Source organism: Wolffia australiana, chromosome 5 (genome assembly GCF_029677425.1).
Source record: "Wolffia australiana isolate 7733 chromosome 5, ASM2967742v1".
NCBI lineage: Eukaryota > Viridiplantae > Streptophyta > Magnoliopsida > Alismatales > Araceae > Wolffia > Wolffia australiana.
The window spans coordinates 10,950,361-11,019,359 of NC_135839.1; the positions used below are offsets into that span (position 1 = coordinate 10,950,361).

Here is a 68,999-nt window from a genome sequence, read left to right on the forward strand (position 1 = left end):
AATAGGGCTCATTTTAAGCACCCATGCAAGCCAGATTTGAGAGCCCCTCTCCCTTTCTCAACTCTCTTCTCCACTCATCCAAGGAAGAGTGTCTTCATGGTGAGGAGATCTTCTACATTTTCAATAAGAGTTGAAGAAGAAGATGTGGAGATCCAAGCACCGAGTGATCGCGCGGATACTTCTAGAGGCCGGACGTATGAAAGGCTTCAGAATGATCTCGGAGCAGCATTCAAGGGTGGAACGAGTTTCCCAAAAGGTACTTACAATTTTTTGTTTTAAAGATCGATTGAGAATCGATCGACTACGCTTCTGCATCCATGGAGACGTGTTTTCCATCGACGAGCCAAGGCACAGAACCCAACATCATCGAGGTGTGTTCCATGGTCATAAATATTTGACAGATAAATTAACTCAAAAAAAGAATGATTTTTTGCATGAGCTTTTTCATTAGTTTCATGTTTTTACTTGCATTATTTACCATTTAAGTGTAAAAAATTCTAATTAAATTATTTGTGAGACTAACCCTTTTGACTTAGAGTCAAGTTGATTGTTTTTACATCTTCTTAGAATATTATTTGAAATACATGACTTTGTTGAATTAAATGGTGTATTTTGAATCCAAATGGGGGATATGAGAATTTCATGCCACTTCAAGACCAGAGCAAGAAATCTAAACCATGAGCCAGATCATAAAAGGCACAATAGGAAAGAATTTCTTTTTGAGAGCCCATTTAAGGTTGCTTAACAGCTAGGTCAAAAGTCTCATTTTGATTCTATTTCATTAAGGATATGGATCAAGGTGGCAAAAAGTTATCTGAGCTCTCAAAACCTTGGAATTAAATCCAGAGGCTGGGAGAGTTGGGGCACCTCTATTTAAACTTCTTTTCTCTCTCTTTGTATACCATCTTGGATTTTTGCTCCCAGCATGTTTTTGGTAGTCTAGTATATCAGATTTATATATTCATTATTTTCTAAATTATTTTGTGTTAGAGGGTTCAAATTTGATAAAAGTTGAGAGGCAGAAAGACAAATAGAGAAAGAGAGAGAGAGAGAGAGAGTTAGAGGGAGAGAGAGAGCGGGAGAGGGAGATACAGATAGAGAGAGAGATAGGTAGAGAGAGAGCGAGAGAAAGAGAGAGCAAGAGATAGAGAGAGAGAGATAGAAAGAGAGAGAGAGAGTTAGTTGGTTGGGGTATAGAAACAATGGAAGATAGGGAGGGAGATACATTTAAAATATATGTGGCTGCCAAGCCAATCAAACGACCAATATCTCTTTCCGTGTTCATTAATACAATGTATTCATAGTACACCCATGATGCTTATAATGAAGTCCATGAGTACATGATGAGACTTAGTGAATTATGATGATATCCTAATACGGAGATCACTAGTCTGTAAACATGTGTTCTAAATCTTCTTATTCCAAGGATACTCTAGAATGACATCAAAGTATCCCGGATAGAATAAGACTATATACCTTACTCATATGATGAGTATGGCCTCCCCATAGTCATGAATGTGGGGACACATGATATATAGTGGGTGCTCTTTAGTGGAAAGAGTTCATTTGATTGATCTGCGCGAATCCCTGAATAGTTTTATACCAAACTGTCAGTCAGGTCGATTCATGTCGTGGTAGTGTAAGTGCTCCATAGACCTCACTTAGATTTCTTGATGCAGGTTGAAGCATGGAAATATTTTATCCATTGAAAAATGGGAAAAAGTTGAGATGAGTACAAGATGAATTTTAAGTTAGGAAATATTGCAAATATTGTGATAATCAGTGTATGGATACTCAAGCTCAATATTATCTTGATATGCTTCTTAATCTAAGCCCTGACTATATCAAATAATAATGAATTGTGAAGGTTTCGAAGAAAGAGATTATAAAATAATATACAGGAATGGTTGAAACTCAATTCCCCAGACCAGGAAGATAGAATAAAAAAAATTAAGAGTTAAAAAGGATTTATTTATGGAATAATATTATGTTTCTAACATCATAGAGAACACCATTTGAACAAAATTAGATATCCCTTAACTATTGTGAACAATATTTGTTCTGTTTATTTTAGAAATAAATTTAATATTACAGCATTATTAGTCAAGGGAATATTATCCATTAGATGTTTCATACCATATCCTAGTTTATGTTTATCTCAAGAAGAGCAAGAACTATATGAATGAGGTTCATCTTTTTTGAATCCTTGGAACATCGGAAAATGAAGATTTTCTACAATGCATAATTAATGCATTTGATTTTGGATCATACACAATTTTTAGTCATATATTTTGGGAAAAGTACCCCACGTCTAGAAATTTGGATATGAATAATGCACCAAGAAATTGGAGGCAGATACATGCGATGTATGCGACCACATACTAGAAAGAGTATTAAAATCTTTTGATATGATTGAGAAGAAGAATACCTGGGTATGGAATTCATCAAGTTCATCACGGTTACCCTAACTCTGCTGGCGCGTCCATGTTCCCCTTTAATGAATGATACATCAAAGAGGCAAAATTCCACCTTATTTGACATAGTGTAATCCATGACGAGAAAATAAAGTTTCCAACAAATACTTTGGGTATACACGCTCACGATAGTTGTAGTCATACTACACTTGTGGAGGAAGTAAATGAAATTTTAAGTAGGGTCAAGTGTCGGAAGTCTACTCCATAAGATGAGATATTAATTTGATAAACTAGAGTCGAGGACCCCAAGGTATGGATTTTACAGATATCCAAAAGGAGAAGGTTTGGATACTACTTTTGTCATCTTGAGAAGCAAAAATGTTTTGTTTCCAAAAGAACTACCTATTTCAAGCCAAGTATCTTCTGTGAAAACATGCTGGGAGAAAAGGTAGTCTTCAAAGAAAATCCAGATTCTTTACCGTCATGGCCTCATCTGATGAGGACTCGCACTTCATAATCTTTTTTAGGAACACAAATGAACTTGATAGTATAATGACTAGACGACATCATAAAAAATGTTGGACATAATGATTCATGTAAATGAGGAGACAGTCTATCTCAGATATGATAATCTCTGACTTATGAAGAGGCTATTCTACCCTACAAATTAGCAAGCACAAATGGATTCCAAAATTTAGTCCATGCACCTAACCAAATTTTGAATTCTGTTGACCTCTTGAGGAGACATTCCCTCATTCATGTTCAACAATATATTGGTTGGTATTGGACCTGTTCTCTTGCACTTCTGAGCGATATTTTATGTTTGAAAGGCCATCTAAGCGGTGACGTCTTGTTGATCCTGATTTATTCCAACCCAATTTAAGAAATGATCCACAATAGACACTATTAAGTTAGAATTCGTTGGTGGTGTCAGCCGTACAAGGTCAGTCTTAGTATTTTATTTCTTCAATTGTCCGAGCAATGATAAAGAAGTTTCTGGCGATGGAGCCGTGACTCCTCCATCCCTTCCATCACTTTTCCTCGACTGCTGATGCTCTCTCTCCCATACGCACACAAGTTGACCTGCATTTCATTATAAATATCTCAATCAGAATTATTATCTGAATTGTACGTATACAAGCAGTAAATGTTTATAAAGCCTTTTGAATGTTCCACTTAATTAATCCTCAGGGACTGGGACGAATATCTGAATGATATCTCTTCACCAGTCACCAGCAATCTCTCTAGAAATGACGGGCGAATCAATTATGTTCCAGCTCAGCTTCCCATCCAAAGAAAGTTGAACAAAGAAAGAACAAAAATCCTGGACAAGACCATCTCTCCTCCAATCTAATGGCAGAATACTGCTCATCAGCAGATGATGCCCGAGAAAGTTATTACTGTTAAGCGTAGATGAATTCACACACTATTCTCTACCACAGAATAAATCAAAGACCGCATCGAGGTCAACAACAGCCTCGGCAATCGGATTCAAGATTGCTCCTTCCAAACCCACCAATCGAAAGTGGCCGAAAGCGCACCTGGTTCTCAACACCCTGCAGCGGACGATCTATTCCCACTTTGGAAGTCTCTTCCACTTTTGAAGTTTTTTACTGGGCGCGTTTCTCCCGGGAGAGCGCTGCCAGAAGCTTATCCTTGGTGTGCTGCTGAGAGGAGCCAGACTTGACGACGAAGGTGTGAAGGACCATGTCGCCGGTGGCGTTGACCGTAGACTCCACGACCTCGACTTGCTCCTCGTTGAACACGGCGATGACCTTTGAAACAGGATGGGCTTCGAGAGAGCAGCCTACGCGCACGACCAGCTCTTCCCCCACGGCCTTCACCTCCACCAGAGGGCTCTCTCTGACCTTCTCTCTGTCTGCTTCCATGTCTTTGAGCTTGGCCTGGAGCTCGTTGATGTAGGCTATGGCGTCGCCGAGGAGAGAGGCCTTGTCCATCTTCGATATGTTGGGGACGACCGCTCTCAGCGCGTAGAACCGCTGGTTGAGCTTCTCCCTGCGCTGCCTCTCCGCTTCGACGTGGTTGAGGGGCTCCTCTCTGCCGTTAGCGGGCTTCCTCCCTCGCTTCCTCGGCCTCCGCTCCTCGGGAGGAAACGGCTTCTCCTCTCTTTCCCCGGCTTGCCCGGCCGCGGAGAAGTCGATCTGTCTCGAGATCGGGATCGGCGAAGGCAAAGACTGCTGCTTTAGCAGAGGGAAGAGGCTCGGCTGAGGAAGAGGATGAAGAAGGAGACCGCTCTTTCTGCAGTCCCCCAGGTCCCTGCCGAAGATCCTGGTCCGATCATGGCGGTCGGAGGAGAGAAGGGCTCTGATGGCGGCCACGGCTTCCGCGGTCTGCGCCGCGGCCGCGACCGAGCCGAGCTCGAGCACGCCGTCGTCGGTCGGCACCAGCGCCACGGTCCGGATCCCCGTGGACTTGGCCAGGAACCCGCGCACACAGAAATCGGCCATGGCGGTCGCGTCGCTGACCCAGATTGGTTCCCCGGACGCGAGCGCCTTCCCCGGGCCGCCGACGCCGCGCGGGAAGGAGAAGTACATAGACGCGAGGAAGAAGAACTCGACGTCCGTCAGCTTGTCCAGGCGCAGAGCGTAGTTCTCGTCGTCGGCGCCGCAGAAACTTAGCCGCTGGAGCACCTCCTTCCGCATCCACTGAAGCCGGCGGCCTCTCGGCGAGGAATCCTCGCCTTCCTCCTTCTCCCTCGGCTCCCTGCAATGGCCGTCCCCCCAGCCTAGAACGATCTCCCCGGCGGAAGATCTGGACATCTGCCAGAAGATCGCGTAGCTCCAGGAGAAGCCCGAGGGATTGGGGCCGTCCACCATAGCCGCGAGCTTGTCTTGGAGGTCTCTCTCGCCGCCGACCGCCGTCAGCCCCTCCGCCGCGGCCTGCGCCTTGGCTATGTACTCGAACGCCCTCTCCCCCAGCACCGCCACCGCCATGGCCCTGTCCTCCTCCTTCCAGAACCCCATCGCCGCGATCCTCACCGTCCGATCGGGCGCATCTACCCTTCTCGCCGGAGGAAAATTTGCAGATAAGTCAATTGGGGAAGAAGAAGAAGAAGAAGAAGAAGAACTAGGGTTTGTTGGCCCCCGCCTGCCACGTGTCGCGTTCTCGAACGAAGATCAGGTTCCCCCGTTGACTCCTCCGTCCTGGGCTCAAAGTCAACGACCCGACTGTTACTGGGCCGAGCCGGTTTTTACTGGGCCGGGGCCCGGTTCAAACGGACGGTTGGCCTCCGCCGAGGGGCAGTCGGTGGGCCTGGTCGTCAGCGCGGCCGTAACGGACGGTCCACGTGGCTGATTCTTGTGTAAATATCCAATGGAGGTGTGACACGTGGACGCTTTTTCAGCGGTATCGGATGAACATCGATAGTCTCGCGAAGGAGGGGGGGGGGGGTGTTGGCCTCATCTCGAGCGGCTTCCTTCGATCCTCGTCGCGCGATCTGTGGGCGAGATCGATCGCCATGAACGCTCTTCAGTCGTCCAGTTGCGCTGTGACTGGGAGAAATTCCTTGGAATCGGATCCGCGCGGGCGAGCTATACATTGTCGGCGATCTCGGCACGGGGTTGGCCTCCGGTTTTCTTCTTCTCGGAAGAGTGTCGCTCTGACCGGATGCTTCGCGAAGAAGAGTAGCAATGAAGCGAATATCGTCGTAGAAAAGAAGAAGGCTTCTGAGGCGCTGGAAACAGACGCGCTGAACGGTAAACTTGTCTATTTCTCCCATCTCTTCCTGCTTTTTACGGTTACTGCAATGCAGCCGAATTTCTACCACGCAGGCAAAGTTAATTCTCATTGGATTGATATGTTTTAAAGAAAATTGAATCTTTAAAATTTGAATGCTCTTGTGTTCACTTATCGCAGTCCAGTGCGCTGAAAATTTTCCTCCAAAAATGAAAATGACGATGAAGTCAACTATTTTTATGCAGGAAAAGCGACAGTCCCAATTGTCAGTGACGACGAAGTTGCCGTCGAGAAAGACGAATTTGAGGAGGTTGTTGGGGATGTCCAGCCGGAAGCTAGAACAAAACACAGCATTGTTTTTGTTACAGCCGAAGCGGCGCCTTACTCCAAAACAGGAGGCCTGGGAGATGTGTGTGGATCTTTGCCTGTTGCACTTGCCGCCCGCGGTCATCGGGTTATGGTAGTCTCGCCAAGGTATTTAAATGGAGTGTCTGACGCTAACGTTAAACGCGCATCTGACGTTGGGTGCAAAATCAAGATCCCTTGCTTCGGGGGAGAACATGAAGTCGCATTCTATCAAGAATATAGAGCTGGCGTCGACTGGGTAAGTACACGCATATTCTATTATTCTTTCGAATCTTCTTAATCTCCTGCTTCCAATAGTACGGTGCATTACTGATGAAAATAAAACTATTCGTCTGAATGTAATCGCAAATGATTTATATTGATTGTATTTTTTTTGTTCTCTTGCTTAGGTATTTGTTGATCATCTTTCGTATCAACGAGCGGGAAACCCGTACGGTGACATACACGGTACCTATGGGGACAATCAGGTAAATTTATGAGCGTAAATGAACATATTCTTCCTAAAGTCAACATCACTGGCAAACTGACCTTTCTGTTTCCTTACATATTCTCATAATTTTTGCTGTGCATCTACTCTTGATTTGGGACCGTTGCCTCCATCCTCTGGATTTTCTCCCAATTAATCGTTTGTTCTATCTAAAAGTCGTTTTGTGAGTTTGTAAATTCAACATATATGATAGCCTTTTTCAAAAAAAACATATATGATATATGATAGCCTTAACGTTTGATTCAAAAAAAAAATGATAGCCTTAACGTTACCCATATACCATTTATGTGCGCAAACAGTCATTTGATGAGTGCATAAATTCAACTCATATCACAGCCCTGAAATGACGCTTACTACTGATATGATGATGAGGTTGGCTTATAGAAAAGATCAGATTCACTCAATCTTTTTTATTTCATCTAAATTTCAGATCAAAAAAGGTAAATCGCTGAAGTTTTACGTATATTTTATGTACTTTTAGCTAAACTTTTTTCAGTACATTGTCAATTTAGTTAACTTCTTTGGTCCAATGCATGTCTCTTTGTATGTTACACTGTGGAGACGATCCTAAAATAAAATTTCTTCCTACAGTTTAGGTTTGTGCTACTTTGCTATGCAGCATGTGAGGCTCCTCTTGTACTTCCCTTGGGAGGATTTACTTACGGAGAAAAATGTTTGTTCCTAGTGAATGACTGGCATGCAGCGCTTGTACCAGTGTGAGTTGTTATTCTTTCTCATTTCTTCATTTCTTTTGATACAGAAATCCATAGATCAAGCGATATTGTTGCAACAATATGGAGATATCCTGATGACAGTGCTTCTAAAGTAGTGAGTGAAAAACTATTTAAGATGCAGAAAAGATCATTACTGTTTCGGGAAATAATATGTTGAAGTACATATTACCTTGGGTTGGGTCAGACATGGTTATTTTATGGGATCTTGTTATGGCCCAAGAAAAACCAGAGATTTCATTGGGTCAAACATAAAAAATTTACTTGCTCTTAGGCTGTTTGCGACATAATTCAAAGCTCAGTATATATTCATGTTCTTGAAACACGTTGAGGAAATAGCGAGAAAAATGTAATTTTGGTGAAATTTCACAACTTTTCTTGACTTTTTCTTTCTAATGAAATTAAATTGTCACATTGGATTCAATCAATTTTCTCACAGTAAAAGCTAAAACGAGAAATCCACGTACGATTTTTCTGTTAAAAGTTTTCATAAACAAAGATAATGTTGAATGATATAAAAATAGCCATCAAGCAAGCAAGATAAGAATCCAATTATTTCACGTTCATGCACTCCTCTGCTTCTGCTTATATCATATATTGTCTTTTCATCCCCAGCGTGAAAAATCCCTTTTTACCATTGTTGGACGCTATTCATGAAGCCAAGCATTTTAAAAAAATTTATAATGCATGTTGGTTCATAATCTGCTCTAATTTTTTGTAACGCTGTATAGCTTAAAGATCCTAAAAGCCTGCTCTAAACATTTCTGGTAAATTCATACTGATACGTTCCCATGTCGGGGCCGTATTGGTATCCTGAATGTATCTTCTAATTCAACCAAGAACAATTCCCAGTATACAACAATTGAGCAATGTAACACGAGAACGGGTTAGGGGACAAGAGATAGGAGAGGTTCCCAGGGTAGAGAAGAGAGAACGGAAATGACGAGGGGATGGCAAAGGATTGCCAACGAACAGTTGCAGGCTCGGCAGGGGAATGAGGACATCGACTTGCGAGCACAAGGGGATGGAAGAGTCACGACCGAATCAGGAGAGGTGATATCACAGGAGGGAGGTGGAGAGGTTACTGTGTAATTTCCTGCCTCTGGCTCCTTGAAGTGGGGCTGAAGTAGAGTCCATGGTTGGCTGGCCAGTGCTACAGGATTGGGACCTTGTTTTGCCTTCCGCCATACATAAACCTTCTGTCGTATCCTATCAGGTCTAAATGAATGTTTCTGACAGCATTTGGGAAGTATCGTTGAGGAAGTAGTGACTGAATATTTATGCTCGGGACTAGTTCAGATTCATTTTTAGATGATGGCATCAACATTGGATGACTTATCACCACACTTTTGCTGGACCTAAAGTGATGTTGGACTAGGCCGGCAAGTGATGGACTTTGAATGTTTCACAATCTACCTTTCAGGTGAAGACCAGTGATTTGAGAGTGGAGCCTGTTACATTACTCCACCTTCGTGGAGTCGTTTTTGAAATCCTGGTGCAGATATCAGCTGATCTTTAAAGAAACCTCAAAGTCGAACCCCAATAATGCAGATCTCATTGGCCGTCATGGGTCATGCACAGAAAAGATCAGGTATAGGGTGTGTTCACAAGGGGGGGATGGGGTAGGGAGAAAAAGGGGGAATGGAGATGATGACTTTGGGAGCTGAGGGATGTCCTCAGGCAACCCCTTCAGAAATCGCCACCATATAGTTGACGTGAGCTCTTCTCTCTCAACAGGAACTTGGCAGCCCACAGTTCCGTCATTCAGCTGTGACAGCAGAATTACACCACCAGCCCATCATTACCACCTCCCGTGAGATCTACCTTGTGGAAGGACAGGAGTAGACATCCAATTTCACTTGCTGATTCCCTGGTGGCATCAGAAGAAGGCAGAGAACTTGATTCGATGAATATCTAAAACCGTTTGGTGCCCTCTGCGCCTACAGAACGTCTTTGGGCTCAGTGGGGATGTTGAGCTGCTTTTCAAGTGCCAGGGAAATTGGGTTGACCACAGTGTTGTCTACGTGTGTTTCTTCAATTGGTAGACCTTGAAGACCAGACAGAATGATAGTTCTGGGAAGCTTTAGTTGGTTGGCAGCCAAGCCAAATTAGGGAACAGCTGTGTAGAACCTGGGGACAGATTTTGATTTTGCCTCGAGTGCATTGAGTTAATCCTGTAAACATGTGCCCTACTTCGTAACAGACATCCCGACGCTTCCAATCCACAAGACTTTCATGTGGGTGCGAGTTTTGTTCAGGTTGTTCTTGAGCTCGCTCAGAATATACCAGAACACTATAAACTGCTGTGCCAAAAAAACTTGACACTTTGACCTCTATATGCCTGTTAGTCTGCAGGTGGTAGAGGAGGCTCTGTTTCCTGGAAGGCACTTGTGAAGTCTTTACACTGGCCACTGATTATGTAATGCAGAAACACATGGAACAAATGTTGTGTTTGATGAAGGCGCCAACCATGACCTCAACAGTGAAGGGGTGTTGGAAAGGGATGAAGTAGGCGTATTTTATCAACCAATCCACAGCTGCAAGGATGGTGTCCTTTTGGGTAGGGTAGGCCTTCCTTACTGTCTATTGTAATAGCGTCGCCAATTTGACCAGGCACAGGGCGCGGCTACAACAGGCTTTCTGGGGGTAACATTCAGTACTTGACCCACTTGCAGACATTTGCATGCCTGACCATGTGCTTGGAGTTGCCATGCCATCCTGGTCCAGTAGAAATCTTGGGCTAAGTGCTGAAGAGTGCGCAGAACACATGAGTGATCTCCTGTGGGCTGTCATGATCTTCTCGAGTATGCACTTGGATAAGAGCTGATGTGGCTGGAAAGACAAGCTAAATGCCACATACTATAACATCCTAGAGATGGCAATGGGCCAGGAAATATGACCATGGGCTTGGTCTGTCATTATCTCTTTGAGCTCTGGGACAATGGCTACAGCTGTGAGCTATGCATATCCACAGGCTGCAGGAGTCAGATACAAGAAAGAGAGTTGGTGCCTTTGTTCTTGTCCCCCTTTTTGAAGAAGTTAGTGAAGTCATAACCCAGGAACTTGGCGAGCCAATGTTGGTCTCCTGGGTGGATCTTTGTCTGTTCCACCCTATTGCATCAGGCTACGCTGATCATTAAGACTGTAGCCAACTACTCAGGAGATAACAGCGCCACTTTACATGGGGCAGACAATATCCGTCGTGTTCCCTTCACCCTATAAGGCATCATCACTCCTCGTTCTTCTTCCTCCTTTCTCCTCCCAGACTGCCTCTTCCATGTGGACTCCGTGACAATATTTGTGTGCGAGACTATTATTCTTGTGGAACAAGATAGATTGTTATATCCGTCCAGGGAAATACAGCATTACTTCTCCATCTCCTTCAACAGCTGGTACCTCTTGCTTCCTGAAAACTAACCAGTAGAAGAAAGTGAAGAGGGAAAAAAGAGTGAGTCAATAGAGAAAAATGTTATTTTGGGGGAAATCTGTTGCTAACCCATCCCGCTACTAATCGGGATGAGGAGAGAGAAGGGGAACAAGGAGGTAAGCATGGAGAGAGAGAATGAGATAGATTGGAAGATGAGGGAAACCTGAAAAGAGGGTTCCCTTGGAAGAGACTCCAAGGCAGACAGATGGGAGGCAAGAGCCCAGCACAGGAGAAATGGAGAGAAGCCCTATACAACAGCAGGGAGGAGCCTAGAGAAAGATAAATGACAACTTTGACTTCTCAAAGCATGAGTTCCCCTTAGGTGTAGGGCTAGGATACCTGACTTGGGCCTAATACTTGGGCAGCATGTGCTAGCCTAGTACTTGGATCCTTTAAAAGGGCTCCTCCTATCTCTATATATCTGGATATCAGATCCATGGCAAGCAAGATTGTATCTGACCCATTCATCAAGGGCCGTGCTTTATAAGGAAAATTTACTTCTGTATGAAGCTAGTGTTTAGCCATAAGATAGGAAAATAATATATATTTTTGACGAATAAATTACTAAAACTATAGATCTTAAGGTATATTTGTTACTCATAATCCATCGTTTCCTTTCTGAAAGCAGTCTTCTATCTGCAAAGTATCGACCATATGGCATTTATAAAGATTCTCGGACGGTCCTCGCTATTCATAACCTTGCTCATCAGGTATGTTTCCATTCTAGCTTCTCTATTTTGTTGTTCCCTGAATAATTTTAATAGCGCAATTCAAATGTAGGATGTTTATATGATACCTAAAAATATCATGAGAAATTCAAAAGGATAATTCCTCTACTGGTTTTCGATGAAGATACTGAGAGAGAGAGAGAGACAGACAGACAGACTGAGCCACAGTGTTAGAGAGACATAGGCTGACAGAGGGACCTAGAGAGTAGGAGAGATAGTATATGGGTAAGTTTTAGAGAATCAAAACTCTGGTGCCTTTTCTAAAATCGTCTGCCTTACTTTTCATAAGCCAATATTCCCGGGTAGAAGGTCACGTGGTACCAGTTTCCAGATGCTTATGTTCTAACTTTGTTCTTTTGATTATCTCATTATGACGCAAGACTTTTGGGGTATCATATTCTCCCATTCCTGACTTCACGCTATCAGCATAGTTATATTTAACGACTTGGCATGATATATCATGTTTTGATCTCATAGTGCATGAAAATCAGAACATGTAGAAAATACTAGAGATGTATAAGGACCTGTATCGAAGTGAAAGTAAGGGTTTGGAAAGAGTTCTGATTGTGCATTCCGTTGAAATACTCTTATTCCTTATAAAAAGTAGTGGTAACGACAAAGCATTTTTTAATAGTGCCATTTGTGTCCAAATCATCTCTATAACATCATTTTCATCATCACTTGCAATATTCTAGGGAGTTGAGCCAAGTACAACATTCGCAAATCTAGGATTACCTTCTGAATGGTACGACGCTCTGGAATGGGTGTATCCAACCTGGCTAAGGGCTCATGCTCTTGACCCAGGTAAAGCGATCAATATTCTCAAGGCAGCAGTCGTGACAGCCGATCGAATTGTTACTGTCAGCCAGGTTGAAATCATAACCTTGGGTTAATACATTGGAGATCCTATTTAATTACCCTGGTTAATGTGAAAATTGTCCTCTAATTTCTTATCAAGTAGGGTTATGCTTGGGAAATAACGACTCCAGAGGGTGGCAAAGGCCTGCACGAACTCCTTAGCACCCGAAAGAGTGTTATCAGTGGTATCTTTCTGCAAATTTACCTGATCAAGATACGTCTGAGTAGATTCCAACTTTGTTATCTTACTGACTGAATTGGGGAACAGGGATCACCAATGGAATCGATGTCGATGAATGGGACCCTGCTTCAGACGAACACATCCCGTTCCACTACTCCATCGATGACATATCCGGAAAGGTGAGCTTGAAAAACACCAATATTGAGGATATTAATTACCATCTAACCCTCGTAATTTTCATCTTTTGTGGTTTTAGGCAAAGTGTAAGATGGCACTGCAAAAGGAGTTGGGTCTTCCTATTCGTCCCAAGTGTCCACTGGTGTGTGATCCGAACAGTAATTTTTTTTTTTCTTCTTATCCTTCTAATCACGTCCAGTTTTCTTGCAGATTGGTTTCATTGGACGTCTGGACGCCCAAAAAGGCATTGACCTGATCGTATCGGCAATGCCGGAGCTGCTGCAAGAGGACGTCCAATTTGTGAGTGAACAACTAAAACAAGATGACATGTTTCTACTCATTACGCATGAGTCCTTCGAATTTCATTCCCTTTTTAGAAAACCCACATTATGAATCTTTACAATTTGATTAATTGAATGCGAGTGAAATTTTCTTAATTCCGAATCGCCACCAATCTCAGGTGATGTTAGGCTCTGGGGATCCAGACACGGAACAGTGGATGAGATCCACGGAATCAGCGCACAGAGACAAGTTCCGAGGATGGGTTGGCTTCAATGTCGCCGTTTCTCACCGGATCACCTCCGGGTAACTGCAATTTTTATTCTTATTTATTCCCTCAACATTGAAATCGCCCCTTAAATTTACCCAAATCCATCGACCAGGTGTGATATTCTCTTAATGCCCTCGAGATTCGAACCCTGCGGCCTCAATCAGCTCTACGCCATGCGATACGGAACAGTTCCAGTCGTTCATTCCACCGGGGGGCTCAGAGTAAATACACTCCCTATACCCTCTTTTACTAACCTCCGATACTCTAATATTTTCATCTTATTATATACCAGGACACCGTCGAGAATTTCAACCCCTACGCAAGCGAAGGCCAGGGTGAAGGCACCGGGTATGAACTACATCTTTCTTCTTCTATTTTCCAAATTGCAGCTAAATTTCCCTTCTTATGAAACCAGATGGACCTTCTCTCCCTTGTCCACTGACGTCATGGTTTCGGTAAGGCGATGATCTATCCATGTTCTTAAATCTAACCGTATCTCTCCTCTCTAATCACCGTATATCTCTCTCTTACGAAGACGCTGAAACTGGCGACACGGACGTTTAGAGACCACAAAAACTCCTGGGAAGGAATCATGAAGCGAGGAATGGCCAAAGATCTCACCTGGGACAGCGCCGCGGCTCAATACGAACAAGTCTTCCGGTGGGCTTTCCTTGACCCACCCTACGCCAAATAACCTTCCATTCATTCGTTGAGTTATGACAAGACATCCCACCTGCATTTTGTCTATTCCCCAAATTCCTCTGAACATGTTCGTAGTTGGCATGATCCACGCACGATAATTTTTTCCCACTTGATCTCTCGAAAACATGGAGAAGGGCATTATATTAAATTACTGTGTTGTATTGCCGGAGGAGAAAGTTTCTTAGAACAGAATTATCAAACCGCCGGCTAATTCTGCAAGTATTATTCTCTTCTCCGGTGTGTTTTAACGCCGTCTGCGTGTATCTTGAGTTTACAAAACTCGCCTTCTCAGGCGCTCTTCTCCTCGAAGATGTCCAACACGGCCAGCGCCTGATAATTAGAAGAGATACCTCAGCTCCTGAGCTCGCAGAGATTAAACGATAATCTGGGTTTTTAATCTTAATGAAAGAAGAATTACCTCTGGAACGCTCAGCTCAAGCCGAAACTTGGGTCCGTCGTAGTGGTGCAGCAGCGGGCGAAACGCGTCTTCCTCCAGCGGCTCGCAGACCTTCCTCGTCAGAACCCTCACCTGAGAACAAACCCAAGTCCAGAAAAAACGTTAAATCCTGCCAAAGAAGAGTAGTATTGCCTGGGATTTCTAGTATCTGTACCTGGGCAGGAAAGCGCGACTCTCCTTGGGATTTCTTGTCTTCCCACGCTGTCGGGTCGATGTTAGTTCCTCCGAAGCTGGCAGCCTGAACATAAGACAAATCATAGATAATCGTCAGGTTATCTTGGTTTCGTTCATTTTCTCGGATCAATAGAAAGTCCGTCTGGAATCTGAAAATGGTACCTCGAACACGCCGTGGAGCTGGTGGGTGGTGTAATTGTAGAGGAACAGCGGCAGTCCAGGCGTTATCGCTCTGACCGAGTCCCTGTACCTCGACGGCAGCCCTGAAGCGAGATTCCGATCTTTGGTTAGATCTCCCGAATGTGCGTAGAAACATAGAGATAGATAGCAAGATAAATATAGATAAGACAGACAGACAGATAGGGGTAGATTGATGGAGGGATACACAGAGATAGAGAGAGAGAGAGTGCGTCGAAAGATAGATAGACATACAGATAGAAATAGACTGATAGAGAAATACACAGAGAGATAGAGTGCGTAAAAACATAGAGTTAGATAGAAAGATATAGTCATATAACATACAGATAAAGATAGAATGATAGAGAAATACAAAGAGAGATAGAGAGTGCGTCGAAACATAGAGATAGAAAGATATAGATAGATAGACATACAGATAGAGATAGACTGATAGAGAAATACACAGAGAGATAGAGAGTGCGTAGAAACATAGAGATAGATAGAAAGATATAGACATATAACATACAGATAGAGATAGATTGATAGAGGGATACACAGAGAGAGATAAAGAATTTTCTTACCGAAAAGTTGCCGCCGGAGGTTCTCCTCCATGGTATCGTTGTTGCAGACGAATATGTATCCGCCGATCGCCTCGTTCCGTGGCAATGCCTCGGAGGCAGGTAATGTCTTGAACCTCTTATCCACCGCAGTCTTATCGTTGTTGTTCTTGTCACTCTTGTTTCCCTCGCCCTTCTTACCGCCGACGGCTACCTTACCTTTACCAGCATCATTATTATCGTTATTTCTCCTCGACCGCTGGCCGATTCCGTTGGCCACCGCGCCCAGATCCTTGTTGATCAATCCGCCGACGTCTCTGCTGAAGAAGTTATTCCCAAACGCGAGCTTGCTTCCATGGAGATCGAGCAGCCCCGGTTTTGCTACCTGCTGTTGCTGTTGAAACTTGGGCTTCGCGAGCATCTGCCCGGCTCCCATGGCCGGCGGTCCATTGTCGCGATCAACGTTCCTTCGCACCTCGGTTCGATCCCTGGCAAAAACGGGATCTGCCCATATGCTATCTCCGATCGAGAGGTTCGCAAAGCTCGCCGACGTCTCCACGCGGAGCTGATCGCTGAACTGCCAGAACTCGTTCTCCATCGTGTTCTACAAAGCCTCGGAGAATGCTGCAGCCAGGAAAGTTGGTGCAACTTTAAATCTTTCGGTAGGGAACGAAGCTTCCGCGAAGGGGGCCGCGTGTGTGAAAGCTGCCGGTGAGTGGGTAAGACGACGGGGGGGGGGGATGGACTTGGCCGCGAAGAAGACGCGTTTCTGGAAAGATAGCGACGCGCGGTTGCTAATCTTCTTTTTTTACGTTAATCTCTAAAACCCATGTCCCTATTATCCCTTCTAAAGAAGCGATTACCCCTAATCCTTGGTGGGCGGCCACCGGCCAAGCGAGGCCTACTGACTTCTAGAACCTCTCTTCCTTCTATGGTAAGCATCCTCCGGACGACTCTCCCTGTTATTACGCGTGGCAGCATTCATTTCCTGCCTCAGCGTCACTGATGACGTCGGCCGCAACACCCCCCCAACTTGAGAAAATTCTTCATGTCTACAGACTCCACATCATCTCTTCAGTTTGATAGTAATCAGTCATATAAGCAATTAGGCATAACTAACGCCCGGAAGTAACATAAACCTCTCCAAATCCTAACGTTTCTGAAGTAATAGACAAAATTATTGCGATGAACAATCTCAGTTCCATCTCATTAAGAAATCAGTCGGAGTCTGAGCATGGCTGCCCATGTGAGCTTTCATTAATAGTATTTTCTGGCATCCATTGCAGCTGTATTGATCTATCAAAGAGCACGTGTGATATCACGGATTAATGGCATAAAATACGGGGGAAGAGCGAGGGGTAAATCAGAGCCGTTGACTTAGCTATTCTTCTCGATCTTCCAGGCCCGAAGCTTAGCTTTTGAGATCTTCTATCATTTTTTATAAGTTGGCCGGTGTGACGTCGCCGTCGGAGGCAGCGAACACCAGCTGCAGCGCCATCCCCACCCGCAGCGGAGCTCCGTTAGAAGCGGAGGCCTCTCTCTGGGGTCCGACTCTAACAATGGTAACTTGTACTGTGTAGAGCTCACCGAAGACGGCGTTATATAGCTTTGGGGAAAGCAGCACCAGGAAGAAGATTACATGGAGGAGGACTGGGGAGTAGGAGGGAGGAGGCATCGCCTGTACAGAGGGGTGAGAAAGAGGCGCTGGGGGAAATGGGTTTCGGAGATAAGAGAACCCAAGAAGAAGTCGAGGATATGGCTGGGCTCCTTCTCCACCGCGGAAATGGCCGCGCGAGCTTACGACGTCGGCGCTCTGCATCTTAAAGGAAGATCGGCGGTACTGAACTTCCCCGACTTAGTCGATACTCTTCCCCGGCCATCTTCGTCTTCGTCGCGGGATATTCAGGCGGCGGCGGCCGCCGCCGCCGCCATGGTTCCGGCGGAGGCCGGCGGCGCGCCGAAGGCGTCGTCGTTGGTGTCTTCGTTTGAGGAGGACGATATATGGAGAGAGATTGGGGAGCTTCCGGGGATTAATGGCTGGCGGTGCGCGCCCGCGGTGGACTTCAGAGGAGATGGGTGGGAGGAGCTCTCGGGGCCGTCGTTCTGATCCTCCTCCATCGTGCCTAACAAGAGTAGGGTCACTCTATGGAGAGCATTGTCGGTCTGTCTTTGCTGCGGCTTGCGCCGCGTATTTTTCTCTGTTAACTTGAAAGACGGAATTCGCCGTTCGTTCTTTGCTCTGATGAAGTGCTGAGTCTCTCTCTCATTATCGTTCTCTCGCGCACTACCAGTCTACCTCTTCCCCTCTATCTCTTTCGCGACCTATCCACCTCTTCCGCTCTCTCTTGCAATACCTATCTCTCTCTTTCTCGTTCTCTCTCCCACTCTCACTCTACCAATCTCTCTCTCCCTCTCTCACACTACCAATCTCTCTCTCCCTCTCTCACACTACCAATCTCTCTCTCTCGTTCTCTCTCCCTCTCTCACACTCCCTATCTCTCTCTCTCTCTCTCAGCTCTCTACCTCTCTCACACTACCTATCTCTGTGTCTCTCTCTCACTACCTATCTTTCTCTGTTTCTCTCTCTCCCTCACACTACCTATCTCTCTCTCTCACACTTCCTATCTTTCTCTGTCTCTCTCTCTCCCTCACTTCACACTACCTATTTCTCTCTCTCCCTCATCTATCTACCTCTCTTGCGCTACCTATCTTTCTGTCTCTCTCTCCCTCACTCACACTACCTATCTCTCTCTCTCTCTCATCTCTCTACCTCTCTTACACTACCTATCTTTCTGTCTCTCTCTCTCTCCCTCACTCACACTTCCTATCTCTCTCTCATCCCTCTCTACCTCTCTCACACTACCTATCTTTCTCTGCTTCTCTCTCTCCCTCATTCACACTACCTATCTCTCTCTCATCGCTCTACCTCTCTCATACTACCTGTCTTTCTCTGCTTCTCTCTCTCCCTCACTCACACTACCTATATCTCTCTCATCTCTCTACCTCTCTCACACTACCTATCTTTCTATGTCTCTCTCTCAGCTCTCTACCTCCCTCACACAACCTATCTCTCTTTCTCGTTCTCTCTCCCTCTCTCACACTACCTCTTTCTCCCTCTTTCTCTCTCGCTCCCTCCTTCGCATTACCTATCTCTCTCTCTCTCCCTTCTCACTACCTATGATATAGTTCCGGATCTTCCTGGACGTGGATGATGGACGGGACGGGACAAATTTCTTCCCGTCTGATGTCCAGAGTAAGTTCAGGAACGAAGGATGGGACGGTTTTTCGTCCAACAATAAAAAAACCATCCCGTCCAATTGTACCGGGATGGTTTTTCATCCCCTCTAGTCCTCCCGGGACGAACTTTTGTCCCAGCCCTTGTCCCGGACTAAAAAAACCTATTTATATTTTTAAAATATTAATATAATTTTTTTCAATTTTTTAGGGAATTAAGGAGGAGAGAGAATACAAAGGGACATATATACAATTATTTCTGAGCGGGTCCGTCAGCGCACACGTAAAATTACAGGGACTGATGCAAATTGTCATAGCAAGGCTGTGGCAACAGCTCAACCGTCGGAGGTGAATCTGCCGGTTTTCCGTCCAGATTCGTCTGTCCATAGTCCGAGACCTCTGGACGGACAGTTTTCCGTCCATATTCCGGGACGGGACAATTTTTTTGTCCCGTGACGAAAAATCGTCCCCTCCGCATCCCTGCACTATACCTATCTATATTTCTCTCTCTCACACACAAGCTACCTATCAGTCTCTCTCGCTCACTCGCTTTCTATGCATTTCTCTCTATCTCTCTCCCACTTCCTATCGATCTCTGTCTCCATTTATCTCTGCCAATCACTATCTTTCTCTATCTCTATCTCTCTTTCCATTTCAATCTATCTCTACCTCTCTCTCCAGCATCTATCTCTACCTCTCTCTCCATCATATATCTCAATCTATTATTAACTCTATCTGAATCTAGTAATAACTTTCTCTCTCTATAGACATCTATTTATCTTCTCATCATTCTCTATCTATGTCTATATATCTTTCCATTTATCTATCTCTACCTCTATCTCTATCTCTATTACTCTCCCTCTCCCTATCCCCGTCCCTTTTGCTTCCCTTTCCCTTTACTTTCTCTTTCTTTTTCCCTCTCCCTATCCCCGTCCCTTTTGCTTCCCATTCCCTTTCCCTTTCCCATCTCTTTCCCTTTCCCTTTCCCTTTCCCTTTCCCTTTCCCTTTCCTTATCTCTATCTCGATATCCATATCTATCTTTGTCTATTCTATCTCTCTCTTTAGCTCTAGCTCTAGCTCTCTCTACGTCTCTCACCCAAGTGCCCCAGTCTGGGTTGCCGTACATCCAGTATAGGTTTCTTTAATACCTGGCGCACAGATACGCTAGTCGTTGAATAGACGGACTTATTTAATATACTGTACGATAGTAGCTGACTGAAGTTATAACATTACTTATCGCATGGATCCACGTTTTACGTGGAACGACCGTCGCCTTCAGGCTTGGCGCGCGTGAATGCTCATATTCCGTGGTGGTCCGCAGCGTACAGTCGATCTGATCAGCGATCCCATCTGATCCAGCTTTAGATCAGCGACCAGGTACCGATCCTAACAGTAAAAATCCTTGTTTATTCATGTATTAAGTGATTTCAAAGAACAACCTATTTTTTTATGATAGGGAGTACTGAAACCACAACCCAAAGGGATTTTAACCACCACGTCAGAGGCCAATGTCTGAATAAGTTAATACGAATAATTATCAATTTACGATTAGATCTCATATTTTCAACAAATTATCTGAATTATGAGACAACATGTTCATCACACAAGATACATATCTCATTCAGGAGTGCTTGACAATTTTATCCAAAACCTCGCATCAGTCAAACATCATCTCTTAGACTTCATGATTCATCAACTATCGGATATGGACGGCCGATGATGAATCGAATCTATAGCCTCATCCACGTATTTACTCATTTACGTGTCTCTACAGGGTATGTCTTGCATTCATCTTTCATACTTATTTTCATCATAAATTTGGATACCTGCGTCACTTATTCTCGATTAAAAGGTCAAATCCCTCGGGCATTTTGTGCTCAATTATAGATAGCTCAATCCATTCCCGTAGAAATAAATAGCACAAACCATGGATATACACAATAAATTTCAAATACCAAAACTTTAGCCGAAATTTGATTACCAATGACATTCTGAAGGCGATTTATCCGTGGCTTTCTCTGGAGTTAATAACCCATTCCAAACAATTTATTAGTAATTCACGAGAAGTGATATTAATTTGGGCAACATTATAAACTAATATGAAAAAATGATGGAAACTTTGAGCAACATGGGGGTGAGGTTTAGAAGCAGGCAGGATTCCAATGGTGCAGATTTAACTAAATAGAGATTATAAAGAGAGAGACGAGACGAGAGGTATCATACTGGTCCGTAACCCAATTCAGTCAGGACGGGGTGAAAGGATAAACAAGTCAAGAGGGTGTACTTAAGAGTAAACTACATGTCGCACATCTAGAGATACTTCGTCAAATGTGGGTTCTATTTTCTAATTAGGGGATGACCTGTCGTACACACCCCAAGACTGGACATATTGGCAGAACTATTTTGATGTGGTGAAGTAAGGGATATGAATATTTGACGTGGTGCAAATTCGTGCGGTAATTCGCACCGCATATTGCACATATTCACACATAATCGGTAATAATTATTTAACTTAAAATTTTTAAGATAGATGGATAGATTACAGATAGCATTGATAGTGGTACAATCCGCAATCGGTGGTCTAATTCTATGGCAAAAATCACAAGCCAATCGATGAGTATTATGTCGGGAGAAAGACAAAGACAGTGTCGGGTGCTATGGAGCCAGCCACATCAGACTGCGCCAGGGAAATGTAAGTGCTATGAGGAATTAGATGTAGCATGTCATATCATGCTACGATGCATTAGATAAGAATGGCGTCCGCTCAACTTGATATCATGGATGAGAACAAAGAGGAGAAAAATGCTAGAAAATAAAAGGGCGAGCGAAAATCATCAGAGTAGGAACAGAGAAAGAGTAGTTAATAAACACGATCAATCAAAGATGAGATGGAAATAAAACAGAACGGAACAGGGAACAGGGAACAGGGAACAGGGAAACGATGAAGACTTAAAAAGCCAAGAGAGGGGGAAAAGAAATCAAGAATTAGTAGAGCAAAAACTTGTTAGGAGTAATCGTTGACGAGAATAACCGGAAAAGAACGAGTGGGCTGAAAGAATGAGGAACATTCATAAAAATCAGCGGTAAAATTTATCAAAACAAAATCAAAATCTCTTGTCAAAGAGAAGAAGAAAAGAACAAAAACATACAGAAGTGAAATGACCAATCGAACAAAACGAATTGCAAAATCAAGAGTAGTGAAAGAGAACACATAGCGAATGAAAACCTAAAATCAAGAATTCAACGGAGAATGTGCTGCTATCAATGTGGATGGTGAGGAAGAAAATTGGTAATGAATAGATAGATGGATAGATTACAGAGATAGATAGACTGAAAAAAAAGAGAGGGAAACATACATAACTGAGCAGAGAGGAGATATCTGAACTCTGAAGAACCACATAGAGAGAGAGATAGATGGATAGAGATTTAAGAGAGAGGAGATATCTGAATTCTGAAGAATTCACTAATCTGAAATGCCGAATGTAGCAAAAGGCGTTCTCAAGGAAGAATCAAGATAGATACATAGATGGATATATACACATAGAATGAGAGAGCAAGAACCAATATAGAAGATAGATCGATAAGAGCCTTGGGATTGGGACTTGGGGGAGTCTTCTTAAAAGGAGAGCGAGAGAGAGGATGAGGGGAGGGAAAGAAAAAGAAAACAACAGAGAGCGAGAGAGAGAGAGGAAGAGGGGAGAGAAAATGACAGAGAGCGAGAGAGAGAGAGAGAGAGAGAGTGATGGGCCACGCCATCGAAGATCGTCGACGACGTCGTCCGCGCCGCCCGACATAGTCGTCGAAGAGCAGGTGAAATTGCTCGAATTATCGCGTTTTGTTTTCTTCGTTCTTTCTCGTGTTTTGTGTTCTTACTCATCTCGTCTTTACGTCACGGTTGTGACACGCTTCCGCACGTCCCTCGTCGTCGTCACGGGGAGGGGCCCTTAGCCATTTTGGGTCCCCTCCATTGTGCTCTTCTCTGCTTGTTTTCTCTTCTTTTTATGTCTTAATTTCCCCTTTCTATGTGTAATGGGGGGCCATTATATAAGGGCCCCTAATCGACTCTACCTCCTTGTTGACCCACTTAGGGGGCCCATTTGACCTCCTCCCCTTTATATGTGAAGGAAGAGGGGGGCGCTGTAAGTGCTTAGACTCGTTTTTTTTTCCTGAAATTGGAATTTTGCTTAAGGAAAGACAGGTCTCCCCCTCCCACAACAGGAAGAAGGGAGGGTGAAGAAGAGAAGAAGAGGACGGAAGGAAGAAGAAGGTAAAGGGAGAGTCGGGAGATTTGGCGACGCCAGTGAGGGTGCCTCAGGCCGTCATTCCCCCTCACCCCCTCCATATTCTCTCTCCTCATGGACCAGTCCTGCATTGGCTCACCGCGGCTCGCCTGATGGACGATCAATCTGACCTGTGGGGAGCACCGTAGGCCCGCGTCCGCGCCACCGACCTGCCTCCGTCGCTGTCGGACGCGGCCAATGGTCGGGTAGACTCCAGTGGACGGAGAATTCCGATTTTATACTAAATTGGGCGCTGATCGTGTCAATTTCACGGTAACCGTTCTGGCCTTTTTTCGTTCGGCCATCGGCATAACGCCCGGTGACCGATCCTTGGTCCCGAACGTTGAAGTTTCCTTGCGGACGGGAGAATTAGCTCGGACTGAAAGCTATTCATTCTCGGAGTTGCCAACGACCCTCCCCCCTTGCGAATCAACCGGCGACGATTCAGGCATTGCCAATTTCCATCGAGACGGCCAGTCGGGTTGGCCGATTGCACTCGGTTTTGGGCTTTCGCCTGTCCAACAGGTGCCTGAAGGGGCCGGATCCTGTCACCACGTCGACGCCCGTTCGCCGCACCGGTCGAAGAGGAGTTGACAGGCCGCTGCAACCTCTCAGATCCAACCTCGTTGCACCCGTCCGCCGCACCAGGCAAGACGCCGCTGATCAACTCATGCCACTCAGCTACCGTCGGACTACCCGGCGCCAGTCATCCCACGTGCCGTCGTCCACACCGTATTCTCGCACCCTCTGGTCCGCTCGGCCATACGTATTGTTGCCAACGGTCGTCACGGATTGCGTCCACCGTCGAGACGTTCCATCGCTCGCACCTGCCTTGGGCTTGCCGGCCCTGATCCCTATAGGGACGTGCTAGCCAGGCTCACCGCCTACTTGAGCTGAAGCTACACCTCGTCCCGTGCCTCCTCGGTCCCTCCTTCACCCTCCGCCGACGCTCTCTGGCTCCTCTCCATTGCACTTGCTTCAGATGCCACTATCAACAAACAACCTGCACGACAAACCACCCGACAATGAGGTACGTCCTCTCTTCGCCGCTTGTTATTTTACCTTCGGCAGTATACTTTCGTCTTGAGTCCACCGCGCTCGGGCTAGATAGGTGAGAGAGGAAAGAATTGAGAGAAAATTACAACGAAATATTTGAGTGTCTTACTGGTACAGACGAGTACGTTCGTTACGTGCGAGTCCTACGGATTGATTCCGTTCGGCCGTAGAAGCCTACGTCGCTCTGACAAGGTTTGAGAGGCCACCATCGCCGTCACCCGGCGACTCTGTCCAAGCTCGGAGCTCGGCGCCTCCCTGGAGTCGGAGCCTGCACGTACGACACGCAGGGCATTCATTTATTGCATCGTAGTCGCATAACCCGTTAGGGTTACATGCGATACCATCATCTTTTATCGGTACCGAACCATCATATTCGGTGTCGACCGGATGACGTCCGACATCAGAGAGGAAGAAGGGAGAGAAAACGACAGAGAGCGAGAGAGAGAGGGAGGAAGAGGGGAGAAAAAATGACAAAGAGAGAGAGAGAGGAAGAGGGGGAGAAAACAAATGAGAGCGAGATGGTCTACACAAATTTTCACATTCGCACCACACAGAGGTCTGTGTGGTGTGCTGTGTTGTGTGCGAATTTTATGTGCGAAGTGTGGTGTGATTTTTGCACCGCACCGCACAATCATACGAAAGAGATTCGGTCTCACAAAAGGACCATCTCTATGACCAGATTACATGATCTGTTATGCATGCGAACAGACCCAATAGGAAAACACACTCATTGAGTAGCTCATATTTTTCATGCGAGATCTTCGTTTAGTGCCCCCTATATGAAATATGCAACCTCTTGATCAATCACACCCTGCTTTTCAACTGCTTATTCTAGCATCCTCTATGTGCTACTACACTATGTCAGGCAATCAAGTGTAGGTAATCTTACCTTAAATTTATGTGTCATACAGAGATATGGATGACATATTTGTCTCTTTTCTGTTCAATGAATGATCCCTAACATTGTTCCTACTTTAGTCACCACATCGCCTAGAGAATTGGTACATCTACGTGACTAGTTTTTCATCTTCCACTCCCTCCTCAACATCTTGTTCACTGTCATAAAGGTCAGCAGTCATGCTGATATCATTCTCTTCCTCAAATATGCGTGCCATAATGGGGATAACAAAACTCTTCAGTGTCGCTTGAACAATGATGCTCATTATGCGCGTGATGCATGAAATGTGTCGTTTGGCTCTAAACCTCATGTTTCTATCACATATTTTTCTACCTAATATGACAATCATTCTTTTATTACTTTATGTTTTGTTAATCCTCACTACACATAATTACAATGGAAATCACATTAAACATTTTATCTTATAATCAACGTCTCCATTACAAAGCAGTACACTTAACATTATTCAAGATTGAGTCCAGGCCAAATTACTCCATCAGGTAAACAATTATTTATCCCATACACTCTCCATCATGCTTCCTAGAGCTCCCAAAAGTGAGGAAAAGTTCATTGTAGGTCCATTGAGCATTGATCAAGTGAGCAATTATGCCAAAAGTCTACAACCATTCTCCACCATCCACACATTTGTTGTGACTGCCACGCAGTCAACATCAGATAACATGCATGTAATCTCCACCATCATCCTCACAAATAATTTTATCCTCCACGGCTAAATGACCACAAGAGTAGAATAGATCACCTCAGTCTAAGTCGCAAGTTGATGTGTCTTCTTCCGCAACAGTATCCACCCAATGTCATGGCAAGTCCATGTGACAAACAAGCCGACTAATAACAAGATATCCTTTGTCTCTTCTAGCATTCAAACCCTCAAGGGTCACCTTCTGCCAAAGAGTCCTTGTCTACTAGCTCCTCTGTACAGAATTCCACACTAGTACTGGCCTTCAACCCATCATGTTCTTTAGGATGAACAAAAAAAAATATGGTATGAGAAAGAGGCTTGTACTGCCTTCTGGTGGTAGCGTCACTTGGACGACCTTTGTGGCGTCCTTGGCACAACAAGTTTCACACTCATATGTGGAATCATAAGCATGTATTGAGTATTTTAATATTGTAAGAGATCTTCGAGAGAGAGACTGAAGATAGAAGATGAAGAAAGAAAGAAGAAGATGGAAGAAGCGAGAAGAAAGATGAACGCTGAGCGAATAGTTGGAATAGTGGATCTTTGTATTTTCCCCCAAATTTAAGTGTTTACATGAGTTGTGTATATATAGGGGATTTGTAATTGTAAATATAGTAATGAGCCGTTGTTTTATATATCCGTTGTAACGACATCAACGGATATATAAATTCAAAAGTGCTCAATCGTGACCGTTATAACGCACATGGGTCCACCGATCTCATCCGTTGGATCGGTGGACTGTTGCGACAATTATTCTGTTGAGTAATCCTATTCTATCTTTAATCCTAATTTCTATCTTTGATCCTATTCTATATTGAAACTTATATTGGATCCTAATTTCTATCTCTAACGAGTATACGATAGTTAATCATTACTAGCTAATCTTGGTTAAGTCCCTATCGAGCCATCCTGTGACTGTGCCGAGTAGAACTCCTCTTTAACAAATATCAAGGACTGTTTGGTTTGTCCACGCAGCTCAGATGCGCCATAGGTAATATTTTTTAAGCTAAATTTGTCTTCTATTTAGGGTAAAGCGCTATCCGCAATCGACTTGGTGGCTAGTTTGGTGAACATTAAGCTCTATACAAAATGAATTCTATGGAGTAAATAAATAGAAAATCCATGAATAAATCCAATGTAATCTCTACACAATAAAGCACTCTGCTACAAAATAATATAGCACATGAAAAGACATTAAAGTGAATATACCCAAAATTGAATAAAAATCACATTTGTATTATCCACGAACAAGACATGCGAGAAACCATGCACCATGTTATTATTCTATTAATTAAAAATGCAAGAGATTGATGATGCGTAAATTTGAGAGGACTAATTTTGTCATGGTTAATGATTTTTATAGATTTCAGGTATTTAAATATGGAGTATTGAAAAATATTGAAATGTTGAATTTTTAGGTCTTTGATGTAACACGACGAACATGATCGAGCGTCTTATGTTACAACACAAGAGAACGGACACAAACACGATGTGATGAGATGTTATGATGCGTATGTTGAAAATAATTAACGAGAAATATGTCAGAAGAGCCGAACGATCCGAGGTGCAGCCCCATTAAGGACACGGAGAGAGTCGTTTCACAACCAAGCTCCCAATGATCTGTGTGATCAACTCGAAGGCCGTCACACAGATCTGTGTGATCTGTGTGAAACCAAGGATGTCCACACCAACGACGTATACGAATTGATCCAGCACCTTCAAAGAGTTTAACAATTACGTTTTGGTGAGTATTTTTAATACAAATAGATTTCACTCAGGGCAGTAGAAAAATCAGAGACCGGCACTGATGAAGATAAACACGCCACAAAGACGGGAGGGAGAGGGACGTAACCTGTGGGACGAGTTCTGACTATAGTGATGAATTATGGGATGAGTTCTGACTACAGTGCAGCCGTCTCTTGGGCGAGAGGCGAAAAGTGATAGTCTGCGAGGTGCTCAGAAACTCTGGTTGGAGGGATGGTTCTGGCGTTATATGAAGACCTATCAACCAGAAAACAATCCTTGTTGAAGATAATGCAGCCTGAAAATGGTGTCCAATATGTTGAATCCGCGGGCAGATGATAACATAGCGAGATGACACACCGGAGTGGAAATAAAAAGAGTAGACAGGGGCCCGCACAAGACTAACCGTATCGTTGACCTTTGGTGGCAATGGTAGTGGCTCGGGAGGTCAGAATGAGCCACAGAATTGATTGAAGGATCAAGCATGCACGTTTGAAAATGTGTGGGGAAACAGGTGATGATGACTGATTAGATCTGAGACTGCAAGTAAAATCAAGGAAAAACAACGTCCCTCTAGCCTACTGGGACTGATGATGGCCTTGTCGTTGTAGTCACAACGACCACATAGGTTAGGACGGCAGCGGTTCTGCAACGGCGTGAGAGCGATCATTTTGGTGCGGTTATGGTCGAAGTAGAACTTGGGCAGATGGAGGATAAGGAATCAAGCAAAAGTATCCCTGTATAACACTACCGTTGATTAAATGGTGGAGGCGTAGTGAACACCACAACGGGCGTGGCTTAATGGTGTAAGCAATGGTGCTTAAGAGATGAGCGCACAGGTCGACCATGTCGGCGAATGAATTGCCTTTTCTGGGACGATTATAATGTTTGGCAGATTCAATCAATGGCAGATCTGAACTGCCGAATCCTCGATCAATCTTTTGTAGCAATCAAGGAGAAGTATCCCTGATATATCACTAGCATTGATTAAACGGTGGAGGCGCAGTGAACGCCACAACAGACGTGGCTTGATGGTGGAAGCAACGGCGCTCATGAGGTGAGCGCAGTGAAGCTCGACCGTGTCGGCAAAAGAATCGCGTGTTCTGGGAGGATTATAATGTTTGGCAGATTCAATCGATCGCAGATCTGGACTGCCGAATCCTCGATCAATCTTTCAAACCAGCGGGAAATGATTCAGGTGAGAGAAGGTTAACCAAGGTCTTCTAATCCCAACCGGGATATCTGGTAGTCGCTGATGATCTCAAGGATGTGCTGATAACGACGAATCACAAAAATATGATGAACGTCCACTATGCATAATATCTGGATCTGATGAACAACCGTCACGAACAGTGACCCAATCATGCGAAGATTACGAGTCAGCGATGGAGAATACAGAGATCGAGCAGGCCGCGGACCCTTGGCCGACGACAGAATAGAATACATGAGCAAGATTCTCAGGTCGAACTCAAATGGAACGGTGCCAGTTCTAAGAGAGAATCAAGGAGAAAACAACAATAGGAAGAAACACAACACAATACTTTTCTTTTTTTTCTTGATCCAAATTCAACAACTGCACTTTGGCAACTACAATCTGCTCCACGTTCCACACCCCCCCCCCCCCATCCCACTTTTCTTCTTGTAGCAAGAAGGAGGTAGTTATGGGGGGCTAGTGGGCCCCTTTTGAAGGGGAAGCTTAGTGGGCTTCCCCTTCAAAGGAGAGGGGGAGGGGGAAGAAGTCAAACATGGGCTTCCCCCCCCCCCCCCTAAAAGGTCCAAGTAGAACAACAAACAAACAAACACAAATGGGGGAGCCCTACACAGGAGGGGACCTCCCTATAGTCAAAGGATGATCATAAAAAGAATAAAATGACGCTATGATGGGGCCTGTACACAAGGACTGAGCCTTCAAAAGAAAATAACACAAATGGATGACATATGTACCAAGACGACGCAGATGCAGCTTCTCAAACCTGGTAGCGGAAATGTGGGTTCTTCATGTCCGCTTGGGCTCTGCGAAGTGGCTGGTGACGAGTCTGGACGTGCTCTATTGGATGGTCCTTCATCAGTCTTTGTCTAATTAAAACTATCATGTCTCTCTTCACTGTTTCATTTTTCTAGGAAGCATGACACTGATTTTGATATTATTCTGAAGAGAGAGAGAAAATCAAAATCAAAATATTATCATGGAAACCATTAAAGAGTATGATAAATCTGATTAAACAAGATGAGATCAGGTGATCCTATTTATTGGGATTTTGATTAATAGATGACCCCGATCAATCAAATTGGCACTTTGATGATGGCGTTTGATCCGTAGTCACCCCAAAGTAATTGCTCCACTCCGCGTAATGGGTAGTGTAATGTATGGAAATTAGAAAAAGAGGATTAATCATCATACCTGATCCATGAAGGCTCTGATTGACTATCGGGTCAGCTGATCATTCTCCCAGATCATAGCGGCTCTCCTTAGATCAGAAGCAAAACCCCCAATAGATCAGATTGGTTAAATTTGTACGTCAGACAAGATTTTCTATCATGAGATCATTCTGTTCTAATAATATTTCCCTTCCCTAACAATACTTCAGGGGGAAAAAGTGATGTTAGATTGGTCTTGAAATTTGTAGAGAAACATACCACAATGAAAAAATGGGTCTTTGGCTTTGATGGCTCTTTGCCTGCTGCTAGCCTCTTTGGCTGCTGCGACTTTTGGCCCTTGGCTTCAATCCCTGCTGCAGCTGTTCACCTTTGGCTTTGGTGGATGCAGCGGCTGCAGCTACTGGTCCTTGGCTTTAGAGGCTTCTGTCTTTGGCTGCAACCACTATTTAGAATATTTTTTCTTCATTCCTTTTATTCCAAGCTTACACTTAATACATGTCTCATTCAGAACTTCAAAGATAATGTTAAAGTCCTCATAAACATGACCTAAAAAGCCTTGCGTTAACATGGTAATTGTGATCAACAGCCAAAAGGTAATAATTCTTTTAAACAATACAAGTTTATGGACAAGATTGTTGTTAGCACCATACATCGATCATGGAAGGCCTAAAAAGTTCAAGGAAACTGTAAAATAGGCTTAAATACATGCATGATTTTTTACTCATCAGATCACAACATTCATGACATGGCAGCCACACAAAATGTGGTATTGCACGTCAAAGTGTGGTTTGGTATTGCTACTGCTCACACTATTGTCTCATTTTTTAAATATGTTTTCAGGCATGATCTGCAAAAGCTAACAATAAACATGTCAAAAAGCATGCAAAGAATTACAAAGGTCAAATTTTAGACACTATCATTTATTTGATGCAAGACCATACTTATGAAGTACTACTGTGATGTTGGCATCCATTCTAGCCCCACTAGCATCATCAGAGTGGGGGTCAAAGATGGTGAAGACCTTATCCTGCAACTTCCATTCTGTGTTCCCTAAGTGGATAGTGATCCCCACACATGTAAATGGTGTTTTCAATGATCCAAGCATTCATAATCAGGGATATGTTATGCACACCATTAAGGGAAGGAAATTATTTGGCTAACTCAATACCGCTTCTATGTCTCATTGAATTGAATTTAATAAATAGTTATTCATTATTATTTGTCATACGAAGTTTATAATGAAGTCCTTGAATATACCTAATGACTAAATGAATTATGATGAAATCATAATAAAACTAAAAATACATATTTTAAACATTCCAATGGATATCAAATTATATTGATAATGTATCATTTTCAAGATCTACTTATGTGATAAACTGACTGATCTTTTGGTCATTAGTGTAAATACACAAAAGATAGATGGTTAATGATCTTTAATCAAAGATTTCACTGAAATTATTCATATAAATCCATGAATAATACTATACATTCCTATCAATCAGGTTTATTCATGTCACAATTATGTAAGCAATACTAGGGCCTAATACATCCAATATACTTTTTGGATGGCTGGTTAAGAGGAGATCGACTCAAGGAAGAAGATTTATGTGATTCCCCAAAAAAGTTTATACACATATCAAAGAAAATTTCATAGACTGATGGATTAGAGTTTGGCGATGATTTGGGGGCCTGATGCGGGTAAATAAGTTGTATATGCATGCCAGCTGATGACAATGACAGTTATATGAGAAAGTTGAATTAACACACAATATTTATCTACATGTTAATATAGTTAATTTATAAAAGTTATTGGGTCATTATTCTTTATAAGCTAAACCGATACATTGGCCTAGAGGGTCACACACAAGGTTTTTTTATGTTGGTGAATACGATCTAATTTTAGTGGGTTTTATGAAAAGGTCTCTGAGAGTATTGATAAACTCATATGTGGTCTAATAAGTGTTATGTCAAATAACAATGAAAATTATGAGCCAAAATTTATAACTCAATGAATTTAATGTCTTTTATATGGAAATTTGGGGATTAGACAATATATTTATTAACTATGAATATGATGAAATGAGAAAGATCATGATCAACATAAATGAATACAATAAGTGGGTATGGTGAATGAGAATGGAAAACAAATTAGAAATGTATGGATGACTTGTGTGGATGTTATGGATGGTATGTACTTAAATCGATAGACATGTATGCATCTACGCTGAGTGGGTAAATGTGAATAAATGGATGATGTTGAGAAGACTAAGATGAAGCGAGCTCAAGACGACTCATAGCAGATATATTTTTTGCCTAGATCAAGGAAATATTCTATTGCCAAGATCAAGGAAACTTCAATTTAGGATGAACACATGGAAATATTAATGGACTTCAAAATCACTTTGGTTCACTCTACCTACTAAAATAGGAGCAATTACATGATATTTTTACCTGAATAGATGGTAATCGTCCATTTCTCCAAATCACAATATATCTAGATAGATTTTTATTTTATTTTTACAAATAGAATATGGCCATATGAAGTGATACACTACCTAGTTAGAGTGACATCCTAGATAGGATCTATATATCTACACATATGTGAGTATCTATCTATCTATTGATAGGTATATCCAGGATCTAATATATCTTTTAATGAAATATATAGTAAACTAAATCTAATACTAAATAAAGTGGTAAAAAAATGTTAATGAATGCATTGATTCATGGTTAAAACCCACCATGATGCATTTTCTCATAATTTTAACTAAACAAGGGATCAAATGGTATATTTATATATATTTTTGTTTTTAGCTTGAAGGATTACAAGCATAATAATTGCTTAAATATTGGCTGTTTATAGATCAAGGATATGGATGCAAAGAGGAGAGAGAGAGAGATAGAGGCCTGCCCTCAAATTTTCTTCTTGAAAATCCTTTTGGATTGGCAGATATCTTAATTTTAAGTTGAACAATTATCTATAATTGGATTCTCTCTGTCCTTATCGATCAATGTGTGTGATTCTCATCATGGGGAAAAATTCTTATATTTACCAAAGATTACACATTCATATCTTTACTTTATCCTTGAATTTAATCATTAGCTCATGCATGTTTGTCAACCAAATGGTACACCCTCCTAATCTCCAAAAAGTTTGCATTGTGATCTTTGTGATTCCTTTTCCATAAATTATTTAATGCCCCATGTAGGTGCTTTATATAGTTTCAATATCACATTTATTATGACTTAGTACATAATTATTTTGAGGGGCCCACACTTTCCTCCTTTCTCAAACTCTAAAATCGCAAGGATTGTGATTAAAGTTGTGTGATTTTTTTACTGTCCACAATGTCCTCCGTAACAAAAAGTACATAAGCATAAGAAACAGTTGGTAATTATGGCATCGTGATTTTTCATTGCATAATGACATTTTTATAATTGGAGTGTCACTAACTAGCTATACCCCCCAAGTAAATGCATAGAATTTTGGCATCTGGCGACACAAGAATAAACCCAAAAAATTATGATATTTAAAAAAAATCTATGAACTATATTTTTACTCATAAAAATATTTTAACATGGGTTGTTTTCTGATAAAGTATTTTCTTTTATGATATGATGTTGGTAAATTTCATGAAATACCATTAATATATAAAAATCACATATCATCATTAAAGTATATTTAGCGATTTTAATTTTCATACCACACATAATATTTTGGCGTTAATAAAAATGTAAAATAATTGTACTTATGTAACAACTAGAGTGGTATCAAGAATAAGATAGATGATGGAACCCATTTTCATGTGTCATGTTCCCATCTCGCTCAAAAGAATGTCTTCTAGTGAGATTAGATGGTGAAAATATAATTTAGGATTTAGAGAGGTATCATTTGTGAAGATAACAAGGAAATATCATGCAGATATTTTTTGAGGCTAGATATGTGAATACCTCAAAGAGACTCGCCTAAGAAACCTGATGATAGACGAATCTACTGAGAATGGGTGATAAGATTATGTCATGATTTGGTTTTAATATATTTATTTTGTTTCATTTTTACAGTGTGAATAAAACTTTAATTAAGGGACAATTAAGAAAGGCTAAAAAATCCATAAGAATATCGGTTAGGGTTTTCACAACTCCAGGCTGGATATCCCTAAGACATGATTGACTAGGCTAACCTATAAAAAATGTCTTCCTTATCTTCTAACTCTCTACACATGGGATCATTGTACCGATAACTTGGATTATAATTAGAATTTTGTAGAGAAAAAGATATTCCCCTAGGTCATATCTTATCCATAAAATCCTTATTAATAATGATTCCCATTTTTTTGTGATAGATTAAATGGCATGCATCACAATGAAAAATCTGCCTCTTAATAAACCTCGTTAACAAAAATACAATTCATTATAATTCATGTGATATGTTAATGACAAATTTGTAGGATAAATTTGGTTGGCATGCCAATCTCATATTACACATCTCATACATTTTTGATGAATAAGACTTATTGGGGAGCAGCAGAAGTTCACGAAGATGATTGGGTGGTCAACATGGGATCAGCCACCCTTGGTATAAGAGGATACAACTCAAGGAAGATGCAATGAAGTCTGTGGCCAAGGTAGTGGAATACTATAGAAGAGTTCTTTGATGATTTTCAAACATATCAGTACTAACTTGGATGACCAATAAGGGTTTAGAAGTTGACCCTAAGTTATCCTATGAGTCTTAAGTGGAGTAGAGACTATAATCTACACATTAACCGATGATAGATAGGTTCCACGAGTGAGAAGATACACACTCCTTTGTATCTTCAAGAGCACGAGGAGTAGTTTGGAACCCCGCAGGATGGAGAATCAACCTATCGATTGGGTTAAATCGATTTGTTATTAATTAATCTATGTTATGACATAGTTAATTAAGTTATAGGGCCAATAAAAAGTTACTTGGCCACTAAATCATCAGCTAGACTGATACATGGGCCTAAAGGCTCACACACAAATGATCCTTTAACGTTGGAAGATATACTTAAAGTTTGCGAATATTTATAAACAAATCACCCATACCCTGAACAAAATTCACCCATGCCAGAACTTTTCAGGGCCCTTGCCCTTCTTCTCTCTTCTGTTCTGGGCTACGCTCCAGCCCAATGAAGGCAGGATGCTGTAACAATGTCGTTAGAGCGTGCTCTGGGTTTCTTCAGATGAAGGAAGAGAGATTTTACGCTCCAGCATCACATGAATAAAAGCATTGGCTTCACCATTGAGCAGATAAACACATCTCACTAGAATATCCAAGAAATCATGCATGCAATCCATGCCCAAATGATTTGATTCATTTTTGTTGATCTCATTTTGATTCCATTTTCAGTATTCCCCTTTATTTCACCAGATCAAGGTCTTAGAATCCAACAAGAAGGAAAACTTAATAGGGAAAGAGAGAAGGAAAGAGAGAGAGTGAGAGAGAGAGAGAGAAAGATAGAGATAAGAAGAGGGAGACTGAAAAGGAGAGATGGGTAGAGGGAAAGAGTGAGAGGAAAAATGTGGAGAGAGGGGAGAGAGAAATTAATAAGTTGAAATTAAAGTTATTATGCCATTGTTTTAATTTAGACTTAACCACCAATATTTATGAAAATTTACACTTAAATACTCTATAATTAATGTAGGGCAAGTAAGTGGTTGATCCACAAAGAGGCAGAAATCTAATTTCAAAATTTTTCTTAAGCCTGAAATGAAGAAAATGAGTTTTAAAAGGAGAGATAATTTCTGGGATTTTTATGGATTTTCAGTTAATTTATATAATTTTATATGATTTAAATTTAAACCAAAATACAAGTAAAAACACTAAAAATATTTTGCAATAATATTCCTAATTTTAATTAACAACAGAAATTGAAAATAAATATTTTTAGTTTAATTTAATTTACACAAAAACCATTAGAAATATTAAAAATGAGAGTTAGATTATGTGAACTTGATTATATGAACTTGATTATATGATTACATGAACTTGATTGCACTGGAAATTAATACACTAGAAATATTAAAAATGAGAGTTATATTATATGAACTTTCAGGATTTTTCCTGATTTTAAAAATTTTTAAATGTAGAACATTAAATTTTCCTAATTTTTTTCTGATTTTTCCTTATTTTTTAATAATATTTGAATGGAGAAAGTGGAGAATTTACCTGCCTGCGATCTCTGGCCGCAGCAGCGGCAGAGCGGCAGCAGCAGTGGTGGCGGCGGTGGTGGTGGGCAGTGATAGAGCCGACAGACCATTTGGGTTGGCGAGCCTGGTGTGGTTCGTACAAGGTCAGCCCAATTGGGCTTAGCCCAATAGGTTCAGGACTTGGCCGATTCGGCTAAGTCCTGAACAGGGGCCCCTTCATCCCGGTGGGTACATGCACTTCCCGTGTGCAGGCCGGCAGCGGAAGTGCGATATTGACACCATAGGCACTGTAGTGCAGCACACACCACCACATGGTAGTGGCGACAAGGGGGAAAACTGATTTTATTAAATTTAAGACTAGATTTTAACAAGATTTTTGTTGGGATTAGAAATGTATGAAAAAGGATAGGGAAAAATTTTAGACAGAGAAAGAAATGATTTTAGAGCGAGAAAATGACTGAAATGAAGAGATAGAGAGAGAAAATGAAGAAATGGTGTAGAGAGAGCTTGAGATGGAATTTGAAGGTGTAAATGAAGGAGAATTTTTATGAAATTTTGAGAGTATGAACTTGGGATATGGTTGAAGGTTTAGAGAGAGAAAAATCTGATTATAGAAAGAGAAAGTAGAGAAAATGTGTGCTTAGAGTGAGAAAGTGATGGATTTTAAGGGTATATGGTGGGATAATGATGGGAAAATGTAAATCTAGGTTCCTAAAACCTCAATGCAAGTTTAATGAGCCCTCAATGCATCCTCTCAAGTCTGGATCCTTATATTTTTCCAGGATCAGGAATTTCTCAATGCAAAAAAGAGATGGGATTAAGAGAAAACTTCAATAAACTTATATTAAGCAGGTTGAACAACCTGGATTCTGAAATATGAATTTTCCTGCTGGACAGCCACTTGCTAGATCACGTCCAGAATGAGGGAAAATTAGGGAGAAAAGGAGTATTTATACATAGGAAGAATTTTTAAAATACCCCTTTGGGCATTTTCTATTATCTTTTCTTGCCATTTTGCCTATTTTTCTCCATGAGTTAAGAGCTTCCCCTTGTAATCTTCAACTTCTTTCTTTGGAGGGCTTTTGAGATCCCATGGGAAGGTCAGATAGTGGTCCATCTTTTTCATATTTCTATTTTAAAGGTACACAAGTCCACTTGATCCTTTCAAGCCCCTTTGTAGAATCACTAAGCTCCCAAAAAAATTCCAATTTCAAAAGAATTGTATCCTCTAATTCGTGTAAATTTTGACACATTTGGAACTATAATTCAAACCATCAGTAATCAAACTGTTTGTTTTCAGAGAATTCAAGGAATTTAATGCCAAATAACAAAAAATGTAAAAATTGGAATTTCTAGCTAATGCATAAATAGTTAATTCAAATAATAACATGATAAATTCCAGATTAATACTGCCAAAAAAATATAAAATATGTGGAAATATACATGCATTTATCATGTTATAGAGAAAGATAGAGTGAGAGAGGGAAAGCGAGGGGATGTAGGAAGAGATAGAGATAGAGAGAGGGAGGGAGAGAGAAAGAGTTAAAAGGAGAAACCGAGTAGGAACAGAGCAAATGAGAGAGAAAAATGAGAGAGCGATTGAGAGAGAGAAAGCAAGAGGGTAGGCTAGTGCTTGAGTAATTAATGTAATATTATTTAAAAATTTTAAGTTTAACACAGTTATCAAATTAGAAAATTATAAATAAGATTAAATATTTATAAAATATTATATTATCATATTTTCCACCATTAACATTCTGGAACACTTTTACATGGATTAAATATCTGCTAAAATAATTCATATTGATACATAAATTATTCATAGTTATTTGATTTAATTCTTAAATTAAATGATTAATATTTATTTAATATGATGCAATCCTTCAATGATTCATTTCATTTATACCTTTTTAAATAATGGATATGTGAAATATAGGAAGGTAAGAATAAGGTATTTAACATATTAATAGTATAATAGAATGTTATCTGGTAATATCATATCAAATATATCTGTTTATGATACTACATAAGGAATGGTTTAAAAAATTAGTATTTCATATTAATATACAATATTTTTTAACCCTAATTATGTCAGAATATTTTTTTTCTCCACAATGCCACAATAACACTATGGCCCAACCAATAATTAAGTGCAGTATTCCCTTATATATATACAATCTTAAACTATACATTACAAATATATGTCGCATTGTTTATCCTATGGATATTTATTACATATCATAGTTATATTATTCATACAATTGGGCATCTATTAGTTTCACCTCTTATAACATAGCTCTTTATAATTAGATCTCCCCAAGTATCTTCTTAAAATGTTAACATCTCCTAGAATTTTTATCAAAAATCAAATCAACCAAGGCTGTAAGGTCTCATTGAAATTATGCAACATTAGGTTATTAAGAATCTCCATTAATCTCATTCTAAAATGTGACTTTATTCCATTTTAGTCCATAATTTCCATTAATAGATATAAATATCATTTTCATACAGTATGAATTATTATGTACCAATCCGCAGGTATGTTTTTTCTCTGAATATAATATCAATATACCCATTGGAAGATATTCCTCTTCCAATTATAATATTTTACTCTTAATAATCCCACTTAAGCTATAAATTTATACTGTTTGTTGATTATCTCATGAAAATATATTTTTCATTTTCTACAAGTGTGGTTTGTACTTGATTCCAATGAGTATAACTTCATAGCAAAACTTCCAATTCAATACAAATCAAAAGGCTATAACATTATCATTTAAATAAAATAATAAGTTACTATCTTTATATATCTTGGACAAACTAAATAAATGTATGCTTATAAATATTCTACTGCTTTGATACTACCATTCTCATCAATTTTAAGCATTGTAATTAATTAAATGTATCATCTCAGTATCCTTCTGACTTCAGAAATGGAGCCAAAACTGTAGACAAAATATTAAATTTATGATTATAGGTAAACAAGAATTTTACTGTTTATGTTTATGGTCAATACATGTGTACGCAAAAATAAATTAATCAATATATATCTTGAAATTCAAATGCATATTGAATTACAAAATAAATAAACAAAAAAGCTTATATATTGAATATAATATGATTATCTAGATTACCTCAGTTAATTATAATATCACTCTTTTCTGTACCAATAAATAAAATTGAGAGTTTTTTTTTAATTTAGGTTTGATAAAACAGTTTCTTCTATGTCATTTTTTTTTTATTCAACCTGATCAAACTACTAAAGGAAAAACTACAGGTACTCTTTCAGGAGTAACCTCACAATGATAGAGGTATACCTGGTCCTTTGAGATAATAATCTCTGTTTATGCTTAAAGATAGTACTACAAGTCATTACTAATTTTTTTTAATCAAGACTATCCCATATTGGTAATAAACCAGAAATTTTTATAAATTTTGTCTTTTAAAGATTCTAATGTATGCAAAAATATATATAACATTTTTCTCACACAATACAAGGCAAGGAAGGGCCAAATCCAGATGGAACAGGTAATAAGATAGTAAATTTCCTTTTAAAAATATATTTAGAATATGTTTATATGTGTTTTTAAATTTTTTTGGATATTAGAAATTTTCTTAAAACAAATTATTTTAAATAATTTATTTTCTTTAAGATGTTTCAAATAAATATTTAATTTAAATTTAATATATTCTAAAAATTACATGTTTTTTAGGATTATATTTTGATTTTAGAGAATAAAGCATGTTAAGTAAATCCAAATACGACTAGCCTGTAGCCTAGCGAAAAAATTGTGAATGATTTCACTGGCCATACCAGACTTTGCCAACGTGAGAATGGGATAATGATGGTTAATAGACAAAAGAATGTTGTAATTTTTCTACGTATAGAATTTTTAGCACGATTTGATTCACTGTCAATCATATGATCTAGGCTAATCACTAGACCAAGAAAAAATATTTATATAAAACATAGCATATATCACAAAAATCTCATTGTCACTTTACGTAAGGCTTGAATGGTGATTTTTCTCTGGTAATATTGGTCAAATTTGAACCATCCCTCTAGAAGGCTCATAAAAAAATAATGGATATTAAATCAAATGTAGTAGGTTCCCAAAAACAAGTTACGAGTAGAAATTCAATGTGGGATACAAATAGAGGAGTTGTGCCCTTACTCTCCCAGCCCTTGAATTTTATTCTCAGGGTTTGTAGGGATAGTATATCTTGTTCTCCAACCTTGATCCACATCATTTATTTTCAAAATTCAAAATAAGACAACACTACGTAATTTGTGGGTTACTTCTACATTTATTGCCTTAAAATGGGTGGTTAAAATGGACTGCTTGTGTACTTGGCCTTTTATGGTCTGGCTCATGTCTTATATTTTTATTCCGGTCCAATACATTGATTGGGTATCTTTTTTATCTCTCTGGTATCTAAAATTCACCATTTTATTCACCAAAGTCCTATATTTTAAATAAGGAGTCAAGTTAGGTTACTCTCATAAATCAAGAAAATACAGAAAAATAGAAGAGAGGAAAATAAATTTGATATTTATAATTTAACCTTAAAATCAATTAAATGGGGATAATGGGAAAATTTATGTATTAAATAACAGTTTATTAAGTTTTTTTTATTACCAATAGGTACTAAATTTAGACCATTTATTGATTAACATAGTTTTTCATAATCCTATTTATACCCCTCAAAATTTGGACATAATTAGTTCAAACTGAATCCAAATTTATGGCAATGGTACAACAGATTGAACAAATAAATTTTTATCACATATATAAGGTATCACCATGTTAGTTCAAGTGGATTAGGAATAACCTAACAGGAAGGATGAATTAGGTTCTCTAGATATATTATTTATTAATTAACCTAGGAATTTATACTTAGGAAATGAGGTAGAGGAAATGGATGACAAAATTATTATTTTTATAAAGCTAAGAACAATCCTTAATGTTGTTCGGGATGTGCCCTAACCATGTTTGTGTAAATACCCCCCAAATAAAATCACTTGGGGGCACAATAAGGATACCCCAAAATGGAAAAATTATATGAATATTTGTCATCTTCAACCCTCAAAGTCTTCCATGGAACGATTCACTTGCCCTACTTAAATTTGGCCCCCAAGCCTTCTTCTTATGGGCCCCAAAGCCATAAATGAACAGACCACAAAGATCTAACCAGAAAAATATATTTCTGAAAAATATCTTCTCCTCAACAACACTTAGTTTAACTACTCCTCAATTATTATTCAAGACAAGGAATACTTTCATGTATTTCAGCAGGAATATTTTTAGATCAGAAATTTATAACTTCAGAGATAAAAATTTGCAAATGTAATTTTAACTCCATGTTTGTGGTCATTCATTCCTCAAGTCCTCTTCTCCTCCATGTTTTCATTAAATGAAATTCAGTGATTTGTGTATGGCCTTAGGTGATTAAAACTAAATTATCTTCTTCATTCCTGCATCCAATTAGACGATTCCAACTGGTAAGGTTTGGTAACACAATTATCAACAATTTTTTATCTCAGGTCAACCATGCAATCTTTCCACATTGTTAGTCAACCATTTGATTTCTCTCCGTTCAAGTTAAAACCCCTATAACTATTTCAAAACTCATTCAAAAGATACAGTTCCAAGTTTTATGGATTTTTATGGATGTTATAAAATATTCATAAGTTGAAAAAAATTTCAAATTCAATGTAAAAATGATGTTTAAAATGTAAAAGTTATCACAAGGTTGATGATGTGTGAAATTTAGAGGCCAGCCTTATTTCCTTTGATTCTTGAATCACCCTACATCTAAAATTTCAAACCCAAGTGCTATGGACTAGGACAGATGTTTGCAACAAATATCCTCTTAAAGAAATGCTTAAAAAAGCTTCAAAATTTCATAAAAGATTGAAGGATCTCTCAATCTTTTGCACTGGAATTTTCAGAGAGCAAGGAGAAGCAGAGTTTGAAATTAGGGCTCAAAACTGAATGTATGGACTTGAGATGGAAAGGGCATGATGGTAATTTTCAATGCTCCCACAGTCACATGTATTTATTATTATTATAAAAAATGGAACAGTTATCCTTTAAATTTTTGTATTTATTACTTTGTCATAAGTTCAAAATACCTCTCATGTTTTAATTATTTGATATGCAAACAATTTCACCTTTAAAATTTTCAGATATGTTTAGTAAATTTCTTTACTCAGGATATCACCATTAGATAATAATATATTCATTTAATTATTATTCATTAAATAATCAATAAATTCAGCCTTAATTACTCAAAGATAGTGAGTAAGAATTTGAAGAAGTAATTAAATCAATCAGATGATATCAAATTTATATAAATCTTTGAAGAATGTTAGAGAATGTGTTTATCTTCATGTCATAGATAATCCAGGATAAATATTTGGCTAGTTCACCATATGGTTAAACCAAGTAGCCTTTGAATATAACTATAGATGGCTATTTGACCTTCACTTACAATTAGTCATCCAGTTGACTGAGGACCTATTTTGCTTGATCACTGTCATTTTTGGGGCATGAATTATTTTGAACATTCATCAAAATACACATTAAAGTATTTTACTAAAACACACTTAAAACTTAATCTTCACAAAGTTTTCATGGTTGAGAGTTGGCTGGTTCAAGGGAGACGGGATAGGATCAGCCCTCGTTCTCCCAAGTACACATAAAGGGATTTTAAATTAAAATCTTCTAATAAATCCATCTTGATTTTTTTCACCATTGTAATAGAATATATCAATTAATTTATGATATATTCATTTTATACACCTTTTACAATGTATCATTGTACTAGACAAGGGTCATCAAGTCATGGGAATATTCATTTTGAGATATAGATTTTTCTCTCCTTAACACTCAATTATTGGGTCATTAGCATATCAGCAGAATGCTAAATATTTCCAAATGTTCTGCCTCATTTTTCCATTAATGAAAAATCCAATACATGTCAAAATAGTGTCCTGGGATTCTCTAAAATGTGTCTTCAATTTCTACTTTGTTTTTTCTCATTAATTCATGTGTTAACACAATTTATATTCTTGATGTTTAATTTAAGGAAGTTTTAAACAAAATATTTCATGGGATTAAGAATTTCATGCATTCAATTGAATTTTTTATGATTTTAATCCCACACTTTCGTTTTGACACCACTTGGCCATGTGTGTTAGAAAAAAAGGAAAATTTTAGCTCATGACTGGTATATTATGGCAGAGTGATTTGACATTCCATAATGACATATTTCAAGAATAATTAGCGCATTAATTCTTCAAAATTATTGAAATTATCTACCTAGCCTGATTTTTTTATTAAGATCATAAATATATTTATTCAAATAAAAATTATGATAAATATGAACCTAGAGTTCTATTTGACTAGATATATGATAAATATGAACCTAGAGTTCTATTATCTGTTACCTTTCAACACTGGAGATACGTATTGGCAACAACCATGCTAAGCACAACTAAAGTTCCGGATCGTCCCGACGTGGACAATGGACGGGACGGGACAAAGATCATCGCGTCCGATGGTTAGATAAGTGTAGGGGACGTGTACAAGAGGGTTTTTCCGTTCGAGACCTCGGGACGAGATGGTTTTTTGGTCTGAACGGAAAAAACTGTTCGTCTGGAGGTCTCTGGACAAATTTCCATACTGATTTTGTCCAACCTTGTGGACGGGATGATTTTTGCCTCCTGGGACAAAAAAACCATCCCGTATGAGTCCCTGAACTAGTATAGTTCCATATTGTCTAGGACGTGGAGGATGGACAAAATGGGATGAAGATTGTCCTGTTTGACGTCCGAAATCAGTGCAGGGAAGCGGACGGGATAGTTTTTTTGTTCGAGACCTCGGGACGGGACGGTTTTTTGTCCGTGAACTCCAAACAGGACAGTTTTTTCGTCCAGGTGGACAAAAATCAGCCCGTCCGAAGGTCTCGGGATGAATTTCCATGTCGATTTTCGTCCAACCTCGCAGAAGGGACGATTTTTTTGTCCTTGGATGAAAAAACTATCCCATCTGCATAGCTGCATTATAAGCACAAAAATTGGGCCAGGTTCTGCAAGAAGTGGTGTAGTTTCCAACTTAACAGTAGAAAGTAAACAAAGATTCCGATTCATGTTATGAAGCGAATCAAGATTTGGATGAAGTCAGTGCGAAGCCTACAAGATGCGCTATTTGAAGTTCCTCTTGGAGATTTAGAAAATGAAAAAGCTAGCTGTATGAATATTGAGGTGAAAGCAAAACATGAAATAATTGAAGATTATTGCACTAACAATTATAAGGATGGATGATAAATTTATAGACTAGGTTTTTTCTCATCCAGTTTGAAAATTAACAAACATTAAATAATCATCAAACAAATCCCACAATGTGGACTATTATAGTTAATGTTGGATTATTCCACAATCAACAATCTTAGAGGAGATTTGATAACACAATTTATTGGGTTCATACTATGTATTTTACATGTTTTTATGCATTAAAATAGTTATTTGTGTGTGTTACATATCATTATATGATTTGATCTATTTATAGAGTGATATTATGATTCTTGCTTTTTTGGTATTTTCAAGGATATTTGATAAGCTAAAAATTATTTGGCTAACATTTCTAGGCATTAAAATAGTTATGTGTGTGTTATCAAGCTTAAAATGATTAAATCTATTTAGAGATTGATATTGTGACACCATATTTTTAAATAAATTTTTGAGCTGGAATATATATTTTCTGATTTTTTTGATATTATAATTATGGACATATTCATATTTCTAAGTTTGAATATATTTGTGTGTTATATTTTTGATGTGGATTATGTAATTTTTTTTGTCATATTTTCCGCCTTGCCATTTGGCACCATTCAATTTGATTGAAAGGCAAATAATCATAACTTTCAACAGAACAAATTGCCATAATGGCCAATGATTTCATGAAGAAAATTAATTTTTAATCCACATTAGGAAGTGGAACAATTAAAAAAAGATGGGATTAAAATTGCAATAAATGTATGCATGGGCCATGGAGATTGTCAAAATAATTATTATTTGCATGTGTTTTCAAAAATTGAAGGAAAAGAAGTGGCGCACTACCATGGTGTTGTATGATTAGCAAAACGGAAAGCATATTGACATAGCGTCGTATTTTGTGTCATCACGCCATACAATGATGATATCACTTGTGTATTTTATAATGAAAATGATACGTATCAACATGTCATTTAATAAAATAAAAAAGGTGTTGATGTGTCGTGAGACTACACATCCCCATGTCACACAATTAATCAAACATACCTTTTGTCTTCTTCTTCTTCTATTTAGGACATGTGGCATTCTCACAGCTATCAATTGTGGAAAACGAGGAGATTGTGCCTATTTACAAAAAGGGAATATCTGGGGATATTAAACTGAAAAGAAAAATTAGGAAGAGAAAGCACCACAACGAAACATACATCCAAGATTTCTCGGACTTCAAAGGTTAATATTTGAGGATCCCAAAGGCTGATCGAGCTAAAATTTCAGCGGAGCTCCATCTTTATCCTCTCTTTATATCCATGATCTGATCTGAAAATTGAGGTACTGATATTGAGAAAATCATCCTTAAAATTGCTACCTACATTTGCAGGCTGATTTGAAGAAGGTGGGTTTCTTAGATCCATTAAGCTCATTTTTTCCTGTCTTGGGTGTTTAACAAGAGGCAACAGAGAAGAGTGGTAGCTTACCTGCACACACAAAAAGCCATTATTTTGACAAAAAATAAGGATCTACTGTAAGTGTCTTCCGCTTATTTGGGTTATTTTCATCATCATTTTTAGAGTATATCAATCTTATTGTCACGTTTCACCGTCACAATCTTCCATCACATATTCTGATGTTGCGCCATTATATGTTTGTCATCTTATCATCATCCTCCTTGCGTTAATTATTCTTTCATCACATATCTACAATTCTGCTTTTATTATAATATCATTATTGTAAGCCACTTCTCGGTATCATTCATTCTTACCATATCGTTCAAATCACCATCTCCTATCTACTATAATTATCTTAATCTTATTAATAATAATCACCTCCTTGCCTCACATTTTCCTCATTTCTGTACCTGGTATTTTATACATATCTCCTCTCATCTCATTAATCAGTCTTTAAATAATAATAAACCCTTAATTAAAGTTCCTTGTGGAAGTAGATTAAATCATCATCATTAGCTAGATTTATTTACATGAGTACAGGTATATATGTATTTATTTGTTATACTCGAAAGAACCAAAGCCAAATTAATATCCTAATTTTGAGTTTATTAAAATTCATGCATAAAAATAAATCAAAATTGCATTGGGCCTTTAAAAATAAAGCTGAATGACATCGTGGATTGAATGACCTTAAGCAAAATCAAATTTCCTTCCTTTTGATTCCTTGAACGATTCCTCTCAAGGCGCACATGTTTGGTCTCTTCATCTTATTCTTGCTCAATGTGAATCTTATCATGCTAGGGGAGGGACACTCAAGTAGATGGGAGAAGATGGGAGACACTCTTGGATAAACATTTTAAGGTATTTCTCACTTAGTATTTTGGGTCATTTCATACTTTATGGAATTTTATTTTTAAACCCCTATGCTTTCAGTATATCCGCTGATGTCTAATAAACATTATGTGTGTGATGCTTGGCCCAAGTTAATTATAGGTAATGACTTTATAGACCCATAAATCTTTATTGACAGACCTAATTAGTTAACTAGTTATAAAGTATATATCATTTATCATGTATTTATATAACCCAATCAATAGGTTAAACTTCCAACAAGTGAGGTTTCAAGATACATTGTGTGTTCCACAATGTACATAGGTTTTAATAAATCATTTCTTTGAACATTAATGTGTATGTATACTAATGCATCTATGTAACCTTTCTAGAACAACTTTGGTCATTTTAAACTAACGAATATTAATGGGTGATTCTAATTATGAGTGATGAAATAGAAATCATCAGGGAACTCTTCTTGCATTTCCTCTACCTTGGTCAAGGGTTTTATTTCATCAAATTCCTTGAGTTTGTCTCTTCTTACATTGCAGCAAGATGATCACATTTGACCACTCAATCATTGTTATTGGCTTTTTTGCATCTGATTTAAGTATTTTTGGTATACTGTGATTAGGGACACATTTGATAGTTGTATTTAAATACAACTATTGACCCATATGATATCCTTGGAGTCTAAGCTCAAACTAAAACTTACCCAATCATGACATAAATTTTTCTGGATGATACTTAAGTATAAAATAACCCAGGTTTTCCTACAGGTAAATTCAGTGAAATACTTCACAAAAGAGTACCCACTAATTCTTTAATGTCTCCACAAGAATGGCTACATGATAAACTATCTTCATCATATGAGCAGGAGTAGATACTTCGTATCATATCTGAAATTTTTTATGGATGTTTAGAATATATATCTTAAAACGAGTCTGATCTGACAATATTAACTTATCATGACTCATATCACAAGAATTAATTTTAAACATCACTCATGAATAATAATGAATATGAGTTTTACTGATTAATTGAAATGAGATGTGGATGTGTGATTCACTTTCAGCATATCAATTGCTTTGAACCTACGAATTTAAGTCTATCAACTTTGTAAATACATTAGACTAGTTCTTAATCTTATCGTGGGGATATCAATCCTAGGTAAGTGGGAAATTTAGATGGATATGCTGAAATTAAAAAATTCACGTGAGCTGTGATGTCCGTGACCCCAAAGTCATCCACAAAGCATCATATCATGCTCTATTTCAGGTTATTCTCCCAACTACTATTCATCGATCCCGAACAGCCTTTCTTAGTTGTCCCCAAAAGCTTCAGGGACATACTACATTCTATCAACTAAATCACATTGAATTTTTAAATAAATTTATGTAAATACGGTCAAATATTGTTCAAGATATTTACAATCAACAGTTATTCTTGAGATACATTTCTACAGTAACTGGAGTGAATAATTTCCAGATATTCAAGGATGAGATACCACTATCAACAATTTTAAATGAAATAACTGTTCAATATTCTAATACTTGTATTCAGCAATTTACTTCTCACATGAAGAAATAGGATAAAACTTTTTTAAAAAATATCTACTAACTCTGCCTTTACTAATTAATAGGAAAGTTTATCCTCAAATAAATGTCTTCGCCGTATCCTATTCTTTTTCTGTCTCTCTTATGTTCATTTATTATTTCCTCAATCTCCTTCTGTAATCTCTAGATATTCATCCCGCAAATTCTCTCTCATATCTTCTTTTATTTATCAATAAATTTATTCTCAAATATCTACCATATATTTTGTTCTCAAATCATTAATGTGCGCAATCAGCTTCCTCTCTGTTTGTATAGATATGTTTCAAAATTCACAATTAACAAAAAAAATTAGTTCCTTTTCTAATAATGAGAATCGTCAGAATATAATATAATCATAGTAAATAAAAATGAAAATTGAGAAATATCAATTCCTATAGTATCCAATAAGTTTTTCAGAGAGCTTGACTAAGCATCTTTAAAGTTCTTGTCATTATGTATGAAGCTCAAAATATATTTCGTTGATAACCTGAGTATGCAATTAACAGATTTAAAAAACCATGTGTAGTGTTTTAAAAGAATACAAGAATATGATGTCCCCAAACTTATCAAAAACTTTCTTCAAATATTGTGTTTCTTGTTATCTTTTTCCACGTGGTCCCATTTTTTCTGTGCAAGGCAAAAAAATGTCATATCATTATATCTTACTCAAGGTTTATGTAGCCTCATCAGTTTTCCCCATTAGATTCTCATGGATATATAGTGACTCATTTTTTTCCATTATTTTTTGTCCTATCAATGGTCAAAATCTAATGTCATGACCTGTGGTTGATTACTAAATGAAATATAAAAATATTTGATGGAATGGACAATATGAAGACTCAAATTTTCATTCTGATTTAATGTAGTGGACAATATGCGACTTTTCAAAATATTTTGATTTTACTCATGCACTTTCAATTGTAAAGATTATAATTTTCATTCTACTTTAATGTAATGGATAAGAGGGATCTTCTCAAAGATTATAATTTTCATTCTACTTTGACATCTATAAATCTTCTCAATTATTTATTTGGAGGGATCTATTATCTTTATCATGTGATAAGTAAAAATTATAATAATATAGTAATTGTCATTTTTATTTGAGTAAATATATACAACTTATTAGATGTTGACTTGTAAAATATTTTGACTAGTTAATAATGAGCTAGGGTCATCTCCACAAGGAATAGATTTAGTGTTTAAGATACTTTTATATGGTAATTAGGAATGATATTTTTATGGAACAACTGATCTATGTAAATTAATAGACTAAGCGGGTGCATCAAATGATGATGACAGGTAAAATAGAGATGAAAACCATATACAGATATTATGGATGAGATAGAATTGTATGTGTGAAAGTGAATTGATAGATATGCAAATGTGGATGATGCCATGCAGAAGACAATGGAATAGGCACAAGAAGACTCATGTTAGATCCTCATATTCTGCCAGGATGAAGGCAATTTTTCATAGCAGGACAGCCCCTCCACTTCTCTTTTGCTTTATAACTTCAATCAATGATGAACACCAAGAAAACTTGATGGATTGATGGGAGAGAGCGAGATGAGGCCATCATATAGTAGGAGCAGTTCCATGATGATTCTTACATGGATAGAGGTTTTATTTGTAAGTTAAGTGAGTATGCATGGATAGATGGGAGAGAGATATAGAGAGAGAGAGAGATGGTGCCATCCTAAAAAAATCAGCCCAAGATTTCTAGCTTTTCAGACATTTATTTTACAACTAAACATTCTCAGCCATTAGTTGGATCACCATCATGATATGGGATCTTCAGATTTAATGAAGATTCCACATTGATTTCTTTGTTTTATCCATGAAAAAATGGCGATCTGATTCATGTGCTTGATGAAAAGGCAATATTCATTTTTTATAATGAGTAACTCAGATTCCTCCCATGTATACTGATTTTTCAAAATTCATGCTTGCAATTTCGCATTTTCAAGAATAAATAATGTATATATGATGGTATTAATAAACACATTTCATGATATAGGAAAAATAAATTTCATTTCCTGAATTTTTCCATATATAATGTAATTTTTCTATTTTCAATCAATTTAGCATGAATATGTCATAATAAGTAATTCGTTGATAAGTAAAAAGAAAAAAAGAAAAAAATTAAAAATTAAAAATAAATAAAAATATAATTGCAGCCCCCTAAGGAGCTGCCAAGGGGCCACAGCCACAACATCAACTGCAGCCAAGCTGATGCCGGGCATCGTCGAGGACGTCGTCCAATCGGCACCGAGTATGATGGCTCGGTACCAAGATAATGGTGGTATCGAACGTCGACGGTGTCATCGTTCGACAGGAAACCCCTAATTGGGTAATGCAACTACGATGCAATGCCTGATGTGCCTAGGTGTCATACGTGCAAGTGCCGACTAGCAGGAGGTGCCAAATTCCGAGCTAGATGGAGTCGACAGGTGACGGCAGGGTTAACCTCTCAAGCCTCATCAGAGGGGATGACGGCGACTACGGCACCAAATGGAATCAATCTGTTGGGGCCCACATGTGACAGGCGGGCTCAGCCCGTACCAATAGACGCTCAAGATAATCATAGTTCACGCTCAACCTTCCCCTCTCACCTATATCTAACCCGAGCTGGTGGAGGCAATCAGAACGTATATAGCAGAAAATAATGTGATGAGCGAGCAGAAAGACGACGTACCTCGACGGTGTCTACATGCCAGAGTCTTTATGTGCTGATACATCTAGAGCAGTCGCGGGCAATGTTAGAGGCGGGAGGTGACACAGAAGGGGACCGGCATGGTTCGATAGCCTCGGGCGGGAGCGGACAGTCAGGAGGACGACTGAGGAGGAGGCAGTGGCGGTGCAGCGCGTCGGACGAGTCGACTAACCCAGATCGCAGCTAATGGAATTCTGCTGCTCCGGGCAGGCGGGGCATTGATCGAACGGCACTGGGGCAATGGGGCTCCAACTCGGGGTGAATTGGATTTCCCAGCTAGCGACCGGTGAGGTCCCTGTGGGCAGCAATCCGACGTCATGGCCGTCAGGAACTCGGGTGCTCCTTGTGACAGCATTTGACTGTGCAGAATCGGAGGGGGCGGGTAACTCCTGTCGCAGGACCCAAAGGAGGCCCATAAAGTCAGCAGGACAGACAGTGGGTCAGGCGGGTGGCCTCAATCAAAAAGGTCCTATCCCGTGGTGAGTCAGCCAAGGGGCTTGGTCAAAGGACTCCCCGATCAGAGTGGTCCCGACCAAGGGGCGTCACGTCCGTTCGGTCGGCCAACATGGCGACCGACATATCTCGATCACGGAGATAGATCCACTACTCTGTGTCAGGTCGACCGACAGGGGATTCCTGCAGCAGGGGGAAAGTTTGACAGGAGTCGAGAAGTGATGACGGCAAAAATGGGGTGTAAAATGTTGTGTCGTTGTTATTTTTGCTTCAATCAAATAAAATTTGTACTATGTAAACTTACTCAAAATCGTATAGAGATGAGCAAGGTCATCTCCACAGGGATTGGAACTCAGAGCTAGAATTCAACTCATGAGTAGAAGAGTCAACAAACACCACTAGGTGTTTGTTGCAAAGTTTAAGAGAGGATAGGGAGGAATTTATTAATGATTTTTATAAAGAAACTCCTCCCTGCAGATTTTATATTGACCTCAGATTTTAGACATGAGAAGAGGAAGTAGATTAGTGATTGTAGAATATTTTTATGGAATTTTTGGAGGTCAATATCTACGACAAAATAAGAGTCAAATGTGGTAGATTAAGTGTTTGATAAAATGTCTCAGTGAGTATTTGAGATTATTACCATATTTTGTAAGGAACGAGAGAGGATTTTTAGATATTTTATCAGAATATGATGTATTTTAGGAATTATATATCCTTTGATTTTATGGTATTTTTAGAGATTTTTAATTGTGTTGAAAATATTTAAAATGATTTTAAAAGGTCGAATTTAAAGACTGCATATCAGGTATTTGAAGAACTGTCTAAGAGAGTTTTTGAAAAAAATGTTTTTACTCAAAATCGATTTCATTTGATTTCGAGGAAAAAGTTTGAAGAGATTATTCATTATTTCTTGAGGCTAGATGAATTAGGAATTGAAAGAAATCTAAACCAACGTACTTATCGGATTTCTGCGCCGACTCGGAGTTGCCGACGACTTCAGACTCTTCACCGGCTGCATCGTCCTTCAGGTAAGCTCTCTGCTCCCTCTTCTGCTCTTATCTCTTCATGATTTCTCTTCAGGTCATGGCTGTCACCGCCGTTGACAGAGAGATTAAGGAGAGACGAGAAGAAGATGAAGGATCGGGAATTCCTTACAATCTCGGAGTCGTCGTTGGCTTCAGACTCCGTTCTCGGTCGGAGTATTCCCTCCAGATAAATTTTCCTAATTTTCTCTTCTTCTATGACTCTCTTCACGTTCTACCTTCAGGTCGCAGCACTGTCACTGCCGTCGACTAAGAGAATCAGAAGAAACTAAAAAAAGGAGGATCTTCCCCCATAATTTTATTTCAAAGAAGTGTTTGAGTACGGCGGCGAAAGATAGGTTTTTCACGACTTATGGCTATTTTATAGGTCAGGAGTGGTCTGAAGACCTTCCTGACCGATATGGGACTTTTCCAAAAGCCCGTTTCGATTCAAGTTTCGGGCCGCGTCGGCTCGAAGCCCGATCAAAGTTTAAGTGTATTTTATTTAGATCGTGGCCCGATGGGCCAGCATCAAACCCATCAGGCCCAACTCGCATCTAAGATATGGGATTTCGCAATCCCATATTGATGGTTTTAAAACTTCTATGTGGTGTAAAATTTCCGAACTTCTTCTAAAGTAAATTTTAAATGCACACTCACCATGGGCGCTGCCTCGATATACCTTAGATCGCTTGAGGCTTGATTTTGAGCTGGGCTTGTGCTACGCGTGCCGCCAGTGGGTGCGGGTGGCGCGTGCGCCGCGCTCAGCTTGCTGAGTCTTGGAGTTTAAAGCCCCCTTTTCTATTTATTATATTTATAGTAATAATATTATTTTTATTTTCTAATTTTATTTATTCTTTTATTTTATTTTTTCTTAATCAACAAAATATATGCTAAATTTTATTAGTGCAAAAACTCATTAAAAACATGACATTTTACATATTGAATGAAAATTTGCATAAAAGTGGGATTTAACATAATAATGCATCTTCACTTCTTAAAATGACTTCATAACTTCCTAATAAATGTCGATTTACATGCCTGTTATGTGACTTGTCAAGAAATCGTTGTGGGCTCTAGGGGTGGTCAAGAGACCGCGCGGCGATCGTCAACCGTCTCGGTCGCGGCTACATTGAAGCCGGTCGACAAGGTCAATGTAAGGGGCGTTGCACCACGTGGGAACAGGGGGGCGGCTGTGTTGTGCTGGATAGAGACACGGCTTCGACCCTGGTTGGCGTGGCCCCTTCTTTCTCCCTGAACATCTCCCTCCCACACTGCTCCCTCAATCTTTCCTTCCTCTTCTTCTGGATGAAAGGGAGACATGCGCTTTCTCAACAACAATTCAACACTAGAAAAAAGGGCAAGTCTAACATGGCTAGGGGCCCCATCCTTTCCGTTATAAGGGGGAAAGGTGAATGGGCCCCTAGCTGGACATCATGAGAGAGAAGAAGGGTGCAAGAATGAGGCCCATTAAGAGGGGAGGAGAATCCTTATAGAATGGACTCCCCCCCCTCATTACAATGCAAAATAAAGAGAAGAAAAGGAGAGAAGAAGGTGTGAGGGGTAGGAGTGGAAGAGAGAAGGAAGAGGGTGAGGTTCAAGATCCCCCTCCCCATCACAAAACAGAATCCAACGATGGGTAGCATGTACGAAAACAAGGACAAAAGCAAAAACTCGAAAGAAACTAAATGATGTCAAAACTTGAACGAATACCGTGCACTTCTCACCCGGAGTACCTGAATCCGTGAGTCTTCACGATCGCCTTGGTGTGCCGGTCAGGCTGAACGCGAACCGGTGGTGGAGCTGTTGATGGTGACGACGTCTCCGAAGAAGTCTCTTGGGACTCGGGCTGCTCCGTGCCATCACAAGCCATGATTTGAAAGATAAAAGCTTCAAGCGCAACCACGTCCCAGCCCCCACTACAGTCCGTCAGGTATGCCCCAAGCTGCGGCCCCTACGTCCGCACACACGATAAGTCGTCTTCTCTTTATTTTATTGAGAAAGTCATATTGTTCCAAAATTTATAATTTTTTTGAAGGATTCTAAATCTTCTCGCATGAGATTAACAAGCTTGATTTTTTCAGAGAGGATCGGGCCAGGCCAGGGCAGGCTTGATAATACTTCACCGGGCCCACGGGCCACCATTCATGCAAAATCGTATAAAAAATCAAGGGGGCTCCGCACGGCCCAGACCCAAGCCAAAGTTGGAATGGATTTTTCTTAAGTCCAATGGTATGATCTTGATCATTCATCTTCTTAAGAAGATTGAACGGTCAAGACCGATTATTATTTCTTTTACTGTTTTCTTTTCTTTATAGGCGAAAGCTCAGCGTTGAATGCCGACATGAACGAATCACCCAAGTACAAGTGGCGAGCAGAGCTGATGTTGCAAGCTGACTGTGCCTGGTCCACTAAAAGTAAAGAGGGTCCACGGCTATGATTTAGTGTTAGGCCCCTAACTAGGCGGCATTCCCTGCCCAAAGGCCTGCGTGCTTATTGGGAGGGTGTGTCCGTTGTATTTCGGCTCACGACATTTTTAAGGACTGAGTCATAATGGGTAGCAATGCCCAATACCTGATCTTTTAGGCCATTGCCACTGTCGATGGTGATTCACCGCAGACTGTGCACATGCTTGTCCATTCCCAAGGTGGGACGGATCAGGTACGGTCTGCACGTGCTGGGCGCGCGGGATGAACAGTGTGTGTGCGCGCGCGCCAAGTGCCATGCGTCAATGCCAAGCGCCACGTGCGGGCGCCAATGCTACCAGCCAGCGCCGAGCACTGCGTGCGGGAGCGGGAAGCACTGCGCGCGGGTGCGGGATGCGCAGGCCGGGCGGCGTGTTGCAGTTGCAGTGCGCGGAGTTGTGTGGGGTGCCGCGCACCGGCCTCGCAGGCAGCGCGGGTAGCGCGCGCATTGTGTGTGCGGGGCGCGGGGCTGGGAGACATCCTGCCAAGAGACTAAGGCATGTGGTGCACTGAGAGTGCCGAGACGGCACAGTGGGCGCGTAGCGCTCCTGCGGGTAGTGCTGGGCGTGCAGCGCCCAGCTTAGGGGCATTGAATGCGGCGGCATCGCGCAGACTGCACGCTGGAGTGTCAACTTGGGGGCGTCGAATGCGGTGGCGTCTCGCAGACTGCACGCTGGAGTGTCAACTTGGGGGCGTCATATGTGGCGGCGCCCAGCCCGGCACACTTGTGTAGCGACAGAGCGGGCGCGCAGCGCGCGGAGCGGTCGCCCTGAGGCGGTGTGGTGACATTACCTCGACGCAAGGCGCCTTGTCTCGTTCCTTGTAACACCCCTCGTCTTCCCCCATGTAATTATCCCCAATGATGATGTACTCTTTATGATATAAATGCAATGACCCTATTCACTGACGGTGCCTAGCACCCCCATCTCCTCTAACCCCTTCTAAGCGATCTTAAGTAATTGCAAAAGCTTCCGCTGCAAGAGATCAAGGCTGCTCAGTGTTCTGCTCCAAGCACTGAGGCTGGCACACGCCAATTCCAAGCAAGAAACCTAGCTCGAGATTTGACCGTGTGACAATTGGTATTAGAGCCAGGTTGGATCGCTTCCCCCTGTGCTTCTGAATTCTGGTTGAGGAGATGGAGTCCTTCCGCGCTCAGTTTCACGAAGAGAGACGGCAAAAGGAGAAGGAGCAGAGGCTGACTTATCGCCTGCTGCACAAGAATGTGATGGGTTTGAAGACCCACATCGACAGAAACTACGATGAGTTGAAGTCAAATGTAAAAGAAGTGAGGGTGGAGACCCGCCAGAGGCAAGACATCCTCGAAGAAAAGATCAGTCAACACGAGGACACCATCCGTCAGCTGACCGAGATGGTCCTGACCTTAAAACTCAAGATGGAAAAGCTGGAAGAAGGCACCAGTAGTCGTCCCAGCAACGACACCGGGATTTGAACTCGGCCTATAAGGTCGTGGAAAGCACAGAGCTCTGCCCCGCTAGACCCGCCAAGACAGAGGACAAACCCATGAAAGGGAATAAGCCGCGCCAAGAGCGCACCGAGGCACCAACATCATCAAGCAGTCAAGGCCTGAAAAGGAAATTCAAGCAAGGCCACGGCAAGAGCCGACAAGGGCAAGAGCCCAAGAATGTGGAAATAGAATCCAGGCGGTGGGGGCAACAAGTTAACTTGTTTCGCTTGCGGAGGACCTCATTTCATGAAGGATTGCCCAAGAGGGACGGCAGCGGCCACCAACGTTAATGCGATGGTCGTGCCACCGCCCCAACCAGATGTTCCCGGGGGAAGCAGTACGGTGACCGATGATGACAACAACCCGGTGCAACCGCGGGTGGACTACTGGGGCCAATTGCGGACGTACTGCGGGAGTTTTTCGGGGTGATACCCGCGCAACTCCTCGCGAAGCTGCCGCCTAGGCGGGATGTGGACCACGAGATCGAATTGCTCCCTAAAACACGTCCCCCTGCGCGAGCGCCCTACAAGATGCCCCCTGCTTACCTGGAGGAGTTGAGAAAGCAGCTCCAAGAACTACTGGAGAGCAAGCTCATCCGGCCGTCCAAGGCTCCCTTCGGCGCCCCGGTTCTTTTCCAGAAGAAGAAGGACGGGTCGCTCCGACTTTGCGTGGACTACCGAGCATTGAACAAGGTAACAGTGAAAAATAAATATCCTGTACCGAATGCTGAAGAGTTGTTTGACAGGCTCGGCGAGGCTCACTACCTCTCACGGATGGACTTGCAGAGCGAGTACCACCAAGTGCGGCTCAAGGAGGGAGATGAACCGAAGATGGCGTGCGTGACTCGCTACGGATCATTTAAATTTTGCGTGATGAACAATATTTTTCGGGATTATATCGATGATTTTGTTGTTGTATACTTGGATGATATTCTCGTATACAGCCAGAGCTTGGATGGCCATGTGAGGCACCTGAGGAAGGTGATGGCCAAGCTGAGGGAGCACAAGCTCTACCTCAACCCGAAAAAGTGCGAGTTCGCCCTACAAGAGATTGAGTTTCTTGGACACCTAGTCGGGATGGGAAGTGTGCGCATGGATCCCTCGAAGGTGAAGGCCATCAGAAATTGGACAGAGCCGAAGGGAGTGCCGCAGCTAAGATCTTTCCTTGGGTTGGCAAATTACTACCTGAAGTTTATCAAAGGCTTCTCCCGACTAGCTGCCCCTCTGACGAACTTGTTGAAGAAGGATGTGAAGTGGTAGTGGACAGACCGGTGTCAAAGAGCATTTGATAAGCTGAAGACCGCAGTCTCCAGCGAGCCAGTGCTTCGATTGCCCAAGTTTAACAAGCCATATGAGGTACACACTGATGCTTCTGATTTTGCCCTTGGTGGTGTCTTGATGCAGGATGGACACCCCGTGGCCTTAGAGAGCCGCAAGTTGAATGACGCGGAAAGGAGGTACTCGGTACACGAAAAGGAGATGACAACGGTGGTACATTGCCTGAGAGTCTAGCGCCAGTATCTCCTTGGAGGAAAATTTGTGGTCTACACTGACAATGTGGCCACCAGCTGAGTCGAGTCCCAAAAGAAGCTGACCCCGAAGCAATCAAGATTGCAAGACTTCTTGGCGGAGTTTGACTTCGACTTGAAGTACAAGCCGGGGCGCGCCAACCAAGTGGCCAACGGCCTAAGCCGCAAAGAACCAAAAGTGTTTGTGGCTGCTCTTTTAGCTGTCCAAGGAAGCATCCTCGACGAAATCAAGTTGGCGCTGAAAGATTATCCAGAAGCTGTTCGCCTGATGAAGCGCATTGTTTCAGGCGAGACAAGGAGATTCTAGACGAAGGACGACATCATATACGCAAATGGGAATAGGTCGTATGTGCTGCGTGTGGGTGGGTTGCGCCAGAAGCTCCTTTATGAAGCACACGATGCTCCCCACGTCGGACACCCAGGGCAGGCCCGGACGCTTGCACTCCTGTCCAGCAGCTATCACTGGCCGGGAATGGAACAAGATGTAGAAGCCTATGTTCGTTCATGCGTGGTGTGTCAACAAGACAAGACGGAGAAGGCCAAGGCAGCTGGAACGCTAGAACCTCTCCCGAGGGCGAGCAGACCATGGGAGTCTATTTCGATGGACTTCATCACTTGCCTTCCGCGCGTGGGTGGGCACAACGCCATCCTGGTTGTCGTGGACCGCTTCTCCAAATATGCGACCTTCATCCCCACCACGTCGGAAGTGCACGCAGATGGAGTGGCTCATCTATTCATGTCCTATGTGGCAAAGTACCGGGGTCTTCCACTGGACATTATTAGCGATAGAGACACAAGGTGCATTGGTCGTGTTTGGGAGTCGCTGTTCAAGTACATGGGCTCCAAGCTCAAATTTTCTACGAGCTTCCACCCCCAAACAGATGGTCAGACGGAACGTGTCAATTCCATGCTCGAAGAATACCTCCGGCACTATGTTTTGGTCAATCAGGAGAATTGGTTGGAGCTGCTGGACGTAGCACAATTTGCACACAACATCAACCAGAGCTCGGCTACAGGTCACTCGCCATTTGAGATTGCAACAGGAAGACAACCACTGACTCCTTCAGAAGTTGTGAAAAGGAAAGGGAATGGGCATTTCCATACGGCCTTCCGACTTGCGCGCGACTATCATGCTCGTATTGAGGAAGCCCGTGAGGCACTGGAGCGTGTTGCTCAAAGAATGAAGAAGTACGCCGACCAGCACAAAAGGGACGTAGAGTTCCAAGTGGGAGACAAGGTTTTGTTGAAGACCAACACACAGATGTTGAAGACGAAGCAAGCAAAGCAGCGTCACAAGGGTCTGGTACCCCGCTATGATGGACCTTTCGCTATGGTGGCAAAAATCTGATGGGTTGCCTACCGACTCAACATTCCCCGTTGGCTGGCGGTCCTTCCGGTCTTCCATGTGTCGGTTCTGAAAAAATATATACCAGATCCCGAAGACGCAGTGAGGAACCAGCCCCAACGTGCACCACCAAATGTGCGGGCGCACTTCGACCAAGAAACAGAAGTTGTCCTGGCGAAGCGGGAAATTGACCGGGGAGGACGTCATGGTTGCTATCACAAGATCGAGTACCTAATCAGGTGGAAGAACAGACCAGAGGAATCAGCCACCTGGGAGCGTGACTCGGACTTATGGCAGTTTGAGGACCTACTACGAGCATATGAAGTGGAGCAGCGGGCGTCGACAAGGGCGTCGACAAGTTCAGGCAGCGGGGGCGTGTTAGGCCCCTAACTAGGCATCATTCCCTGCCCAGAGGCCTGCGTGCTTATTGGGAGGGCGAGTTTGTTGTATTTTGGCTCACGACATTTTAAGGATTGAGTCATAATGGGTAGCAATGCCCAATACCTGATCTTTCAGGCCATTGCCACCGTCGATGGTGATTCACGGCAGACTGTGCACATGCTCGTCCGCGCCCAAGGTGGGACGGATCAGGTACGGTTTGCGTGTGCTGGGCGTGCGAGCTGGTCGGTGTGCGCGCGCGCGCGCCAAGCGCCGCACGTCAATGCCAAGCGCCACGCGCGGGTGCCAACACTACCCGCCAGCGTCGAGCGCTACGCGCGGGTGCGGGACGCGCAGACCGAGCGGCGTGCCACAGTTTCAGCGCGCGGAGTTGTGCGGGGTGCCGCGCACCGGCCGCGCGGGCAGCGCGGGTAGCGCGCGCATTGCGTGTGCGGGGCGTGGGGCTGGGAGACATCCCGCCAGGAGACTAATGCATGTGGCGCACTGAGAGCGCCAAGACGGCATAGTGGGCGCGTAGTGCTCCTGCGGGTAGTGCTGGGCGCGCAGTGCCCAGCTCGAGGCCGTCGAATGTGGCGGCGTCGCGCAGACTGCACGCTGGAGTGTCAACTCGGGGGCGTCGAATGCGGCGGCGCCCAGCCCGGCGCACTTGTGTAGCGACAGAGCGGGCGCGCAGCGCGCAGAGCGGTCGCCCTGAGGCGGTGTGGTGACATTACCTCGACGCAAGGCGCCTTGTCTCGTTCCTTGTAACACCCCTCGTCTTCCCCCATGTAATTATCCCCAATGATGATGTACTCTTTATGATATAAATGCAATGACCCTATTCACTGACGGTGCCTAGCACCCCCATCTCCTCTAACCCCTTCTAAGCGATCTTAAGCAATTGCAAAAGCTTCCGCTGCAAGAGATCAAGGCTGCTCAGTGTTCTGCTCCAAGCACTGAGGCCGGCACACGCCAATTCCGAGCAAGAAACCTAGCTCAAGATTTGACCGTGTGACATTTAGTCATAGCAGTTGAGCCCTCTAATAAGCGGATTGGACAGTCGAGAAAAAAAATCAATATTTTTCTTCCTCCGGCCTTCGTCTCCATCACCTGATACTTCATTCCAATGACAAGAATGTAGTTCTATGCCAAATCACCATCGGAGAGGAAGAGGATTTGTCCCATATGGGTCGAGAAGGTCCATGGATAATTTCTGACCTATAATATGTACCGTAGCTCACCCCAAATCTCATTTCACCTTCGCATTTGAATGTAAATTTTGAAATGAAAATAGGAGAAATCCTCGTTCTCTTTTCATTTTCTCTTGATTCTCTTTGTCAACGGGTGTGACAGGCCCATGACTTGAAGAGAAAATGGTGAGAGAGTGGTATGAGAGAAGAGAAATCAAGAAATATTTACCTGGAAGAAGACTTGCTGGAGCGGGGTGAAAAGGCCGTCAGCGACCTCGAATGGATGAGAAATCTTGCTTCTTGGATCTCTTGATCTAGACAAGTGATAGTTTCCTGACCTGAAAGGAGAAAACAAGAAGTTGAGAAACAAAGAACGGATCAATTTTGTACTTGAAAGAAGACTTCAGTGGATGAGGACCTGCAGCCATCGGCGACCCCACGTGACGAGGAATTCAGGAACGTAATCAAATTTTAGATAGTTTTATTTGATATATTATATAATATCAAACAAAATTCAGGATTCATCCTCAATCCAACTCACCAAAATCACACAATTTTAGTCTTTAAAAAAACACATCCCTTCTAAGCATTCCATTGAACGACTGAACTGCAATCTGAAAACAAATTCTTAAATAAATATTTTTAATATTTCTAAACCAAATTAAAAATAATATATATATAAACCTAAATAACAAGTTAAAGCTGACTCTAAGAGCCAATCCCTTTGGAGATGACCTTACTCTGAGCTATACATTTCTGAGTAAGATGATTAATTCATATATTTTATTTGATTTGAGTGAAAATAATAATGAAAAATTAACACTCAATTTTCACTCTTATTATACAAACTCTTTTTTACTCATTGACTAACACCCAAAATTGCCCCACCACTTTAATTCATATTATTCTTTCTCCTTGAGAGACGAAGTGTCACGTGTATGTGATTTCTTGGTTGCAAAAATAACATTAGTCGTTGTTTAACTCCCTTATTTTTTTACAATGATCCACATTTCCCACCTTCCTTAAGATTCAAAATGAAATTGATTGTAATTTTAATCACATAATATTTTGATTGTTCATTGTTGTTCTGTAGATAGAAAAAAGGAAAAAAAAATTATCAGAATGATTGGTAATTTTGGTGATACCTTTATAACACCTTTTTGTGACAATCAATGTGACAACAATTTTATTAAGCCTTGATTGGCTGCATCAAATCATTAGTGACAATATAAATGCACATGAGTGCGACACGCGGGGATGCATGAATTAAAGTGTGACAAAGTATAAGAATCGCTTAAGATGATTCTAGAAAATAGGTCTTGATTCAAAATATATACCCTGAATTAAAAAATATTTTATTTACTAATTTAAATCTAGAAAAATTTAAAAATATGTATTCTAACACAAAATTTACCTTTTTTCAAAATTGGTATGTGAAAATTCCATAAAATACCCCAAAAATCAAAAGAATCAAAATATAATCCTAAATTTTCATTTAATCCCTTTAAGCTAAATAAAATGCAATTATTATGTTTATGCGAACAAACACGTAAAATACATGATATAGATTGAATAATAAGTGTGTTACTGTGTACATTATTCTATATTTATTCATGAACCCAAATTCATGCGTGAGTTATTGAAGAAAATATGATTAATGTGAATTTTCAATTTATTTTATAATAAATAATTTGTATGAACTTAATGATATTTTTAGATTACGCCCTCTTGGCTTGAAGGAAAGCATGAGTTTCTAACATTTTCTGAATATGATTTGAGTGGAAGGACTTAAGTGTATCTGTGGAGTAAAATAGGAGAAATTATAACCCGAAATCCATGACATGTACGAAAGGAGAAGGCTCAAATCAAGCATATCTAGGAGCCCATGACTTGGTAAAAGCAGTTCCACATTTTGTAGATCTGGCCTAAATCAATAACCTTTATGCACCTGTAATTTGGTCAAAATAGTTCAATATGGAACTCTCGCCCTGAATTCTTGATACCTATTTTGAATATAATTTAAATATGGTACCTACTTTTCAGATGTGGACGAGGTAAGGATGTTGATCTGAGGAAAAAGTGAGTTCATTCTATGCTGAATTCTCGAGGCCTCAAATCATCAGAAATCTGGAGCATTGAAGGTCAATATTTAATATCTCTCTGATCTGTAAAACTTTATTTCTTATCATCACCCTACCATTTACTGGTCGAGTGAAATAGTGATTTTCAGTTTATTATTGTCCATTTTCACACAAAATAGTGAAGTGGAGGAGGAAGTGTTGAATTTATTATGTAGCTAAGTTTCAACACCATTCAACTTAGGACTTGCATCAATTAGAGACTGTGCACATCCATTTGTTGAGATACAAGGATCCAACCATATGCATAAGCACTTCAGAATCATCATCCATCATCAAATCTGTCATTCAATTCATCCTTGTCGCATCTCTACCGCCCACCTTCACTAATGTTACACTCACTGTAGCTCACTTTCGTTACTTCTGCATGAAAAAATAACATGCATATCCCTTGATAGTGGCATCACCACTACTTTCATCCCATCACTTCACATGTGCCATCACACACCACATGCACTCCGCCACAAGCTTATTGTCAAGCACCACCAAAAACATTATATCACCGTCAAATTTAGCTTAAAATTATCATATAAGAAATAATAAATTAGTTTTGAATGTTCTTCTTATTTATTCACAAATTGAACTAAGATAAATTAGGTAATTATATACATAATTTTAATATCTGTTTTATAAATATATTAAACTTACTCTGTTTAGTAATTTATTGATTTCAATACCTGAACTCCCTATGGATTTGACCATTACTTATCATCTACAAATTGAGAAAGCTATAACTTAATGCACAAATAAAACCTCCTTGAAGACATAATTATTCCTAAAGTCTTGTTTATTAGCATAGCTGTATGTATAAATGTGGATTGTATTAAAGCTAGTGCTGTAGTGCATTTATAACCGTAGAAAAACATGTAAATATCTGCTGTTAATTAAAAATATCTGAAATCAAAAGCTCAGGTTTATTATGAGATATTCATCACACTATGGTCTTCAACATATGAGAGAAATGTTTTTTTAGTTTTTCGGATATACTAAATAATTCAAATATGAAGAGTCATATTTTATAAATGTGCATTAACTATAACATTCAAGTTACAAATTATGTTTGATTTATAGTTATATAAACATGTTATCCACCGTTGATATTAAACATGTTTTCTGATGGTCATATAAATCCAGAGTCCGAAAATGATAATTCATCTCATTCATAGGATAGTTAGAGAACATATATCTTCATATAGAGACAATTTCCGTTCTTAACATCTTCTAAATTTTTTGCAGGCTGAATAATTCAATACATATGACATTAGACATTCTGACATTTGTGACCACATGTTATCAGAGGTAAACACCATCGACAAATGGTTGTCGTGGATTCATTGACTATGAACATTCATCAAAATGTTTTGGCATTTTTTGCTATAATACATTAAACACCAATCTTAAATGAGGTTATCTTTGGAGAGCTATGATACACTCAAAATTAGGTTCAAAATTGAGTCGTTGTAAAATTGAGCTTAATCAATAATATTTATAAACCTATACACGTATATAATTTAGTTAGTTAGTGATGAGTAAGGGTTGTCTCCAGAAGGAACAAATGTTGGGGAAGGAATGTCCTCAATTTGGTGAAGTCACAAAGATGAAAAGAGTTATATATAGTGCACGAGCTACTGATTGGGTGGCGTGAAACAAGATTAGGGTTGAATGTATGATGAGAGGTGGCTAATTAGGGTTTTAGGAATTAGATTTTACAATATAATATTTATAAGGATGTAGAGACGAGAAGGAACAAAGAAGAGGGCGTAAGGTCTAGTGATATGGATAATGAGAATGAGATAGAATGATGATGAAGATGAGAGAGTGATGTGTATTTTCTTAAACAAAAGGGGAGAGTTAGGTGACGTAATGGTGTTGGAGAAGTGAAGTGGATGATAGTGAATGATGGAGGAGGATGAGTTATGGTGATGGATGAAGATTATGACTCATGAAGATAGTTAAACTACCCAAGATTGGGGCTCAATTTATAGATCCAACTATGCCAATTGATAGAGGTCAGAAAGATGAAGCTACCATTCAAATTTCAGCTCAATCTAAGTTCTGGATCGTTGGATATCAAGCCTAAAAGTTGGATGATTCCTAACTGTTGGTTTAATCCAAAGATTTCTCTCTCTTTATCCTCGTCAGCACCATCGTGTCATTTGGTTAGGGCTTTGTCTCACCCTAGCATTTGTTGATATTTTTCCTCATCCTCTGCAATCTACGACTCTCGTTGTGCCATGTGTCATCTTGGAGAAAAAGACAAAATACATTATTTAAATTCAATATTCAATATCTAGGTGTTGTAGATGCATATGTGTAATTAGTGAACGCCAAGGCAGATGAACCCCTCGTCAAGGTCTATGCATGCATACAATGACTTCATACACCTAATGTCATTCGTTCATTCTAGGTGTTCATTTTACAAAATATTTATGCATGAGCTATAAATTCCAATTTGTACACATTATGGTTATTTTTAACTAACACCCTTGACTTCTTTGAAGTCAAGAAGTTTTATTAATGATGAGTATTTTATAGTTTCACATGTGCAGAAATTTACAGGAATGAGAAGATACAATTCCTAAGAAGTTCGAGAATTTTCGGGAGCTCAATTATTCTTCCAATAGGCTTGAAATGATCAAATGGTGTTTTGGGCCTCCAAAATAGAAATCAGAGGGAGTTGGGCCATGACCTGACCTGACTATTGGGCTTTCAAACACCTCTTAAAGAAAGAAGCTGAAAATACAAGGCAAAGCTCTCAACCAATGGAGAAAAAGAGGCAAAATGGTAAGAAAAGAGAATAGAAAATCTCCAAAGGGTTATCATAGTAATTTTAGCCCTTCTGCCGGCCAGTCTGCACGCAGAAAGCATGCATGTCTTCCATGCAGAAGGGTGACCCTATGTTAGGACTTTGCCAAAATTGGCCAAGTCCTGAACGATTTGGGCCGACGTTATTAGGGCTGATCGATCAGACCAGCCTTCACAGACCCGATTTGGGGCTGGCGACCTAAGGCCCAAAAGGAATGGCCACTGCCAGCGCTGCCGCCCTCAGCCTTCACCACTAATGGCGATCGCCGAAAAAGGTAAAATATTTATTTTTTGGCATTTAAAAATTGTAAAGAAAAGGAAAAATCACAAAAATTATTTTCTGCATTTTAAAAATCATAAAAAATTCAGAAATTTTCTCTTAAATTCACATAACCAATTTCAAGTAATTCTAGCATTTGAAAATATTCTTAAAAACTCTAAATCTCATTTTTATTATTTCTAGTAGTTTTAATTGTGAATTTAATTCTATAAAATTCTGAAAATATTTATTTACTATTTTGGAGGATTAATTAAAATTAGGAAAATTAGTATAAAATTTTTTTTGCATTTTGTTTGCATTTTTGCTTCATTTAAAAATCGTAGAAAATTTTATAAATTAATAAAAAAAATTAAATTTTATTTCTCACTTTTAAACTCATTTCTTTCAGTCTAAGCTTAATAAAAACTGTGAAATTAAATTTCTGCCTCTCTGTGGAGTGACCCCTTACTTGCCCTATATTAACTATAGAGTATTTAAGTGGAAAGTTTCATAAGTATTGTTGGTTAAGTTTGGATTAAAACAACAATATTAAACCCCTTAAATTTGAACTTATCAAGCAGCTTGATGAGGCCATGCGACGACAGGAGATTTACTATCTCCGAAAATTGTGTGTCCAATGGCTTAGAGAAGGTGATAAAAATACATGCTTCTTCAAGCAATAATTTGGCATAGATCTCGACCTAACTATATGAACCTACTAGGGAGCTATAAACAAGATCGAGAACATTTGGCAATAGCTGGCATTTCCTACTTTTGTTCTCTTCTTACCTCAGAACCAATAGAGATGACTGATGATATAATCTCCTTCATCCCACACCAGTATTCTCAGTATGTAGAAACAAGGCCCCAGGGCTTGATGGCTTTTCAATTGAATTTTACGTAGCTTGTTGGGATATCATAGGCATAGACTTAGTAGAGTCTATCAATCAGATCTTCTTACACAAAGTTTTTCCTAGAAGCTTGAAAATCCATTTTACTTGCGCTTATCCCAAAAGTGGATAATTCAATTTATTTTAAAGAATTTTGACCCACTAGTCTTTGTGATGTATCCAACAAGGTTATATCTAAAATCAATATAAACCAATTTTGACTCATCTCTCCTGGGTAATGTGGTTTTGTAAAGGGCCAACAGATCCATGACAATATCATGATAGTTCACAAGTTCATATAGTCACTAGACTCTCATATTCGGGGTTCAAATGTCATCATCAAACTTGATAAGGAGAAGGCCTTTAATCTAGTCTCATGGACTTTCCTTGTGACAATGTTGCAATGCATTAGATTTGATGCATATGTTAGATATAATCATTTATCTTTGTTGGTGGATGGAAACTCTACTTGGTTCTTCATTACTACGCATGATCTACAGCAAGGTGACCCTATCTCACCCACTCTTTTCATATTGATGGAAAAGGTCTTCAACCGATAACGCAAACAAGAGATCGTCCTAGGTCTCATCCAACCATATTTTTCAAAAAGGGATTTTCCAATCATCTCGTATTCTCTATTAGCGTACGATGTGATCATTTTCCTTAATGGATCTAAAAAATCTATTGAGGATCTTATGAGTGTACTTACTACATACGAGAGGGCCTCGGGCAAGCATGTTAATGCCTCGAATAGCAGCTTTATGGTGGGACCATCTAGAATTATAAAACACTCGAAGGTCATTCATCATTACACCCAATATTCACAAGGATGCCAATTGGCATTGGCATCACCACTGGCATCTCCTTTTCTGTTCCCATACTACACTAACACCGCTTTAGTGTTTTGAAAAGATCTTTATCTAAGCTTAGTATTTATCTACACATTACCATAGCATACTTAATATGGGAGATATAGAAAGGGCAGAACTATTCTCATTTTGTCGACTCCATGATGAGTGCACAAGATGTCACGAGACGTGTCAAGCAATGGCTACGTCAAACCCATCGCCTCCTATCACCTATCGCCCAATGCTTACTACCTACTTGTGATGCACTCCACACCTGAGGCATCCTGGTCGCTTTGACCCGCATCCCCACCTGGCTTTAGATTGTCCATTGACACCCACCGTCAATGGGTTTTCTCAAGCTAAATGTGGATAGTGTGGTCAAAGGGAACCCAGGGCCAGCTGGTGGAGGTGGTCTCCTTCGAGACCACACAGGGAATATTATTTTTGGTTCCTCACATTTTTATGGAGTTTAGACCAACACATTAGTCGAAACTATGGCGATACATGATGGCTTGCTCATATGTGAGGAGCGAAACCTTCAGGGTATGATCATAAAATCGGAGTTTCAGTTCTTAGTCGATGTGTTACGTGCAATCTCATGCTCCCAGTGGTGTCTATAGGGTGTATGGTGAGACATCATGCAGTGTCACATGCGCCTCACTAGTATTCACCGCCAGCTGCAAGAGGGGAATCACACGACAAATCCCCTCGACAATTAAGCAGTATGCTCTCGCACCCATTCCCTCTATACTACTTGACAAGATCTTCCCCGGGAGGCCCAAGGCAGCTATTGCCTCGAGAGACTCGGTCGGCCAGCTCTGTGCACATGTCGGACTCTTGTGCCCGAAGGCACCCACAAGTGGTGTATCATGTGGAACGCTGGACAGGGAAAATGCACGTCATCCTCCCTAAAAGTTTTACCCTTCAATTTGATCTAAGCTGATATCTAATGAATGTGAACATAACTTGTTCTCTACACATACCCACGAGGGGGGGGGGGGGACACGAACAAGCTGCTGTCACTTGAGGTCTCCACAGAAACATGCAATGGTATCACAACAACATGTAGACCGATCTAGGGCACGGCTGGATTGGTCTACGAGCACAACTGTTGGGTTGGTCGTCTTGGCACTATGTTTTTGCCTATAAGAAGAAAAATGATTGTCTGTCACTAATCATTATCCCTAACTCTGGTTGG

General features: G+C 40.5%; 4 protein-coding genes and 1 long non-coding RNA gene across 6 annotated transcripts; 2 read left to right on the forward strand and 3 right to left on the reverse strand.

Annotated features, from left to right (window-relative positions):
- Nucleotides 1-3,301: 3,301 nt before the first annotated feature.
- Nucleotides 3,302-5,459, reverse strand: LOC144703119 (transcription factor MTB1-like). Its single transcript, XM_078575216.1, has 2 exons — nt 3,956-5,459; nt 3,302-3,497 (listed from the first exon to the last, which is right to left on the reverse strand). Exon 1 carries the CDS (start codon nt 5,396-5,398, stop codon nt 4,025-4,027), a length of 1,374 nt encoding a protein of 457 aa, XP_078431342.1. The 5' UTR covers nt 5,399-5,459; the 3' UTR covers nt 3,302-3,497; nt 3,956-4,024.
- A 313-nt stretch (nt 5,460-5,772) lies between these two features.
- On the forward strand, nt 5,773-14,468 carry SS1 (glycogen/starch synthase, ADP-glucose type). The gene is made up of 15 exons (XM_078575215.1): nt 5,773-6,130; nt 6,356-6,714; nt 6,866-6,943; nt 7,555-7,679; nt 11,750-11,831; nt 12,545-12,718; nt 12,811-12,892; nt 12,976-13,067; nt 13,145-13,207; nt 13,276-13,365; nt 13,526-13,650; nt 13,728-13,836; nt 13,908-13,963; nt 14,031-14,070; nt 14,151-14,468. The coding sequence occupies exons 1-15, from the start codon at nt 5,788-5,790 to the stop codon at nt 14,307-14,309; spliced, it is 1,977 nt and encodes a 658-aa protein (XP_078431341.1). The 5' UTR covers nt 5,773-5,787; the 3' UTR covers nt 14,310-14,468.
- Nucleotides 14,456-16,318, reverse strand: LOC144703120 (B2 protein-like). The gene is made up of 5 exons (XM_078575217.1): nt 15,707-16,318; nt 15,111-15,211; nt 14,929-15,012; nt 14,736-14,846; nt 14,456-14,647 (listed from the first exon to the last, which is right to left on the reverse strand). Exons 1-5 carry the CDS (start codon nt 16,278-16,280, stop codon nt 14,606-14,608), a joined length of 912 nt encoding a protein of 303 aa, XP_078431343.1. The 5' UTR covers nt 16,281-16,318; the 3' UTR covers nt 14,456-14,605.
- Nucleotides 16,319-17,083: 765 nt separating this feature from the next.
- LOC144703122 (ethylene-responsive transcription factor ERF023-like) lies at nt 17,084-17,922 on the forward strand. The gene has a single exon (XM_078575218.1). It carries the CDS (start codon nt 17,322-17,324, stop codon nt 17,787-17,789), a length of 468 nt encoding a protein of 155 aa, XP_078431344.1. The 5' UTR covers nt 17,084-17,321; the 3' UTR covers nt 17,790-17,922.
- A 6,170-nt stretch (nt 17,923-24,092) lies between these two features.
- LOC144703803 (uncharacterized) lies at nt 24,093-29,352 on the reverse strand. 2 transcript variants are annotated; one of them, XR_013581633.1, is made up of 5 exons: nt 28,001-29,352; nt 27,704-27,892; nt 25,912-27,567; nt 24,363-24,521; nt 24,093-24,200 (listed from the first exon to the last, which is right to left on the reverse strand). It is a non-coding gene; the product is annotated as an uncharacterized LOC144703803 (long non-coding RNA). The 2 variants fall into 2 exon arrangements; XR_013581632.1 differs by having other exon boundaries at nt 27,704-27,852; nt 28,001-29,351.
- Between the last annotated feature and the right edge of the window lie 39,647 nt (nt 29,353-68,999).

Excerpts from the sequence above, each read along its gene's own strand:
- LOC144703122 (XM_078575218.1), top strand. The coding sequence starts at position 17,322 with ATGGAGGAGGACTGGGGAGTAGGAGGGAGGAGGCATCGCCTGTACAGA.
- LOC144703120 (XM_078575217.1), bottom strand. The coding sequence starts at position 16,280 with ATGGAGAACGAGTTCTGGCAGTTCAGCGATCAGCTCCGCGTGGAGACG. Across the intron at positions 14,847-14,928 it reads AGTCGCGCTTTCCTGCCCAG|GTGAGGGTTCTGACGAGGAA; the intron begins GTACAGATACTA and ends GTTTGTTCTCAG. Across the intron at positions 14,648-14,735 it reads TTGAGCTGAGCGTTCCAGAG|GCGCTGGCCGTGTTGGACAT; the intron begins GTAATTCTTCTT and ends TCTAATTATCAG.
- SS1 (XM_078575215.1), top strand. The coding sequence starts at position 5,788 with ATGAACATCGATAGTCTCGCGAAGGAGGGGGGGGGGGGTGTTGGCCTC. Across the intron at positions 12,893-12,975 it reads CCGAAAGAGTGTTATCAGTG|GGATCACCAATGGAATCGAT; the intron begins GTATCTTTCTGC and ends ATTGGGGAACAG. Across the intron at positions 14,071-14,150 it reads CCACTGACGTCATGGTTTCG|ACGCTGAAACTGGCGACACG; the intron begins GTAAGGCGATGA and ends TCTCTTACGAAG.
- LOC144703119 (XM_078575216.1), bottom strand. The coding sequence starts at position 5,398 with ATGGGGTTCTGGAAGGAGGAGGACAGGGCCATGGCGGTGGCGGTGCTG.